This window comes from Balaenoptera physalus (assembly GCF_965194825.1).
Source record: "Balaenoptera physalus genome assembly, chromosome: 17".
Lineage (NCBI taxonomy): Eukaryota > Metazoa > Chordata > Mammalia > Artiodactyla > Balaenopteridae > Balaenoptera > Balaenoptera physalus.
This window is the reverse complement of record NC_138895.1, coordinates 26,132,349-26,204,437: the sequence shown is the minus strand read 5'-3', so window position 1 is coordinate 26,204,437 and position 72,089 is coordinate 26,132,349. Positions and strand designations below refer to the sequence as shown.

The following is a 72,089-nucleotide window of genomic DNA, read 5'->3' as shown; positions in this document are numbered from 1 at the left end:
TTAAGAAGGATAGTAAATTGTTATTGAGAAAAAAATGCAAAATCAGTTATCACATTTTCTGCTTACTGATCCTTTCTTGTTACATATTTCATGTACATATAAACAGCCTTAACATTTTTTTCTAAAAAATTACACTAGGTTCCTGGAAATATTCACAAATATAACTTGGAAAATAGCCACCCATTCAGTAAAAAGAATGAGACCAATCATCATTTAGAAAATAAATTTAAATAGAAAATAACTTTAAATAGAAAAACTGGGAAGATTTTTATCTCACAGATATCCCATAATCTCCTTCAAGTGTAATTAGTCAGTTACTAACACAGGGATGACTTTTGAATTCATTATTTTTTCTATGCTAAAGGAGAAACGTTTTCAAGACTCAGCCAACCATAAGACAACTCTGCTCTGGGTTTCTCCATGTCAGTAGTTCTCAGACTGTGGCCTAAGGACCAGAAGCATCACCTGGAAACTTTTTGAAATGCGAGTTATTGTTCCTCATCTAAACCGACTGAATGAGAGAGTCTAGGCGTGGGCCCAACAATCTATATTTTAACTAGCCCTCCATGTGATTCTGATATACAGTAAAGGCTGAGCACCACTGTTCTATGTATATGTGTCTTTTTAATAGACCTTTTAAAGGGCAGTTTTAGCTTCACAGCAAAATTGAGCAGAAAGTATAGACAGTTCCCCTATGTCCCCTGCCCCACACATATGCATAGCCTCCCCAACCATCAACAGTTGTTACAACTGATGAAATTTTATATGTAATTTAAGAATGATAAAAACTGTCTTCCTCTGGAAATCAAATTTTTGTACCTTTAGTCTTTCTTTAAAGATTAGTTTAAAAATAACTTAAAGGCATCATTTGCTTGTTCATTTCATTTGCTAGCTAGAATTCATGTAGTGATAAAACTGAAGTTTTAATGATCACTTAATAGCGTATAGGACAGTAGTGATATTGTGAAAGGGTTCACGGGGGATCCTGAGAATTCATGACATCCCCCAAGATCCTTTTTACCTCATAGTATCACACAGCAATCAAAAGGCAAGAAAAAAACAATTGTCAAATGTCTGTAATGAACTAAGCTGTTAAACATGCTTATAAAGTTTTAGAGTAATCCTTTTAGTCAAAATCTTGCTAATTTATCACATAATAGCTTGTAGTTGTGGGCCTTTATTACTTGTGGGTAGCTGTGATATATGTATGTTATTGTGGTATTTGATATTTTTTTAACTTATCAGTCGTTCAAACATTAGAATTTCTGGTAGGCAATGAGAAACACAGTTCCAGAGGAACTTCTCAAGAATCTGTCTCCCCATATGGAAGGGAATATCACTCTATTTAATGATTTGCTGCCTGAATGTGTATCTTACATTCCAGAGTCTCAGAGGCAGAGAGCTGAACCTTTAAGACGACACTTTTGAAAGTGAAAGAGATGCTATGATTACTCAGAGACAACAGGTTTAATTGGTAAGCTGAGATAGGCCCCCTACTTTAAATTTTTCTAACAGTGCAGACTTTTGACTTTTTTTATATTTAATTTTTTTGTGATTCAGGATTTTTTTGATTCATAGTTATGTTACAATAATGGCCATTAGTCAGACAACGTTAATCTACTTTATATAACCTCTAGTAGTCTTTTCACCTTATCAAATGGAAAACTAACACAAGTAATGTGTAAAATACTTGTTTCCCTGAAAACCTTTTGCATTTGTTTTTGTTTGTCTTTTCCCCCAATATATTATGTATTCCTTTACTGACAAGAGTGATCCTAGCTCAGCCAGATGGTATCTTCTACATTGTTCTGTGCTTGTTTGATGTAAAGATCAAACTAACTGAACTCAGTTCATGTTTTAGACACCTGGAGTCAACGTAATCTTGCCCAGTCTTAGAGAGCTCTTTCATGAATGGATGCCACTATGATTAGATAGATCACAAGAGTGTAAAAGAAGGAAAAGAGTTTTTCTAAAGTTTGTAAAATAATTATATTTAGAATCATGTTCTAGAAAAATATATTCTCATATACATAGCATGTAAATTCTCTATTTATGGAATAATAATTAAACCTCAAAAGGAGAAGAGAAAGAGAAGGTTATAGGGATAGTGATTGAATAAAATATAACTTTAAAAAAAATATTTATTTATTTATTTTTAATTTTATCAATTGATATTGGCTGTGACGGGTCTTAGCTGCAGCATGCATGATCTTTAGTTGCGGCATGCATGCCGGATCTACTTCCCCGACCAGGGATCGAAATCGGGCCCCTGCATGCCTCATGTAATCGTTAAAATAATGAGTATAGTAACGTGTTCATATAGAGGTATTTTTATTTAATATTCACGACTTAAATCTTTTTATAGCATTGCTTATTTATTTTATTGGTACAATTCTATATTAAAAATATATTAGATAGAGGAAGGAAAAATATGGTAAAGATAATGTTTGGGAATTTTGTTTGTTTGTTTTTGTTTAAAATTTTGCTTTCCCTATAAAGGACCTGTAGTGAAAGTCTGTTTATCACATTCTTGTTTTACTGCTTATCTCTGACACACAGAGGTTTTCTTCAGAAATATTGTAGAAGAGGATCCTGGGCAGAGGATTTTAGGCACAACTTTGCAAAAACTCTTCTCTCTTCCAAAGTTACCTGCCCTTTGTTGAAAGGGGGGGTGAGTGGAGATTACATTTTACAATCCCAGTTAATTGCTTATTTTGTTTCTGGGTTAGGGGCAGAAACACCACTAGTTTCTAAGGATTTCAGGGCAAAGTACAATGTAATTAAATGGCAAGGTATCACTATCAATGCAGGGCCATCAGAAATTCTTGTGGGCCATGTTCAGAATTTAAAGTGCCCAGCATAATTTTTTTTTTTTTGGTTTCCCTTGATAGAACATGAATGCTTATTTTGTTAGAGGACATCTGTATGTACTCTGCCTGTTTGACCACTCCAGCAGAGTTGCTCATATTAATTCCATGCTATTCTGTGTTCCTCTAGTCCAGAGATCAGCAAACTTTTCTCTGTAAAGGGCCAGAGAGTAAATATTTTAAGCTTTGCCTGCCCTATGATTTCTATTGCCACCACTCAACTCAACTGGTCATAGCACTAAAACAGCCATAGACGATACAATGATAAACGTTCAATAGATAAAAATGTATTTATTAAGAGTGACATTTGAATTTCACATACTTTTCATGCATTATGAAATACCACTTTTCTTTTTCAATATTTTTCAACTATTTAAAAATGTAAAAATCATTTTAATCTTTTGGGTCACACAGAAACACAGTGGGCTGGATTTTACTTGTGTTTTCTGATCCCTGTGCTAGTCAAACTCATATCACACTGATTTAATTGAACGTTTTCCCACTCTCCTATAAGTTTTCATAAATTTTACCTTTTATCTGAATTTCTTTTTGGTTCTTTATTATTCAATGAATAAATGAGTGACTGCACCCATTGAGGTAAAAGATAACCATAATGGTGTGAATAATTAACACGTCCAATGAAGAATTCTGCAGTCATAAAGTATGTTTGTGCTATCAGATTAGAATGCTGTTACCCCACAAGAGTTTTCAACTACTGCTTTGTAGAGGACAATTACTAAATTTATGTTTATTCTCTGTGTTTATATGCAAGCTATATTTTATTAATAAAACAGCACTCTCCCAGTGGAAAATGCTGGGAAAACTGTGGCAAAGAACAAAAAAGAGTTGAGTTCAAAACAGAGTGGTCACAGGATTTGAAATGATGCTCTGCATAGATTTGTCTCTTAAGTTTTTAGAACCTATCAATTTAATTCTTCCAACCTAGCAAATTGCTCTTTTGCATTATTTTTTCAGTCTTTCCACAGGGAAAAACATAGCAAGTGTGAAAGAAAAAGAAAGGGAGATTAGACTTTAATAGGCTATGTGTCTTTTTCATTCTTTAATTTTTCTAATATAAAGGAGAACAATGGTGTATCTCTGATGCTTTATCTGTGTTGATTAATGCTATTATATTCTTAGTTTCTGTTTATCTCAAGTCATTTCTGTTTGATAAGATAGTTTTTTTTCTTTCTTTTAATGAATGGAATAAGTGTTAAAGATATTTTCTCTTATTCTTCAATAAATATTAAAAATATGCTGAGACAGAGAAACATTAACTTTTTAGCAATATCTTAAACTTGGGTACACTTACTATGTTATAACATCAATTTATGAAAGTGATCTAGTTTTTTATGAATGCTTTTCATGCACCTAGAGTGCTCTCAGAAATGTGGCTGTGTCAAAACATCTGGGAGTATTTCTTTGCGACATAGATTTGGATAAGTAAAAAACACAATAAACGTTCATGTTTCAAATACCCAGCACAGAAAGTATCACTGTGTCCTCCAATCTTATACCCTATAGACAGACTGAAAATGTTCTCAAAACCTCATTCTAAACGACTTGTGCCCAGGTGGTTGCTTCTAAAAGACACACATTTTAGTCAAATTTTTCAAAAAGCCAGGAAAAAAATTGTACCTTTCTTTCCAAAATGCCTCTATAATTGTGTTAATTTCAGTGACATACTTATATTTATCTCCATGTGATGAATTGTCAAAGAGATTAAAATTGTCATTGTGCCTGATGTATGTCTAAAATAAAGATGAGGTCACTAAAAGGGTTTAAATAAGACCCAAGTACAGATGCCTAGAATGATTTCCAGACCTGATGATTCCGCAAACCTTCATGGAGCACCTTAAGAAAGCAGTGTAAAGGCAGGGTTCATAAGCATCCTCTCCTCTGAGTATGTCATCCCCAAAATAGCAACACCCCACATCATTTAAAGGAATGCCCCATCTTAAGACTCTCAAAGGAGAGTGGTGATGTACATTTGACCTTTGAGCAACACAGGTTTGAAGTGTGTGTGTCCACTTATATGCAAAGTTTTTTCCGTAGTAAATAGTACTGTACTGCACCATCTGAGGTTAGTTGAATCCATGGATGCAGAACTGCAAATATGGAGGAAGCGTGGATACGCAGAGTTGACTGTTAGTTTTATTCAGATTTTCAATTGCTCAGAAGGTCTGTAACCCTAACCACCACTCTGCCAACCCTACCCCCACTGAGTTGTTCAAGGGTCAATTGTATTCCCTTTTACTCTTACTGCCTGAGCTATTCCAGCTCACCTTTTATCTTCTTGTACCTTTCTATCTCTCCCCTGAGTTTTTATAATTATGCTTTCGATCTTGCTTCAATTGCTTCATTAAATGTATTTTAAAAATGTTCCAAAAATAATTGGATGCAATTTTTATCTTCTCCTTAGCAACATATATTTCTTCTATTTGATAGTCATCTGTCATGTTTATCTTTTACTTTCCTCCTCTTTTTTTGGTAACATTCAGGTTCTGTATTGATTTCTTTGGGATTACTCATAGCTGAAGGACTGGTGATTTAGAGATTCATGTCGAGAACAGTGTTCCAAGCTAACAAGGATTCCCCTCATGGCCAAAGATTTTTTGCCTGTGGGTTCATTAATTTTTAATCTCCCTGGATAACAGAGATGGGAAGATTGCTATTGTTCACAATGAACTTTCTCTTCTCCCCAGTGCCAGAGGGATAGATTCATATGATTCCTTATTCCTTGGTTTGCATCCCCCTATACTGTTTCTCACAGCTAAACCTAGTCCAAGTAAGCTCCTACCATCCAATGGATGGGCTTAGTTCCCTTTGCTGTAAACAAGTGGTTTACAATTTGCTTTTCCTGGTGAGCCTCTCTCCTCTGAGCAGTGTGCATCATTAAGCATTTTCTATTACGAGGAGCTTCAAGAATTTCTTTGAGCTTCCTCCTGTGGGAAACTCCAGGTGAATCTCCTTTTGCCAAACCTTCCTAATTTATGGATTAGTGTCTTAGGTGTCTTCTGAACTATATATATATATATATATATATATATATATATATATATATATATATATATATATATATATATACTTTTTTCTTTTCCTTTTAAATAAGTTCCTCTAAGAGCAGACTTGCCAACTTAACAGCATCTGAGTCTTCCTCTCAGCTCTTTTAACATAAATGTTCATATTATTTTTGTTAAAATTTACAGTAGCTTATTTTTGATATTATTTGACTTCATATCTTTCAAAAGAACAATACTTTTGAAAGCCCAGAATCTGTCACTAAGATTATAGGACAAAAAATACATATTAAAATGTGTCACAGATATCTATGCTCTTTTTATTTGTAGGATTTTCTAAACTTTATTGAAGAATAATTGACAGAAATAGTTGTATATATTTAAAGTGCACAACGTGATAATTTGATACACATATACATTGTGGAATAGTTACCAAGATCAAGATACTTAAAACATCCAGCATCTCACATAATTAACTTTATTTTGCAGTAAGAATGCTTAAGATCTACTCTCAGCAACTTCGAAGAATACTATACCATATTATTAACTATAGTCACCATGCTGTAAATAGGTCCTCAGAACTTATTTTTCTTATAACTGAAAGTTTGCACCCTTTGACCTATATCATCCCATTTCTCCCTTCCCCCAGCCCTGGCAACCACCTTTTTATTTTCTCTTTCTATGAAATAAACATTTAAAAACTTTTCTTTCTTTTAGATTCCACATATAAGTAATATGATACAATATTTGTTTTTCTCAGTCTGGATTATTTCACTTATTGTAATGCCCTCCAGGTTCATCCATTTGTTGAAAATGGCAGGATTTCCTTCTTTTTGTGGCTGAATAATATGTAATAATATACTAGTAATATGATTTATTTTTATATTTTTATATTTTTTATATTTTTATATTTACCACTATTTATGTATTTATATTGTCTTTATCCATTCATCCACCAATGGACACTTAGGTTGTTTCCATACCTTGGCTGTTATGAATAATGCTGCAATAAACTCGGGAGTGCAGCCAACTCTTCAAGATACCCAGTTTGTTTTCTTTGTTTATATGCCCAGAAGTGGAAATGCTGGATCATATAGTAGTTCAATTTTTAATTTTTTGAGGAACCTCCATACTGTTTTCTATAATAGCTGCACCAATTTAAATTCCCACCTTATGTTAGATATACATTATCATTTTCTAGGGTTTTCTAATGAGGTAAACTTCACATAACATACAATTAACCATTTTAATGTGAACAATCCATTGTCATTTAGTACATTCAATTTTCAACCAACACCACTAGCTAGATCCAAAACATTTTCATCACCCCCTCAAAAAACAAACAAACAAACAAACAAACAAGGAAACCCTGTACTCATTAAACAGTCACTCTCCATTTCCCCTTTCCCCTCCAGCCCCTGGCACCATGAAGCTACTTTGTGTGTCTATAGGTTTACATATGTTGGATATGTATACACATTTTATGTAAATGAAGCTGTATAATCATACAGTTTGAAAACATATTTTGAAATGATTTAATGAAAACAGGTATCAATCTGGGTATCAGGATCCCTGGATTTAACTCTTGATTCTTGCATTGAATAGCTGCATGAATTTATACAAAAGATGACTTCTTTAAAATTTAATTTCTTTTCAGTTTTAAAACTGTGTGTTCCCATTAATGAATAAGAATTATTTGTAGATAACCTGTGTACCTGAGCTCTCTATTGGTAAAAATATAATATTAAGCAAGTTCATTAAACATATACATATTTTCACCATAAAATGTTGTCATTTATTCCTTTATTAGGTTAAAAGGGTAAATTTTTAAATGGTGATCATAATGACTATATACAATTGTTGCAACTCATACCTTATTTTCTCTATTAAACTAAATTCTCTGGAACTGGGGTCAAGTCTAATTCATTTTCATATAACTCACATCACCTCCTATGGAGTTTGGCACATTATGGTCACTTGGAATACGCCAATTGATTTTCATGTTTGTGCCCTACTGAGTTCAAACTGTTCAATAAACCAGTTACCAAATTTTATTTGGAATCTGCGAAGTAAAAGAGCAATTTTTAAATTATGGTTATAGATAAACAAATTTATAGTGGTGTCACAAGAGTTAAAAAGTGCTTACATGCCATTAAGAATAGTTCAACTCTCGTAATTAACATTCCAAGTTTCCAAAAGCATCCTAATTATTGGCACCAAGGCATTTATTTGATCCCCATGCTTCTTGATTTCAAGGCTAAGTAATACTGGCCTTGACTGGCAGTAACTTAGGAGAAATGAAAGCCTTCTTACTCCTGTGAATCAGCAGGACTTTACCATGAATGGCTTGCTGTGAAACCTGTGCCCTTGGCCTTATCCTTTATGGATGGGCTTGCATTGACTTCCAGAAATCAGAGTCATGAACACATATTAAAGCAAAATCCTCAAAAATGTTTTACAAATCAGATTTCAGTCAAAGATTTTAGTCTATCCTTCCCTGGTTTTAGTTGTTGCCATTAACAAAAAAAAATAAAAATTAAAATTAAAAAAAGTGAGGGATTGGTTGATGAAAAGACCCCAAGTCAACACTGAAAAAGATGGATATAAATAAATTCAATCTATAAAAAATAAACTTTCTCGGGAGTTCCCTGGTGTCCTAGAGGTTAGGATTCTGGGCTTTCACTGCCGTGGCCTGGGGGTTCAATCTCTGGTTGGGGAACTGAGATCCCTCAAATGGCGGCCAAAAATAAAAAAACAACTTTCTTCAGAACTCAGAAAGAAGCTGATGATCTTTAATGCCATAAGACACTGGGGGTGTGAGATTCTGATAGTGTGTAGCATATCACAATCTAGTTTATATTATAATTGTTGCAAACCGTGTCTCATTTCCTCAATTAGGCTAAGTTTGTTAAGCCTAGTGCCACAACTTTATAGAGTCCAAATATTTTGTTTTGGGGACTGGTTCAACCTAGCTAAGTTGAACTATTCTCCAAATCTCCTTCCCTGGATGGTCCCAGGTTAGGCGAGTGTTGGAAGGCAGAGTGAGGCAGTACCATTTTTCTCTGAAGTTCAGTGTAGGGCATCAGAGACTATTGAAATTCACTCTGTTGACACTGATCTGCTGTCTCACCTTGGGGCATTGTGAAGCAGCCGGGTGAAATTCCTCCAGATTCCATTGGATTGCCTGTCTTCAACCTGGGACAGGTTGAGAAGCGTTGACATGTACCACTGAGGCAAGGTCTACAGATGGTGCAGGAACTCTCATCACTAAGGTTGGAAGTGGTGAGTGAAAGATACAGTTTCCATTTTATCTTCAAGAACTCTACTTTATCCTCACCCTCCCTTGCTTCACTCAGGACTTTTCTTCTTGACTACCAGCCTGCTGTTCTACAGCAACTTCAGGACCTCCACCAGATACAGAAGCAATAATCTCCCATAGTATTTTTTAATTGACTTCAAAATTCTATACCCTCTGATAAATTCCATAGTCCATATAATTCATAGTGGTTCTACTGCCTTGTCAAATCCAAATTGATACAAGAACAAATTCTAATACCCAAATTGGTTTTCTGTTTAATATATATGATAGTTTTCACAGCCTTTTGAAAAATGCTTACTACTTCACTTAAAACAAATCTATGAAAAAATATTTTCTTAAAAAGAAAACACTAATAACTAACAATCTAGTTTGTATAGCAAGTGAAATTTCAGATGACACAGAAGTTTTCGTTGAGAAATGGCTTGATGTCTATGTCATTCTTTTTGTCATTGTGATTCCTTGCATGTATCTCCCCTTTCTTGGTATCCTAAATTCTTACTATCATTTGTCAGGTGTGAGTCTCTACTCCTCATCATCCTTCCCATTTGATGGGCTCCTTGAATTAAAAGCTCTTGTCTTTAGAATAGTTTCTGATTTTACCAATTTAATCATTATTTCTCTCTTTTTTTAAAACTCTTTTCTCAATTTATAAAGTGTGTTATTTGGACGTTTGATGCCTCAAATTAAACTTTTAAGTATTTTATCTTTCCTTTCATACTTCCCATGACCGTTGGCTCTTATTCTGGAAGATTTCCTCAATACTTCTTCTAACTCTTTTTAAATTCTAAAGAGCGTTTCAAGATTTTTCTGTCTGTTACTTTTTATGAAATTACCTTTCTGGATAGTCAGGATCTTTTCTAATCTCACTCAGGACATTAATCAATTTTTTAAGGTTATATTTTGCTCCATTAGATAGCCTTATTTCCCTCAGAATCAGAATTTCTCTTTTTGTTTTGTTTGTTTGTTTTTAATTTTATGCATTGGGTTTTCTTCAGAAATTTGTAGTCTTCAGTTTTCATGTGCTATTGACTGAATGTTTGTGTCCCCCCAAAATTCATAATTCATATATTGAAATCCTAACCCTTAATGTGATGGTATTAGGAAGTGGGGCCTTTGTAATGTAATTAGGTGATGAAGGTGGACCCCTTATGAATGGGATTAGTGTTGTTATGAAAAGAGATAGATAAAAATGCATTATCTCTCTTTCTGCCCTCTGCCATGTAAGGATACATCATGAAGATGACCATCTGCAAACTAAGATGTGTATTCTCACTAGACACTGGATCTACTGGCACCTTGATTTTGGACTTCTCAAACCTCAAAATTGTGAGATATAAATGTTTGTTGTTTAAGCCACCCAGTCTGTAATATTCTATTAAAGCTGCCCACATTGTCTAAGACATTATTTATATTTGAGAGTATAAGAAAAGGAAATCCACCTAGATGGATCCACCTAGATGTCTGTAAGTAAAGCTCATTGAAAACAGACACATTTTACCTTAGAGTGATTGATGGGAAGTTGACCATCATTATGCATAAAGTACCCAAAATGCCATTAGAAGAGGAGAAAGCTTTAACCTGATGATACCAACACTAGCATGGGTGGCCCTAGTTTCCCAAGATATATTATTTTAATACTTCCTTGCAGAAAAAATCTTGCTTTATTGCTTTGTCTTCACTAAAATATAGTTTCAACACTATGTGTCAACTTGACTGCAGCAGTTTCAGCCATTATATCTGTATCCCAACCAGGCAGAAGAAGAGAGAAGAAAGAAAACTCCTCCCACAAATATACAGCCCAGAAACTGTATATACCACGTTTATTTTCTACATCTCTTTGACCACATGTAGTCACATGGCCACAGCTAGTTAAAAAAGAGCTAGAAGTTTAGTCCTTATTCTGGACATTTTCTTGGTCGGCTAAATTGCAGGGATGCCATTGCTGAAAAAGAAAGGAAGTGGCTGTTAGACAGCAACTTTTCATTTCTATCACATCTGAGGATTATGGGCCATCAAGAACTACAGAAAAAAAGGAAGCTAAGATTTTTAAAATATCCAGCACAATTAAATACATACCTGTGTCCAATATTGTCCTAGAAAATTACATATATGGCATCCCACTTGATCTTTACAGCGACTCTGCATCAAAGGTATTATCATCCCATATATCAGGAATTTGTTACCTGGATTTGGGTTAGAAAGTCTGATTACTAAGCTTATGTCTGTAGAGATCTAGTGAATTTTCATTCCAGTTCCAGCAGGTAAACATTTTTTAATATTAGAAAAAAAAAAGGTGCAAAATATTTGTTATTACCTCAATTGATTCTATATTGTAGTTCTACTATGATACTATGACAATGCCTTAAACCATATCCCCATCACCTAACACTCTTATACTCATATTTACATATTTTAAAATTCATGAACACATAAGAATGCAAAATAATATTGACTATGCACAAATTAGATGTATATTTTATTCCAATTATATCTATAAACATCCATGTTCTTAATGATAAATTAATATAGCCATGACAAAATTTGCTGTTCATTAAAATTCAAATAAACATGATTTCTGGAAAAGATATATATATAAATATATACATATATATATACACATATATGAAACATTTTGCTGAAAAAATATGAAAAATGAGAATTATTTTGAAATGGTTACATGTATTTCAATATCTTCATTTAATTTCCAAAGACTTTTTAAAATTGAATAATTTACTTGAAATGTTTTCCATTTATCCAAAATGTCAAAGAATACAGATTTTTGGATAGCAACTTACTAAGCACATAGCTTTAGATCTCTTTAAAAATATATTAAAAAATAAATTTTCTTAAAAAAAATAGCCTTGAGTCATATAAGATGAAAAACTATGTGGTAGATTTTTTTTTTTTTCAATTTTGTCATGTATGTTGCTTTGTTATGAAGACCTCTTCTCTTACCACATGAGTTTTGGCATGAATAAAACACAATTAAACTGGAAAAAGTATAAAACTTTAGATGTTATGTAAGAAATTATAGATTATAAGATACTTGAGTGTGTGTAGCTCAAAATAGCATGATAAAGTGCTATTTTCAACTATTCAAGGAGAATATTTATGTAGAAGATCAAAGGAAGAAATAAGAGGCTTATGTGAGTGAAGGTAAGAGTTATACAGAAATTTTACATATTCCATCACTGCTAATGGTGTTGTCATTTTTGTAGCACTTTTGGAAAAATAATAATACAACACATGTAATGAAACATAATCTTGACCTGACTTAGGCATGTCATTGAAACAGGTCATCTCTCAAGGTCTTAAAATTAAAATAATCTAGAACTTTGACTTTTATATCAAACAGTTGAAATTGCTCTTATTTTAGTCAACTTTCTTACCTTTAAAATAGTCCATATACCTCTAAATATACGTGCAGTACTAATTCTCCCTTGGTGAGTAAAAGGAAAGATATAGGTTGACATCAGCAACAACAGCAACTATAGAGGGCAAATTTCAGAGATCTAAATTTTCTTGGAATTTTATGTGAATTAGCTGAAAAACTGAAAAATAAAAGAAAAAGATATATGACTATCTACAGATTGCCATTCTTTTATCTCAATGCTGAGATGTGGCTCTTAAATCTAATCACTCACTAATCAGCACTTTTCTGTGGGTCTTCAACTCTAAAAAAAATTTTGTATTCAATGAACTTACTGAAATTAAACAAAGCCACTGATTTATAGCATTAATTATTCTATTAACAAATGATTTACTTTTAATACCCAAATTTATTATAATCTTGTGTTATTTGCTTACTTTGGAAATGCTGTGTATTATTATTAGTCATAAATATTATGCTAAAAGAATTTGTTTATGTTTTTTACTTTCTATTTTTAATTGAAATATAGTTGATTTACAATGTTGTGTTAATGTCTGCTATACAGCAAAGTGACTCAGTTACACATATATACATTCTTTTTTATATTCTTCTATCCTGATATTATACTATAAGAAGGGGTGATAGTTATACTTCTCATAAGAAACTGCTTTTTGTTCTTCTGTTTTAAGACTATAGCACTTTAAAGTAGATGTAATAAATTTGAAAACAAAACTGATTATTTTTACATTATGACTTGCTTGTTTAAGCCTTAAGGACAAGTTTTTGTGTTAATAAAATGTCTTTCCTCTAAGCACTCAAAATACTTTTTACAAGTACTCTCATTAAATATATTATCCTTGTGTGGAAGATGATAGATATTATAGTGACATATCTTTTAAGGTGAAGAAATCCAGTCAAGGGGACTCCAAATGATGTGTCCTTCTCCAGACTGCAAATCAAAGTCAGAAGATAAATCTCATTGACTTCAAGTTTGTTTGTTTGTTTGTTTGCTGAGACCACATACTCTTGACACTTTTCTGCCAATAGATAATTTTGCTTATTGATCCATAATTTTCTGGTACAATTATTTTTAGTAATTTTTATCTCCCTAAATGATATTTAAAAAATAAAATAAAGCTACATAAAAACTTTATTTTTATGTATTTCAAGTGAAATTTTTACTGTTTGTGAATACAAATTTAAAAAATGGATTATATTTACAACAAAACTTTGATCATAGTCGACTTAAGTATAATTTTATTTCAGAAAATATGTCCAAGTTACCATTCTACATCACAATGAGGTAATAATTGAAATCAGCAGCATTGGCCATGGAAACTATAGTTTATTCAGTAGCTATGAATAAGGAGGAGGATTTTTAATTTGTATATTATATGAAATGAAGATGGAATCAATTTAAAATGGTATTGGTTTCAGGCTTTCTTGGGGCACAGTTAGTTATACAATATTTCACAGCTTTAAAAGGGTTAAACAGAGGTACAAATAATACTGCTGTTGACTAAGGGCAGTGGATACTTACAAAACATTCAACCCTATAGTTTCTTAGATTGAAATAATGACAAGTGTAGTGTAAGTACACTTTTTGAGTCATTTATCAGTCAAAGACTACACAACACTAAAGTCCTTAACATAAAACACTATCAAGGAACTGGTATAGATATACCTATATGACAGGTAAAAATAATTCATCAGCTTTTATATATATTTCTTGATCTGGCTCCTGAAGGTTCAGATTAATGTACTGTATACACTAAAGTCTCTGTTCCTAACATCTGTTCAACTACTATTTTGACAGATATCTCTTTGGACACCAGGAGGAAAAATAACAAAACAAACAAACAAACAGAAAACACCTCACACAGTCTTTTCAGATTGACTGAGTACCCTGGCACTCCTTCAACATTTAGACGGGATTTCACTGAGCTTGTGAAATCAGCCTGAGGTGAAAGATTTGAGTTTTCTCAGATCCTTTTTGAGAATGCCTCTTGAGGTGATCAAGAGCATAGACCTGCAAATTTCCCCATATACAGTGGTGATTTTGAATGTTCCAATTCCCCAAAGGAATTCTCCCCAGCTTTTGCTTCTAGGCCTAAGGCAATCAAAACATATTATAGTCTTTTGTCCCAGCCACCTGTGAATTGTAGTACCATCTGCAATGTTTTCAAGCAATTCCCTCCACTTTTCTGGCCTGAGTTCTAAGTTATATGAACAGAGACAAGTGCCTTGTGTTGGGCAGTTCCTAGGCAGGTTAGAACAAACATATACAATAATTTGTGGAAAATGTATGCTCCTATCCTTCTGGACCCAGGGAAGTGGGTCCCACGTTGGGAAAGTAGGCTTCCCTCTTCAAGACTGGAGTGAGTGGGGCAAAGGTGATCTCGGAAAGGCAGCAGTGAGCGGTGACCTGAAGCGAGATCTTAATTCCCTGCCCAGGAATTGAACCTGGGTAGCCTGGATGAAAACCAGGAATCCTAGCCACCAGACCAGCAAGGGCTAGAGGCTAGAAGCTATTTTTCCCTGGCTCTTGCCCCCAGTGAAAAATCAATTTCTCATGGAGGCAAAAACTGTAAAAACAACTACTAATTTTATTAGTAGAGACATAGCACAACAACAAGTAGGAGAGAACGCAAATAAACAGTTTGTTTAGTTAAGATAGAAGCAAGGCAGAGATGCACACCCAAAGAGAAATGGTGTGGGTGTCCTTCCTAATGAGGGGGAGTGCAGTAAAGAGGCAGTTAAATCATTTATATAGGTCAGTTCTTCCGGGTCTTTGTTTACCTTTGGCCAATTATCTGGGTTTTTTTTCCACACCTGCCCTGCCCTAGGACCCTCCCCAACATGCAAGTGCAACTTCTTTCCAAGATGGATTCCAGCTCAGAGGCCTATGGGGTGGCCTTAGCATCACATGTTGTAGGGTGGTGCCCCTTGTTTTTGACCCCCAAGGTGCTTTTCTGCACATGTGTAGTGTCTCCCTTGCCCCAAACATGGGAAACGTATGACCTCTAACAGGGTTTAGCCCTTCTCTGTTCCTGCCGTAAAAGTGTCCAATGTTCGGTTATCCACCCTATTCCTGTTGTTGTTTCTCGTATTGAATTGCAGATCACAAAGTGTAGACAGGAAGGTGGTCATAAATATGTAGCCCGGAGCCCATTTGTCTCTTGCTTCAGGAAATGCAAACAAGGGGCTGGTAATGAATGTCTGGCCTGGAGCCCACCATTTTTTGTCCCATGAAATGTAAACAGGAGGCCAGTTATAAATGCTTAGCCTGGGGTCCATCTTTTCATGCCTCAAAGGTAGGTAAAAATATCACAAAGCTTTCCTACTATTTTGAAGGTGCCTTTTTCTTAATTCATTATTCACTTGGTTGCTCCACACCTTTGACTGTTTTCCAGAGTTCTGACAAAGTTGACCCCAACAGTTTTTGCTTGTTTTTCAATGTTTCTGTGAGGGGAAATGAGAGCTTAGAGCTACCTACTCTAACTTTTTGCTGACATCATACTTTATTTTATAAAGAAAACTGAGCAGGAAGAGAACATTGGAGAGGACACTATCTGAAAGCAGTCCCAGGCAGAAGGCATGGTGACAATGGAGCACAAGTGACTTTTTCGAATGTGTCCTTAAGATTTAATTGGAATTCTATGTATTCCCTTGTCCCAGCAATAAGCCAAATTTTACTACAAAGAAATTAGCAATAAATTCCATCCCACCTAGAGTCTTAGAAAGTAAAATGACCAAATTATGGATATATTTCATTTTAAGAAAATATAATGTATTTTAGAGGAGAGTAAGTTAATGTTGCTTCTTTCTTGTTCTGATTGTTCACTACTCTGAGTAAGTTAGCCTGGTGTAAATTATGTCCTAATGATAAAATATTTAATTTATTTGGAATGTCAATGGGCTAAAAGCTATCTGTGAATTATTTGATCCAGTAATTTGACTGTTTCTTGACATCTGTTGTGTTCGATATCTTCTGTTTGCCTCTCAGATCCACCCTGCACTTGAGTCTCTGAAGATTAACTTATATAAACCACATTAAAAGACACCCATGTGCTCAGACTTCTGGTTGGATTTAGTCAATGGGAAAATTTTTCCGAAGATCCATGGGAGAATACAGTAGGATATTTATTTTCTTGCTCCCTTATTTTGCCTATGTCCCTCAACCAAATTAAACTTCTCTTTCCAAGGCAGTTCTCTCTCCATAAGAAATTTCCTTTCGAGGCTCCAGAAATGTTTTCTTGCCACGCTCATTAAAAAGGGCTAAGGCTAATAACAACCACTCTTAGTAGCCTGGGAGTCCCGACTGTTTCATGCAGTTCCCTTGTATCTTGCCTACTTTATATCTGGTCCCTTTATTAAACCCTCTTTCAATTATCCCAATTTTAACTTGCTGTCTATTTCCAGCTGGGACTCTCACTGATAAACACACTAAGTACAAGTCTTTGAAACTTAATATTTTAATTATCCATAAAGATAGCTCTAGGAATAAAGACATCAAAAAAATAAATACCCAGCCTTCCTTTTAGGAGAGCTATATAAAGTTGTTTAGTAACAAAATGATAAAACACATTCCAAACCTCACCATGACCATACATCTTCTCTCTCTAAATGCAAATATGTCTAATTAAACATTTATATTTATAGCTACAATGTAATTATATTTTCCATAATTGTATCTGCTGATTTAACAAGATATACTCTACACTGTCAGCACATTAAAAACAAAATCAAATTAATGAAATAGTTGCATTTTTTGGTTGAATAGAGTATAGAAATATCTGTAGAAATACAATTTCTATGTGATGTTATGATACTTTGAACAATAATGAAAATCTATTAGACAAATATAAATTCAGACATGTTGAATATTGTTTCGAAATTAAAATAAAAAGAAAGGAACATAATGTCTTCCTGCATTGGGGTTTTTAATGTCACATATGTTTATTTTATTTTAATTAGTATTTGAGATCCAATTTCAGGGTACATTTGGCAGTTTTAAAATCATATTTGAAGAAATGATAAAATAAATATTTGAAAAATATCTTGAAATAATCATGTTAAAACTGTATAAAATAAGATACAAGATTAAGTTATTGACAATTGTATAAGTAATGCTATTTTATTTTAAAAGAACCAAGGAAAAGTCGTTAGAAATAAGTCGTTAGTTCTAAAGTTAAATAAAAGTAAAAGAGAGAAGGAAGGAATGCTGTGGGAAAGTAGTGTCTAAAAATAAATTATAAGCATCATATATAATTATTGAGCCTCTTAATCATATAGAAGAATTATCTACTATAAAACTTGAGAAGTTACGTGTCCAGTGGAGTTCAGGAAACTAATCACCACTTCGTATGTTCCAATTTTCCTTGTTGCTGTTTATATTTTAATTCATAGATTGTAGATTTCTGGACCAGGAAACATATCATAAATTTCACTGATAAAAATAAGGATTGGTTGAAAAGTACCAAGATATTCCAGGTTCAATTCACATCGAGTTATCACTAATCATTTTTCTCTGGCATCCTTCACAATGGATTCCCACTTCTCTTTTGGCAGTGTCCATGCTAGACCTGTAATTACAGCTATTCAGAAAGCATGTGTGACTCTCTTCTAAGGTGGAAGGTTCCTTATGGGAAACACCTAACTCAATTATCTTTGCTTGACCCAATATTGAACACATGCTTTGCACAGAGAAGGCACTCCAGAAATTATTAAATTGAAACATTATGTTGCTGAAAGAGTAAACATAATCATGGAATAATGATATCAATTATATTATGTTTGTAATATTTTCCTATTCAGTTAATACTACCTCACTTGCCAGAAATAGAACTCACCTACTAGTATGTGAAAGAGAAAAGTGGGTTTTAAATAAGATGACACTGATGATAATCTCAACTCAACCAGTATAAAATTCTGAAAATGCAGATAAATCACAGTGTTTGATTTGCTGAGATGAGGTTTCTTTACTTTAAAATTAAGGAATCCAAAATTAAAATGGGACTGAATATTTGTAAAATGTTTGCTCGATAATATAAAGCTAATATATTTTAATGAATGCAAATAAATTAATAACATTTTAATTCAAATATATGCATTTGGAGGTAATATAGGTTTGTGGTAATTTTATGAACTACATATTTAAATGTTTAGCATATATTATATGATACTGCTGGCTTTTTGCTGAAGTTAAAATCTTGATAAAAAATTGTAAATACATGAATCTGATTAAACTGCCTGAAGAGAGTATGTGTATTCAAATGTCATATGTATACATCAGAATTAAATATAAACTGTATATGGCTAACTTGTTTTACTGTAACTCATTTTTAATTGATAATCTAGAAGCACTTCCAGTACTGATTACTGATATCAAGGTTAGTGCCTTTACCTACAGAATTTACACATATTAAAAATACTGAGAAGTTGATTTTGAATATTCTTGACAAAGATGTTGTTTTTAAAATGACTGTCAAAAACCAAGATTTTTTTAAAAAACTAAAATTATATTTAAAATCTAGTTTCATTTTATTCATCACAACTTCAAATATTAACACAGATTCCTTTCAATAGTACCACTTAGTAATATCGTAGATTAAAAGGAAAGACAAGCAATTATTACATATTCTATATGTTATCTATATCTTCTCTCAGTTTTTGCCTTCTAGGACAGATGAGAACAATGACTGTACTTCAGAATTTATAGTCTAATATCATCAGCTGTCACTCTAATTGTTCTTACCACTAGAAAGTAGGTTTTTCTCTGTCTGAGAAGTCTCTGAGGAAAGTAATAACAGAATGGCTTTTGGGGGATGTTCAAGGGTAGGTTTTATTTGCAGTTCACCAAGTATACTCTAGGTTTAGAGAAACAAATAATAAACACTGTTTTTACCCTCTTCATACCTTTTGCATCATATTAGAAAAAGAGGAATCTCAGAATATTATGGAAAAGCTGTAAAACAATTATTTCCTCAATATTCTTGAGGAAAACAAAGTCTATTAACTTCTAAGTCAATTAATAATATATTTGTCTTAGTTTATTGAGGTTGCTATAACAAAAATACCACAGACTGTGTGGCTTTATAAACAACAGAAAGTTATTTCTCACAGCTCTGGAGGCTGAGAAGCTCAAGATCAGGGTCCTGGCAGATTTAGTATCTGGTGACAGCCCACTTCCACGTTCATAGATAGCTATCTTTTGTCTTTGCTTGGTGGAAGATTCAAGAGAGCTATCTGAAGTCTCTTTTATAAAGACATCAATTCCATTCATAAAGGTTCCACCCTGATGACCTAATAACCTCCCAAATGTTCCACCCCCCAGTACTATCACACTGGGAGTTAGGATTTAACATATTAATTTTGAAGGGACACAAAGATTCGGTCTATAGGAATATTTTAATTTAAAAACACAGCACATTTTGGAGGAAAAGCTTCTTGATTAAGCAATATAAATTATTTTCTTAGAAAACATCGAATGGACTCAAAAAGTGATCATTTACTTCTACAGTGAGCACTGTATTTCCTGCCGAAGAACTCCTTGCCTTCCTCCATGTGCATGCTGTTTTATTTTATTTTTTAATTTATTTTTAATTGAAGTATACTTGATTTATAATGTTGTATTAGTTTCAGGTGTACAGCAATTTTAAATGAGATAAAATCTAGTTCATGTAACAAGACTGCACTGAGTTCAAAGACCTATTAAGGATGGGTGAAATGAAGTCCCAGTATCCAGTAAGATGACGGGATATTGAGTTAGCCGGTGAACTGCAGCAAAAGAGTTAATTGCTTGGGCACTGGCAGGATTGATTGTGGATTACTCCAGAGTCTATAGAATACAAGAAGGACACAAGGAACAGAACCAAGTTCGCTTGTTAGAAAAATAATCCTTTTATGGTCTGGGCAATTTAAACTCTTCTGTAATGAGAATTCTTTTTTTTAATATAAGTATTGTAAAATACTTTCAGATGTTCACTGGCATCTTCAGAACTCTTTTAAAACCATTTTAGGTTCACTAGATATGAAGTAGATGAATCAGTACATAGAGTACATGGGTCAAAACACATTTCTTGAACCATAAAAATGGGATTTTAACCAAAAGTATTAAACATCAAAGACCATTATTCTACATTCACAGTGTGATTCCACAGATATATAGCTATATTATAAGATATCTTCGGAGAACTAGTGAGATGATGTTTTATTCTCACATATCTAAAATAGAGTCACGGCTAATTTATATAAGCTTTCTTATAAATATGGATAAATTTATCAGAGCATGAAATATTTTTAATCATTATGCTGTATTCCATGGTTGTATAAAATAGATTTCTTTTTCTTCACTGCTAATACATATCACCATTCATATGGATTCCTCTGGGATATTTTCAAGTGGTTGTGTTTAAAGCCATCTTCAATTTTTAAAAATATTATGTTTGAAAATAATCCAGCAATAAAAGAGCCTAAAACTCATTTGCATACCAAAAGTTTTACAGTTTCCCTCAACACGTTGAAATTGTTAATTTAATTTCATTAAACCATTGCTCTGCATGATTTTCTCTTACTAAAATGACAGGTAGCTTTAGTTGAACTCATCAAATACCCAAAAAATTCATCCCAAATCATAGCTTATAAAATTATCTATTATGCATAGATTTTTCAGGAAAAATAATTAAATGCATGTAAATATTTTAGGACATAGGAAGATTGCTTCCTGTTAAGGGGCTAATAGGGGTCCTATAGGATTTGAGCCCACAATAGAGCACAGCAGAGGTAAATAAAGATATTCAACACTTTGAGATGTCATCTAGTTAAATTTGCTATGTATCTAAATGAATGTTATAAGTCCTTGTACTCTTCATAAGCTTCACCAGGGCCTGACACACTCCACACACAACCAGAAGAGGACTTCCCTGGACGCTCAGGACTTCTAGGCCTCTTTCACTCAATAGGCTCCAAATTTCAGGCTTCTCTAGTGGAAGCCATTCCTTTTCAGGTATTTTAGCTTAAAACTAGCCTTTATCTTAAAGCCATTCAAAGATTACTTATAAAAATTTATAGCACTTAAAATAAGCTACTAGTATTTGTTTATCATTGGGACTTTACCTCTTTCTAATGGCTGTATCTATTGAACTGGTCTCCAGACTATTTTTCAGTTTTCTACTTTTCCTCTTCAGAGGTCTTCTTTTTTTCTTTTTACTTTTTTTTTTTTTAATTTTCGAATTTTACTTTATTTTTTTACACAGCAGGTTCTTATTAGTTATCCATTTTATACATATTAGTGTATATATGTCAATCCCAATCTCCTAAATCATCACACAACCCCCCCGGGCCACTTTCCCCCCTTGGTGTCCATACGTTTATTCTGTACATCTGTGTCTCTATTTCTGCCCTGCAAACCGGTTCATCTGTACCATTTTTCTAGGTTCCACATATATGTGTTAATATAGGATATTTGTTTTTCTCTTTCTGACTTACTTCACTCTGAATGACAGTCTCTAGACCCATCCACGTCTCTACAAATGACCCAATTTCATCCCATTTTATGGCTGAGTAATATTCCATTGTATATATGTACCACATCTTCTTTATCCATTCATCTGTCAATGGGCATTTAGGTTGCTTCCATGACATGGCTATTGTAAACAGTGCTGCAATGAACACTAGGGTGCATGTGTCTTTTTGAATTATGGTTTTCTCTGGGTATATGCCCAGTAGTGGGATTGCTGGGCCATATGGTAGTTCTATTTTTAGTTTTTTAAGGAACCTCCATGCTGTTCTCCATAGTGGCTGTATCAATTTACATTCCCACCAACAGTGCAAGAGCGTTCCCTTTTCTCCACACCCTCTCCAGCAATTGTTGTTTGTAGATTTTCTGATGATGCCCATTCTAACTGGTGTGAGGTGATACCTCATTGTAGTTTTGATTGGCATTTCTCTAATGATTAGTGATGTTGAGCATCTTTTCATGTGCTTCTTGGCCATCTGTATGTCTTCTCTGGAGAAATGTCATTTAGGTCTTCTGCTCATTTTTGGATTGGGTTGGTTTCTTTAATATTGAGATGCATGAGCTGTTTATATATTTTGGAGATTAATCCTTTGTCCATTGATTTGTTTGCAAATATTTTCTCCCATTCTGAGTGTTTTGTTTTCATCTTGTTTGTAGTTTCCTTTGTGTTGCAAAAGCTTTTGTTTCATTAGGTTCCATTTGTTTATTTTTGTTTTTATTTCCATTACTCTAGGAGGTAGATCAAAAAAGATCTTGCTATGATTTATGTCAAAGAGTGTTCTTCCTATGTTTTCCTCTAAGAGTTTTATAGTCCGGTCTTACATTTAGGTCTCAAATCCATTTTGAGTACATTTTTGTATATGGTGTTAGGGAGTGTTCTAATTTCATTCTTTTTCATGTACCTGTCCGGTTTTCACAGCAGTACTTATTGAAGAGACTGTCTTTTCTCCATTGTATATCCTTGCCTCCTTTGTCATAGATTAGTTGACCATAGGAGCGTGGTTTTACCTCTGGGCTTTCTATCCTGTTCCATTGATCTATATTTCTGTTTTTGTGCCAGTACTGTACTCTGTTGATTACTGTAGCTTTGTAGTATAGTCTGAAGTCAGGGAGTCTGATTCCTCCAGTTCCGTTTTTTTCCATCAAGACTGCTTTGGCCATTCGGGGTCTTTTGTGTCTCTATACAAATGTTAAGATTTTTTGTTCTAGTTCTGGGAAAAATGCCATTGGTAATTTGATAGGGATTCCATTGAATCTGTAGATTGCTTTGGGTAGTACAGTCATTTTCACAATGTTCATTCTTCCAATCCAAGATATGGTATATCTCTCCATCTGTTTGTATCATTCTTAATTTCTTTCATCATTGTCTTATAGTTTTCTGCATACAGGTCTTTTGGCTCCTTAGGTAGGTTTATGCCTAGGTATTTTATTCTTTTTGTTGCAATGGTAAATGGGAGTGTTTCCTTAATTTCTTTTTCAGATTTCTCAACATTAGTGTATAGGAATGCAAGAGATTTCCGTGCATTAATTTTATATCCTGCTACTTTACCAAATTCATTCAGTACCTCTAGTAGTTTTCTGGTAGCATCTTTAGTCTTCTCTATATATAGTATCATGTCATCTGCAAACAGTGACGGTTTTACCTTGTCTTTTCCAATTTGTATTCCTTTTATTTCTTTTTCTTCTCTTAATGCCATGGCTGGGACTTCCAAAACTGTGTTGAATAACAGTGGTGAGAGTGGGCATCCTTGTCTTGTTCCTGATCTTAGAGGAAATGCTTTCAGTTTTTCACCATTTAGAATGATGTTTGCTTTGGGTTTGTCATATATGGCCTTTATTATGTTGAGGTAGGTTCCCTCTATGCCCACTTTCTGGAGAGTTTTTATCATAAATGGGTGTTGAATTTTGTCAAAAGCTTTTTCTGCATCTATTGAGATGATCATATGGTTTTTATTCTTCAATTTGTTAATATGGTGTATCACATTGATTGATTTGCTTATATTGAAGAATCCTTGCATCACTGGGATAAATCCCACTTGATCATGGTGTATGATCCTTTTAATGTGTTGTTGGATTCTGTTTGCTCGTATTTTGTTGAGGATTTTTGCATCTATATTCATCAGTGATATTGTTCTGTTATTTTCTTTTTATCTAGTATCTCTGTCTGGTTTTGGTATCAGGGTGATGGTGTCCTCATAGAATGAGTTTGGGAGTGTTCCTTCCTCTGCAAATTTTTGGAAGAGTTTGAGAAGGTTGAGTGTTAGCTCTTCTCTAAATGTTTGATAGAATTCACCTGTGAGGCCCTCTGGTCCTGGACTTTTATTTGTTGGAAGATTTTTAAAAACAGTTTCAATTTAATTACTTGTGATTTGTTTGTTCACATTTTCTATTACTTCCTGGTTCGTTATTGGAAGGATATACCTTTCTAAGAATTTGTCCATTTCTTCCAGGTTGTCTATTTTATTGGCATAGAGTTGCTTGTAGTAGTCTCTTATGAAGCTTTCTATTTCTGTGGTGTTCATTGTAACTTCTCCTTTTTCATTTCTAATTTTACTGATTTGAGTCTTCTCCCTCTTTTTCTTGATGAGTCTGGGTAAAGGTTTATCAATTTTATTTATCTTCTCAAAGAACCAGCTTTTAGTTTTATTGATCCTTGCTATTGTTTTGTTTGTTTCTATTTCATTTATTTCTGTTCTGATCTTTATGACTTCTTTCTTTCTACTAACTTTGGGTTTTGTTTGTTCTTCTTTCTCTAGTTTTTTAAGTGTAGGGTTAGATTGTTTATTTGAGATTTTTCTTGTTTCTTGAGGTAGGATTGCATTGCTCTAAACTTCCCACTTACAAATTGTTTCCCTGCATCCCATAAGTTTTGGATCATCATATTTTCATTGTCATTTTTCTCTAGGTATTTTTTTATTTCCTCTTTGAGTTCTTTGGTGATCTCTCGGTTATTTAGTAACATATTGTTTAACCTCCATGTGTTTGTGTTTTTTCATTTTCTTTTCCCCTGTAATTGATTTCTAATCTCACAGCATTGCAGTCAGTAAAGATGCTTGGAATAATTTCAATTCTTAAATTTACCAAGGTTTGATTTGTGACCAAGATGTGATCTATCCTGGAGAATGTTCCGTGTGCACTTGAGAAGAATGTGTAATCTGCTGTTTTCGATGGAATGTCTTATAAATATCAATTAAATCTATCTGGTCTACTGTGTAATTTAAAGCTTGTGTTTCTTTTTTAAATTTCTGTCTGAATGATCTGTCCATTGGTGTGAGATGTTAAAGTCCCCCACTATTATTGTTTTACTGCCAATTTCCTCTTTTATAGCTGTTAGCATTTGTCTTATTTATTGAGGTGCTCCTATATTGGGTGTATCTATATTTATAATTGTTATATCTTCTTCTTGGATTGATCCCTTGATCATTATGTAGTGTCCTTCCTTGTATCTTGTAACATTGTTTATCTTAAAGTCTATTTTATCTGATATGAGTATTGCTACTCCAACTTTGTTTTGATTTCCATTTGCCTGGAATATCTTTTTCCATCCCCTCACTTTCAGTCTGTATGTGTCCCTAGGTCTGAAGTGGGTCTCTTGTAGAGACCATATATATGGGTGTTGTTTTTTTATCCATTCAGCTAGCCTCTGTCTTTTTGCTGGAGCATTTAATCCATTCACGTTTAAGGTAATTATTTATATGTATGTTCCTATTACCATTTTCTTAATTGGTATGTGTTTGTTTGCTTGTTTGTTTTTATTAACATTTTTATTGGAGTATAACTTCTTTACAATTGTGTGTTAGTTTCTGCTTTATAACAAATTGAATCAGCTATACATATGCATATATCCCATATCTCTTCCCTCTTGAGTCTCCCTCCTTCCCACCCTCCTGATCCCACCCCTCTAGGTGGTCACAAAACACCGAGCTGATCTCCCTGTGCCATGTGGCTGCTTACCACTAGCTATCAATTTTACATTTAGTAGTGTATATATGTCCATGCCACTCTCTCACTCTGTTCCAGCTTACCCGTCACCCTCCCTGTGTCCTCAAGTCTATTCTGTAGTAGGTCTATGTTTTTTTTCCCGTCCTGCCTCTAGGTGCTTCATAACATTTTTTTTTAGACTCCATATATATGTGTTACCATATTGTTCTCCTTCTGACTCTGTATGACAGACTGTAGGTCCATCCACCTCACTACAAATAACTCAATTTTGCTTCTTTTTATGGCTGAGTAATAGTCCATTGTATATATGTGCCACATCTTCTCTATCCATTCTTCTGTCAATGGACACCTAGGTTGCTTCCATGTCCTGGCTATTGTAAATAGAGCTGCAATGAACATTGTGCTACATGACTCTTTTTGAATTATGGTTTTCTCAGTGTATATACCCAGTAGTGGGATTGCTGGGTCATATGGTAGCTCTATTTTAAATTTTTTTAAGGAAACTACATACTGTTCTCCAAAGTGGCTGTATCAATTTACATTCCCACCAACAGTGCCAGAGGTTTCTGTTTTCTTCACACCCTCTTCTGCATTTATTGTTTGTAGATGTTTTGATGAAGGCCATTCTGACTGGTGTGAGGTGATACCTCATTGTAGTTTTGATTTGCATTTTTCTAATGATTAGTGATGTTGAGCATCTTTTCATGTGTTTGTTGGCAATCTGTATATCTTCTTTGGAGAAATGTTTTTCTCATAAACCGGTGTTGAATTTTGTCAGAATCTTTTTCTGCATCTATTGAGATGATCATATGGGTTTTATTCTTCAATTTGTTAATATTGTGTATCACATTGATTGATTTGAGTATATTGAAGAACCCTTCCATTCCTGGGATAAACCCCACGTGATCATGGTGTATGATCCTTTCAATGTGCTGTTGGATTCTATTCGCTAGTATTTTGTTGAGGATTTTTGCTGTATCTTCATCAGTGATATTGGCCTGTAGTTTTCTTTCTTTGTGATATCTTTTTCTGGTTTTGGTATCAGGGTGATGGTGGCCTCGTAGAATGAGTTTGGCAGTGTTCCTCCCTCTGCTATATTTTGGAAGAGTTTGAGAAGGATAGGTGTTAGCTCTTCTCTAAATGTTTGATAGAATTTGCCTGTGAAGGCTTTCCTTCTGATAACTTTGGTTTTTTTTTTTGTTGTTGTTCTTCTTTCTCTAATTGCTTTAGGTGTAAGTTTAGGTTGTTTATTTGAGACATTCGTGTTTCTTAAGGTAGGACGCTATTGCTATAAACTTCTCTCTTAGAATTGATTTTGCTAAATCCCATAGGTTTTGGGTGGTTGTATTTTCATTGTCATTTGTTTCAAAGTATTTTTTGATTTCCTGTTTGATTTCTTCAGTGATCTCTTGGTTTTTAAATAGTGTAGTGTTTAGCCTCCATGTGTTTGTATTTTTTAGATTTTTTTTTCCTGTAATTGATATGTAGTCTCAGAGTGTTGTGTTCAGAAAAGATACTTGATACAATTTCAATTTTCTTAAATTTACCAAGGTGTGATTTTTGACCCAAGATATGATCTGTCCTGGAGAATGTTCCATGAGCACTTGAGAAGGATATGTATTTTGTCGTTTTTGGATGGAATGTCCTATAAATATCAATTAAGTACATCTTGTTTATTGTATCATTTAAAGCTTGTGTTTCCTTATTTATTTTCATTTTGGATGATCTGTCCATTGGTGAAAGTGGGGTGTTAAAGTCTCCTACTATGATTGTGTTACTGTCGATTTCCCCTTTTATGGCTGTTAGCATTTGCCTTATATATTAAGGTGCTCCTATGTTGGGTGCATAAATATTCTCAATTGTTATATCTTCTTCTTAGATTGATCTCTTGAACATTATGTAGTGTCCTTCTTTGATTCTTGTAATAGTCTCTATTTTAGAATCTATTTTGTCTGATATGAGAATTGCTACTCCAACTTTCTTTTGATTTCCTTTTGCATGGAATATGTTTTTCCATTCCCTCACTTTCAGTCTGTATGTGTCCCTATGTCTGAAGTGGGTCTCTTGTAGACAGCATATATATGGGTCTTGTTTTTGTATCCATACAGCCAGTCTATGTCTTTTGGTTGGAGCATTTAATCCATTTACATATAAGGTAGTTATCGATATATATGTTCCTATTACCATTTTCTTAACTGTTTTGGGTTTGTTATTTTAGGTCTTCTCCTTCTCTGTGTTTCCTGCCTACAGAAGTTTCCTTGGCATTTGTTGTAAAGCTATTTTGGTGGTCTTGAATTCTCTTAGCTTTTGCTTGTCCGTAAAGCTTTTGATTTCTCTGTTGAATCTGAATGAGATCCTTGCCAGTTACAGTAATCTTGGTTGTGGGTTCTTCCCTTTCATCACTTTAAATATATCATGCCACTCTCTTCTGGCTTGTAGAGTTTCTGCTGAGAAATCAGCTGTTATCCTTATGGGAGTTCCCTTTTTTGTTATTTGTCGTTTTTCCCTTGTTGCTTTCAATAATTTTTCTTTGTCTTTAATTTTTGCCAATTTGATTACTATGTTTCTCCTTGGGTTTATCCTGCCTGGCATCTCTGCACTTCCTAGACTTTGGTGGTTATTTCCTTTCCCATTTTAGGGAAGTTTTCAACTATGATCTCTTCCCATATTTTCTTGGGTCCTTTCTCTCTCTCCTCTCCTTCTGTGACCCCTATAATGTGAATGTTGTTGCATTCAGTGTTGTCCCAGAGATCTCTTAGGCTGTCTTCATTTCTTTTCTTTCTTTTTGCTTTATTCTGTTCCATGGCAGTGAATTCCACCATTCTGTCTTCCAGGTCACTTATCTGTTCTTCTGCATAGGTTATCTGCTATTGATTCATTCTAGTGTATTTTTCATTTCAGTTATTGCATTGTTCATCTCTGTTTGTTTGTTCTTTAATTCTTCCAGGTCTTTGTTCACCGTTTCTTGCATCTTCTTGATCTTTGCCTCCATTCTTTTTCCAAGGTACTGTATCATCTTCACTATTGTTATTCTGAATTCTTTTTTCTGGAAGGTTGTCTCTCTCCACTTCATTTAGTTGTTTTTCTGGGGTTTTATCTTGTTCTTTCATCTGGTACATAGCCCTCTGCCTTTTCATCCTTTCTATCTTTCTGTGAATGTGTTTTTTTTCCCACAGGCTGCAGGATTGTAGTTCTTCTTGTTTCTGCTGTCTGCACTCTGGTGTATAAGTCTCTCTAATAGGCTTGTGCAAGTTTCCTAATAGGAGGGACTGGTGGTGGGTAGACCTGGGTGTTGCTCTGGTGGGCAGAGCTCAGTAAAACTTTAATCCCCTTGTCTGCTGATGGGTGGGGCTAGGTTCTCTCCCTGTTGGTTGTTTGGCCTCTGGTGACCTAACACTGGAGCCTATCTGGCTCTTTGGTGGGGCTAATGGTAAACTGTGGGAGGGCGCAGGCTGAGGAGGACTTCCCAGAACTTCTGCTGTCAGTATCCTTGTCTTCACGGTGAGAGACAGCCACTCCCCTCACCTCTGCAGGACACCCTCCAACACTAGCTTTTAGGTCTGGTTCAGTCTCTGGTGGGCTCACTGCTCCTTCCTCTGGGTCCTGATGCACACACTACTTTGCGTGTGCCCTCCAAGAGTGGAGTCTCTGTTTCTCCCAGTCCTGTTGAAGTCCTGCCATCAAATCCCGCTACCCTTCAAATTCTGATTCTCTAGGAATTCCTTCTCCCATTGTCGGACCACCAGGTTGGGAATCCTGATGTGGGGCTCAGAACCTTCACTCCAGTGGGTGGACTTCTGTGGTATAAGTGTTCTCCAGTTTGTGAGTCACCCACCTAGCAGTTATGGGATTTGATTTTATTGTGATTGTGCCCCTCTTACTGTCTCATTGTGTCTTCTCCTTTGTCTTCGGATGTGGGGTATCTTTTTTCATGAGTTCCAGTGTCTTCCTTTCAATGATTGTTCAGCAGTTATTTGTGATTCTGGTGCGCTTGCAAAGGCTATGATCGCATGTCTTTCTACTCTGCCATTTTGAACCATTCTCAGAGGTTTTCTGCTTAATGTTACTGTGGACACACCGGGAAGATTGCTGGGCATTAAATGCTTTTTCCAAGCAAAAAAATCTTTGGATAAATGCTCCATAGAGCTTTGTTGACGACTTCATGGTAAAGAGTGAATCATTTGTATTATCTACTATGTTAAACAAACCCCTTAAGACATTTGCCAGATATTAATACACAGCACTTTGCTCCCCTCCACCTCACTGCCATTTCAACTCCTCTCACCCTGGCACATGGCTTCTCTGTTGCTGAGGTGAAAGCCTCAGCAAGAACTGCTTAGTCACCACACTCATCACAGACTAACCCAGCTCCTTCCTTTTCCGTATGAGCTGTGCTTATTTCTGGTAATAAGTGTTCCTCTAAGGAGCCATGTAGTGCTTGGCACTACCTCTGGAAGAGGAGCACAGCTGATACCTGATAAAACAGCTTTGTTTAAAGGAAAATGAGACTGGTGTGCAAATTATATCCCTTTCTCTCCTTTGGCCAACTATTTGGAGATGAAGTAGTTTCCTTTGCCTCTCTGAAGACTTCCTGTTAGATCAAGCACCAGCTAACCTACTTCTGAGGCTGTGGCCAGTTCAGTAATGCACTTCCTTAAATATTTGCTCTTTTCTTCCCTGCTTCAAAATTATCTTCTCTCTTGTTTCCCTGGTATCTTGCTACCTACTAAAGTGTTAGCACCTAAGTTTCAGCATGGGCTGAAAAATGCACACAAACAAAGAGTTATTCTTTAAAAACATCTGCAATTTAGTTATAGATTGTATAATATGTACTTATTTTTTGAATGAAAAGTACAAAATATACATAAAAATTGAAATTGAAAAAGACAAAATGAAGATAAAAACCATTGTAATTTTCAAACATGCATCAATAGTATAACTTTTATCTCACTAAACATATTAATTTTAAACATATTATTATTAGGAATGTATTCAAGGGAGCAATGAATTGACTATATCTCATAATTAAACAATAAAAAACCTTGGTTTAAATGTTTTGAATCTGGGACTTAAGGACTCATATTTGTATCTAAGTTAAATATGTATCTATAGATGGTTTTAAAGTTGTAGTGAAAGATAAAATTAACTGAATATAAACTAAAATCTGCTTGTATACAGATTTAGTTGTTTTAGGAGAAATGTTTGTTTGAGCAACATAAACATTTTTTCTCTCTCAAGTGACTACCTAATGATGCTGTCAATGTCTAGAATGGCAGCTATGTGATATTGAGAATCCAGTTTCTTTTAATCCTTTTGCCCAAGCCATCCTCAAGGTTTGGTTTCCATATGTCATGGTCGAATATGTGTGCTATAACTTAAGCATCTCTTGTACATTTCAGCTAATGGAAAGGAATTAAAAAGGGAAGGTTTGACACAACTCTTCTCATAAGCATGAATCAGGAATCACCTACACAACTTTCTCTCATAGCCCAAAATCAGAACTTAGTCATAATGCCTTACCTAGCTGCAAGGGAGATTTGAAAATGCAGTATTCCCATGCATATACTGTCAACTAACCTTTGAAAGAGCACCCAATGTACAGAGTGAGGAAAAGGTAGCCTCTTCAATGAATGGTGTTGGGAAAACTTGATATCCACATGCCAAAAAAAAAAAAAAAAAAAAAAAAGAAGAAGAAGAACAAGAAAGAGAGAAAGGAAGAAAATTGGATCTTTATCTTATACCATACATCAACTGGAAGATCAGTCATCAAATGCATTGATCAATTGGAAGATCAATCAATTCAAAATGGATTAAAGACTTAAAAGTAAGAACAGAAACTGTAAAACTCTTAGAAGAAAATATTAAGAAAAAGCTCCTTGATATTAGTATTGGCAAAACACGTTTGGATATGACACTAAAAGTAAAGGCAGCAAAAACAAAAATAAACAAGTTGGACTGCATCAAATTAAAAGTTTTACAAATATTTTCTCCCATTCTGAGGGTTATCTTTTGGTTTGTTTATGGTTTCCTTTGCTGTGCAAAACCTTTTAAGTTTCATTAGGTCCCATTTGTTTATTTTGGATTTTATTTCCATTTCTCTAGGAGGTGGGTCATAAAGGATCTTGCTGTGATTTATGTCATAGAGTGTTCTGCCATATGTGTTCCTCTAAGAGTTTGATAGTGTCTGGCCTTATATATAGGTCTTTAATCCATTTTGAGTTCATTTTTGTGTGTGGTGTTAGGGAGTGTTCTAATTTCATTCTTTTACATATAGCTGTCCAGTTTTCCCAGCACCACTTATTGAAGAGGCTGTCTATTCTCCACTATATATTCTTGCCTCCTTTAACAAATATAAGGTGACCATATGTGTGTGGGTTTATCTCTGGGCTTTCTATCCTGTTCCATTGATCTATGTTTCTGTTTTTGTGCCAGTACCATATTGTCTTGATTACTGTAGTCTTGTAGCATAGTCTGAAGTCAGGGAGTCTGATTCCCCCAGCTCCTTTTTTCTTTCTCAAGATTCCTTTGGCTAATCGGGGTCTTTCGTGTTTCTATAAAAATTGTGAATTTTTTTGTTCTAGTTCTGTGAGAAATGCCTGTGGTAGTTTGATAGGGATTGCATTGTATCTGTAGATTGCTTTGGGTAGTAGAGTCATTTTCACAATGTTGATTCTTCTAATCCAAGAACATGGTATATCTCTCCATCTATTTGTATCATCTTTAATTTGTTTCATCAGTGTCTTATAATTTTCTTCACACAGATCTTTTGTCTCCTTAGGTAGGTTTGTTCCTAGGTATTTTATTCTTTTTGTTGCAATGGTAAATGGGAGTGTTTTCTTAATTTCACTTTCAGATTTTTCATCATTAGTGTATAGGAATGCAAGAGATTTCTGTGCATTAATTTTGTATCCTGCTACTTTACCAAATTCATTCAGTACCTCTAGTAGTTTTCTGGTAGCATCTTTAGGATTCTCTATGTATAGTATCATGTCATCTGCAAACAGTGACAGCTTTACTTCTTCTTTTCCCATTTGGATTCATTTTATTTCTTTTTCTTCTCGGATTGCTGTGGCTAAAACTTCCAAAACTATGTTGAATAATAGTGGTGAGAGTGGGCAACCTTGTCTTGTTCCTGATTTTAGTGGAAATGGTTTCATTTTTTCACCACTGAGAATGATGTTGGTTGTGTGTTCATCATATATGGCTTTTTTTACGTTGAGGAAAGTTCTCTCTATGCCTACTTTCTGGAGGGTTTTCATCATAAATGGGTGTTGAATTTTGTCAAAAGATTTCTCTGCATCTATTGAGATGATCATATGTTTTTTCTCCTTCAATTTGTTAGTATGGTGTATCACATTGATTTATTTCTGTATATTGAAGAATCCTTACATTCCTGGGATAAACCCCACTTGATCATGGTATATGATCCTTTTAATGTGCTGTTGGATTCTGTTTGCTAGTATTTTGTTGAGGATTTTTGCATCTATGTTCATCAGTGATATTGGCCTGGAGTTTTCTTTCTTTGTGAAGCAACTGACAAAGGTTTAATCTCCAAAATATACAAGCAGCTCATGCAGCTCAATATCAAAAAAACAAACAACCCAATCCCAAAATGAGCAGAAGACATAAATCGACGTTTCTCCAAAGAAGATATACATATTGCCAACAAACGTATGAAAAAATGTTTAACCTCATTAATCATTAGAGAAATGCAAATCAAAACTATAATGAGATATCATCTCACACCAGTCAGAATGGACATCATCAAAAAATCTACAAAAAATAAATGCTAGAGAGGGCGTGGAGAAAACGGAACCCTCTTGCACTGTTGGTGGGAATGTAAGTTGATACAGCCACTAAAGAGAACAGTATGAATGTTCCTTAGAAAACTAAAAATAGAACTACCATACGACCCAGCAATCTCACTACTGGGCCTATACCCTGAGAAAAGCATAATTCAAAAAGAGTCATGTACCACAATGTTCATTGCAGCTCTATTTACAATAGTGAGGACATGGAAGCAACCTAAGTGTCCATCAACACATGAATGGATAAAGAAGATGTTGCACATATATACAATGGAATATTACTCGGCCATAAAAGGAAACAAAATTGAGTTATTTGTAGTGAGATGGATGGACATGGAGTCTGTCATACAGAGTGAAGTAAGTCAGAAAGAGAAAAACATGTACCATATGCTAACACATATGTATGGCATCAAAAAAAAAAAAATGGTCATGAGGAACCTAGGGGCAAGACAAGAATAAAGACACAGACTTACCAGAGAATGGACTTGAGGACACGGGTTGGGAGAAGGGTAAATTGGGACAAAGTGAGAGAGTGGTGTGGATATATATACACTACCAAATGTAAAATAGATAGCTAGTGGGAAGCAGCCACATAGCACAGAGAGATCAGCTCGGTGCTTTGTGACCACCTAGAGGGGTGGGATAGTGAAGGTGAGAGGGAGGGAGACCTAAGAGGTAAGAGATATGGAGATATATGTATGTGTATAGCTGATTCACTTTGTTATAAAGCAGAAACTAACACACCATTCTAAAGCAATTATACTCCAATAAAGATGTTAAAAAAAAATTAAAAACTTCTGCACAGCAAAGGAGGTAAAACGCAACCTACTTATGAAATGGAGAAAATATTTGCAAACCATAAATCTGATAAAGGGTTAATATCCAAAATATATAAGGAACTCATACAATTCAGTAACAAATAATAAGTAACTGGAATAAAAATGGGCAACGTATTTGAATAAACATTTTTTCCAAAGAATAACTAAGCAAATGGCCAACAGGTATATGCAAAGCTTCTCAACTTCAATAATCTTCAGGGAAACAAGAATCAAAACTACAATGAAATATCACCTCACACCTATTAGGACAGGCTTATTAAAAAAACAAACCATAACAAGTGTTGATGAGTACATGGAGAAAAGGGAACACTTCTGCACTGTTGGTAGTAATGTAAATTGCTGCAGTCAACATGGAAAATAGTATGGACGTTCCTCAAATGATTAAAAATTGAACTTACATATGATCCAGCAATTCCACTTCTGGCAATTTATCTGAAGAATACAAAAACATTAACTCAAAAAGATATATGCACATCTATGTTGCAGCATTTTCTACAGTAGCCAAGATATGGAAGCAACCTAAGTGCCCATAAATAGATGAATGGATAAAGAAGATATGGTGTTTTTACATACAATGGAATACTACTCAACCACTGTGGGAACAGTAGGGAGATTTTTCAAAAAATTAAAAACAAAATTATCATATCATGGGATCTAGCAATCCCATTTCTGGATATTTATCCATAGTAACTTAAATCAAGATCCTGAAGAGATACCTAGCTACGTTCTTATGTTCATTGCGGCATTATTTACAATAGTGAAGACATGGAAACAACCTAACTGTCCATCAGGAGATGGATAAACCAAATGAGGTATATGCATACAATGGAATACTATTCAGCACTAAAAAAGAAGGAAATCCTGCCATTTGTGACAACATGGATGGTCCTGGAGGACATTATGCTAATTGAAATAAGCCAGAACAGTATGAAAAATACTGTATGATCTTACATGTGGCACCTAAAATAGTCATAGCCACAGAAGCGGAGGGCAGTGTGGTGCTTACCAGGGCCTAGGAACTTGAGAAATGGAAAGATGTTAGTCAAGGGCTACACATTTGAGTTATGTAAGATGAATATGTTCAGGAGATCTAATGTATATAGCATGGTGACTATAGGTAACATTACTTTGACCTGCATTTGAAATTTGATAGAAAGTAGATCCTATGTGTTCTTGCCACACACACACAAATGTATCTATGTGAGGTGACAGATATCCTAACTAGTTTGATTGTGGTTACTGTTTAAGAATGTATACATATAACAAATAATCAATTTGTATATACAATAAGAAAAATGTAAAGAAAATGCAGTCTTTAGCTGAGAGAAGTGCCCAGCTAAAACGTATTAATCCTTTTAATAGTGGAAGAAAGTGAAATTATTATAAAGGGATTAAGTACCTTCACCACAGTGTCCACCAACCACCATTATATGCACATATACTTCCCCAAGGGGAGTCCATCCCATTCTACACAGTAACTGTGCCCAGTTCAGCATGCAGGATCTCTGGGTCTTCTATCTGGTCTAGATGTGACTCCTTGTGGTCTGATTACTTATAAACAAAAAAGAAAATAAAGTAGCCACAATGATTATTTCCAATGATTATTATACAAAATGTGTAATACCAGACAGTCAATGGTCTCAAGCAATTATAACCACCCCCTGCCCCAAGGCAGGGATTGTGAAAACTTCCTGCTTTGACGTTGGAGGAAGTTCCTTAGTGAACACATCTGCCATATCTGATTCTGCTCTTTGCAAGAAATGTCTTTGCTCACTGTTTTCCAAACCATTTGCCTTTGCTCTCTGAATATTAATTTTATAAAACAGATCGTAAACAACAACAGCAACAGTCCTATAACAAGTCTTATTGAAATGCAAAATGCAACGTGAGTTATTCTGAATGAGGAAGGGGAAAGAAAGGTCATTAGGGAAACACTACTTCTTCCAAATTCTTTGAAAAGCACTATAAAATAGAATGGGAGTAAAATAGCCTTAAAAAGCTAGTTTCTTATTAAGCAGTTATTCCAAATTTGTTTATGTATTTCAATTTTAAGTTTTTTCTCACCTTGATTCAGGTATCATCAACCCCAATTAGAGGTTATACAATAATCAATATATAATTTAATAACTTCTTTATACATCAGAAAATATAATTTAGTTAAAAATTGCATTAAAAATCCTATAAAAATAGCAAAAATGTATAAAAACGATACAATGAAAACTATAAAATGTTACTGAAACACATATAAAGCCATAAATAAGTTGGCAGATATTTTTAGCATGGGGAAAGAGCAGTGGAGGAATGGAGAGATCTAGTCTCTCCAAATTAATCAATGTTCAAATAGTCAAAAGCTCAAAAGACTTCTATGAGCTTGTCCAATTATATTTTAAAATTCACATTGAAGCTAAAGTTCTAGAAGCATCTAGATGCAAGAATATTCGAAAAAGAATTTTGAAAAATATGGAAATAAATATCTTTGCAGTTAAGATTGACCACAAAATGTACAAAAGTGACAAAGACTTAGGAGAACAGATCTTAGTTGCAGAACATTAGACTAACAAGAATGGGTGATTAATCAATTATTTTCCTGACACATGGAAAATAATTAGTCATCTGTGATTTAGCAAAAAATGCATAAACACCAGATGTTTCTATCCTGCTGTATACCATACAAATAATGTTCTTTATTGAAATACTTAAAATTGGAATATACAAATAATTTATCATGGTGATTCCATCTTTATATTAAAAGTAAAGAAAATTCCTACCATAATGGTAGCATTTTTGAATTAATATGAACAGATTAATTCACTGTTTTATACTATTAAGTCTTGAAAAGACTATTAACAGTTAATTGTTACTTATTTATTCTTATTATATCTTTAATATATCTTATATTCAAGGTGCTTCAATGAGATAACACAAGGAGCCCTGAGAATAAAAATATGTAGATTATAAATATTTTTGCTAGCAAATTCAAGCACTTCAAATCAAAAAGAACTTTTAGAGTTTACAATGTTGTATATTTAAGATTGATATATCCTAATATAAACAAACCAATAAGATGACATTAGCATAATATGTTGATACAATTTTCAAAAAAATATACAACCTCTTAGGAATATGGTTTATGTATGATAATATATTACCGTCATCATCATTAACACTTTGAGGCATATATCTTTCTTTCTTAACATCCAAGAACAACCCATTGCTGATGGTAATTATTGAATATTACAATTTGCTCTATATTATTGATTTACTTGTATAGTTTATTCTTTCTTATTATCATTTGAATAATAATAGTTGATATGTGTAAAAATGTAAGCAGCTATAAGTAATTGATTTTTAAAGTAAAAAAATAATAATGCACACCTGTGAACAGTAAATTAAAAACAAAACATGACCAGTAATACTCTTCTTAGTTTTGCTTGTTTTTTAAGTTTTACAATAATTGTATATGGAGTATGTGGTGTTTTGAGACTTGTATCTTTACAGACTTCATTATATTTCCATGATTCATGCATATAATTGTGCTGGTTCACTTATTTTTTTCACTAATACCTAATTATTTTCTTTATTGTTATACGTTGGACATAGAATACGCTGGACATATTTGAAGTATACAGTTTGAAAAGCTTTGACATATGGATACACCCTTGAAACAATCACTTCTGATAGAACAGGAATGAGTCTCAGAGGGCTGACCAAGAACCACGCAGAACAATGGACTGGGGAGCCACTCCTAGGAACAGAACTGGAGCTTCAATCAAGAAACATTCCCCAAACCCAGAGTAGTGGAACCTGGCAACCTTAATGTAACTGGACTCAGAACTGCTCAGACTAGTGCTATATAGGTCCATTTCTTTCCCTTTGTGAATGGTAGTGTCTATAGGAGGTAAATCATAAAACCACAGCATAATAGTTGTGTGGAAAGCAGATAACTTATCTTTTAATTTTACAGATCAGGAAGAGTATCTTCCAAGGAGACCCATCTCGACCTGTTCAGATAGTCAGGTCTTTGAGCCTAATACTATGATTGGATAATTTATTTGAGTACCTTAGAAGATAATAAATTTTAAAATATTTTTGTATTGAATTTGGGAGAAAAAATGAATAATTATGGTCAGAGTTGACTATGGTAGAATGAGTACCTTCATGGCTTCAGTTGACATCTGCCCACATCTTTTTTTCCTCTAATATTGTCATTTTTCGCAAACTTTTTTGCCAGGTTTTCTACATGTGTTGTGAGTACATAGTCAGGCAACCTCCTGGAGGGTGCTAGTCTCCTGAAGGATGGGAGTCTGCTTTGCAAATCCAAGCCGTCGTGGCTGAGAGTACCCCAGCCATCCGGCCCTGAATTCCACACTCTGGAAACCTAAATGATACAATACACAATATACAAAAAAAAAACACTCAAGTTTTTAGGAGAAATGCAGGAAAATATTTTCATGAACTGAAGATAGCAAAGAATTCTTAAGTAGGCTATAATTTGTACTAAACATAAAAGAAGTAACTGATAAATTGGACATTTTTAGAATTAAAAACTTTTTTCATCGGAGGACACCACAAAGGCAGTGAAAAAGCAAGCCACAACCCTGGAGAAGATATTTATATTTATAATGTTTATTTTATTATAATTATAATTATAATAAAATATTTTATAATAATTATAATTATAATAAAATATTTTATAGTATGTGGTTTTAAATGCAATATAGAATATTAAAGATACTATATGCAATGTAATATATTGTATATTATGTGTGATTATATATTTATAATATATATTATATAACATATATAAAACCCCTCATATATATATACACACATATATATAATTCCTACTATACATATTTAAGCCCTAATCAATTTGATAGGGACATTAATGTTTACAAACAACCATTCAAGTTAACATGATCGTATATTCTTGGCTGCCCATGTTATCCTTTATCCATATGAGCTGGCCTGTTCCACAGGGTGTATAAGAGCACACTAAGAACTGCTGAGCAAAAGTGTTGCATAGTCTATTTCTGTTAAATTTACTGACCCTAAAGCCATCTGTCCTGAACTAAAATGCTCAGAACATCAGTAGGTAGTTTACTTATGTGATAATAAATGATGTACCATGTAAATTAAACCAGAGAGATAGCATAAGTGGCCCCAAATTAGTCAAATGGGACCCTTCTCTCTCCCAGTTCTGGGGCATAATAAAATTTGCTTAGCTGCTGAAAAGATTGATTGACCAGATGTGCTTTGCATCTTAGAGAGAATGCAAAATCTGCCTCTAGAAACTGAGTCAAATTAATTCAAAACAAATGTGCTCTTATGACACCTTTATTCTGATGCTCTTAAATTATTAGTAAATATTTAAAACATTAAAAATATAAAGAATAATAAGAAGTCACCTGTGTAGGCTCCATTTAGCTTAAGATATAAAACATTATCAATAAAGTTAAAGATGTGTTACAGCCAAATCTAGTGTACTCCTTTTTCTGCATAGAAATCTCTGTAGTACTTTTATTGATTAGCATTCACATGCAACATTTTTAATTCCAACAATTATATATAAAATATAATATTCTATAATATTATATATATCTAAAATCTGTGTATTCTGTGTATATGCACACAAATATATTTGTGTATGTCTGATTGTATGTAGAAAACTATTTAAATTTTCAATATATATTTCATATATTTAATGACATTTATTTTACTTGAAAAAGGTGTAATTTTAGTTTTCAACATTTAAAATTAAATACATCTCAACCAATTATATCTAATTGTACTATTGCATCTAAACAACTGGAGAATTGGCATGCTAAATACAACAGAATGAAAGAAAAGTATCAGGAGAGAAACTGAATTTTTTCCCAAACTACCTGCCCACTAAGACTCCATTGGCATCCACCCACATCAGTCCAAAAAAGCCTTAGTTCCTCTAACGGTTTCTAATATTGGGTATGACAGTCCTAAAATCCATACTTTATTCTACCTTATCTTTTTCAGAATTGATTTTAGGGAAAGGATCCAGCCATCTGAGTTAAGTCACAATGTTGTCACTTTGACTTTTTCAGTGTTAAGGTTTTCAAATGTTGAAACATCATTGCTTATTCTTATTTTTATTGATTTGTATCAATATTTTTAATGGCTATTGGTATGTTCAGGGATCTAGTCATATTTGAATAATTTTAAATAGTAGTATTCTAAGATATTTATTTTATTTGTTTTTAAATGTTATATCATTATTCATAATATTTTCTTATGATATTTATAACTCTATTCATCTACAGATGTATCTTTAAAAACATTTCTAATACTTGTTATTGGTATTCATCATTTTTCTTCTTGATCATTGAGACATAAAGTGGTCTATTTATTAGTATTTCCACTGATATTTTTTAATATAATTTTTACCATTTTTGTATGTCTTTTGGCCTGGGTTTTCCATAAAATCCTGTTTTATTGAAGTTACAAATTTCTACATCGTTTGGGCATTGTTTTGTTCTCTTTCAAAATTCTTGGGTTAAATGATTTTCTCACTTATTTTAAAACTTTATATTCCAATAAATGTAATTATGACATAAATATTCATCTAATTGCCTGTCTAGCTGCATCTCATGTTGTGATATTTTAAAATTTACTTATAAATGTTCATAATTTTATTGCAATTTAAAAACACTATTTATAATTTAAGGTGTGATTTTGTTTGCCAATTTGTGAAATATTTGGGCTATATTTATTCTTTTATTTCTAATTTTTGGTATCATATTCAGAAAACAGGGTCTATGATATTGTTTCCATGGAATAACCAATTTTTGCAATATTCAAATATCCTTGAAAGTATAGCTCTTTACTATTGATTGGATTCATGTTTGTGCATAATTCTATTAGAACAGTCTTATTAAGTGTGCTGTTCCTAAATTTATCTCTTTAATATTCTTGCCTGTGTGAGCTATTGATTTCAGAAACATTTTTTCCCCAAAATATCCCACTAAATTTCTTCCTGTGACTATTTCATTGTTTTCCCTTTTTATACATTGATATTATGTATTACATGCTAAGTTTACTTAAGCTAATATATAAGGACACTGGAGTTAGACTGCCTGGGTTTGCAGCATGGCTCTACCACTTGCCAATTGTGTGATCTCAGGCAGGTTACTTAAGTTTCCTATCCCTGAGTTTCCTGGGGGATAAAAGAAGGGTAATAAGTGTACCTAGAATAAAGTTTTTTAAGTAGATTACATAAACGTAATGGGGTTATATAGTGCCTGCAATACAATAGGTGCTGCATAAAAGCTTAATATTGTTATTGTACATATATAAATATACATACATATAAATATATGTGTATATAATATATAGTGTATGCATATGTGAAAGCCAGTCAATGATTACTATATTTTTGATAGATTATTTTTTCATTATATAACAACTTTTTTCCATTAACTTTATTTTTTTCAGCTTTATTGAGGTATAATTTATAAACAAAATGGTAATATATTTAATGTGTTCAGCATGATGATTTGATATAAATATACATTGTGAAAGGATGCCCACCATTGAGTTGATTGACATATCCATCACCTTGTATATTTATCTTTTTTTTTTTTAGTGATAACACTTAAGTTCTACTCTATTATCAAATTTCAGTTGTACAAATGAGTATCATCAACTATAGTCACCATGTTAAACATTAGATACTGATACTGTGTTCCTCGTATAACTAAAAGTTTGTACCCTTTTACCAACCTATCCTTATTTCTTCCATCCCTCAGTCCCTGGCAACTATCACACCGCTTTCTGTATCTATCTGTTAAACAAACATTTTTTTAGATTCCACACATAAGTGATATCATGCAGTATTTGTTTTTCTCTGGCTGGATTGTTTCCCTTAACATAATGTCCTCCAGGTCCATCCATGATGTCACAAATGTCAGAATTTCCTTCTTTCTTAAGGCTGAGTAATATTCCAATGTGTGTGTGTGTACCACATTTTCTTCATCCATTTTTCCAAGGACAAACACTTAAGTTGTTTTCATACAACTATCGGCTATTGTGAATAACAACACAATGAACATAAGAATACAGATATCTCTGAGACAGTAATTTCTTTTCCAAGGAGGTATACACAGAAGTAAGATTGCTGGATCATATGGCAATTCCATTTTAAATTTTTTGAGGAATCTCCATACTGTTTTCTAGGGGGGTGTGGAAGTCCTCTACCTTTATTTTGTTGCTGTCTATTTCTCCCTCCTGATTTGTTAATATTTGCTCTCTATGGTTAAGTAGTATTCTGATGTTGGGTGCATAGATATTTACAACTGTTAGATCCTCTAAGTGAATTGACCTCTTTATCATTATAAAATGACTTTCTTTGTCTCTTATTACAGTTTTTGGCTTAAAGTCTATTTTATCTGATATAAGTATAATTACCCCTGTTTTTTTGGTTTCCATTTGCATGGATTATGTTTTTCCATCCCTTCCGTTTCAGTCTATGTGTGTCCTTGAAGGTAAAATGAGTGTCTTGTAGGCAGCATTACGTTGAATCATTTTATTAATCCATTCAGCCACTCTATGTCTTTTGTAGTCCATTTACATTTAAGGTAATTATTGATAAGTACGGACTTAATATTGCCATTTGGTTAATTGTTTTCTGGCTGTTTTATAATTCCTTTGCTCCTTCCTCCTTCTCTTGGTCTCTTCCTTGGTGACTTGATGATTTTCTGCAGTGGAATGCTTTGATTCCTTTCTCTTTACCTTTTTTTGTGTCTACTATAGGATTTTGTTTTGTGGTTACCATGAGACTTACATAAAATGTCTTATAACAGTCTATTTTAAGCTGATAACAACTTACCTTGAACACATACAAACACTCTACATTTTTATAACCTCCCCCATATTTTATGTTTTTGATGGCACAATTTACATCTTTTTATATTATTTATCTATTAACAAATATCTGTAGTTATAGTTATTTTTATTACTTTTGTCTCTTAACCTTCATGCTAGAGTTTTAAGTGATTGTCCACCACTATTATAATGCTAGAGTATTCTAACTTTAACTATACAAGCTTCTTCCAGAGAGATGCTGGCTGCTTTGCTTCATTGTTGGAGTGAGCTGGGGGAAGAAGGTGGTCAAGTACCCAAAGCTTCCTCAGGATCCAAGGAGGATCACAGCTTGCCCCTAGCCTAGCTAGAGAGTATTCCTAGCTCCCAAGCTCCAAGGAGAATAAATGCTAAATAAAAGAGGAACTCTCAGGCAGCAGCTTGTAAATTATGCAGTCAAACCTCTGCCTGGGAGGCTGAGAGATGAGTGTTTTTGCCTGCTCCCTCAACACTGAGCCCTAGGGGTATAGTCAAAGTAAGTGCTCCCGTGGGGGGGGGGTATAGTCAAAGTAAGTGCTCCCGTACCTCTTAGGAAATGCTTTGTTGTTTGCTATAGTCCTGCAGGACTCGTGGATGCAAGCACCATTGACTTTCAGAGCTAGGTGTTTTGGGCGTCTGCCCCTCAATGAGAGACTTGAAAGTTGAGGCACTATATATGAAATCCATGTTCTTCATGGAGAAGCTGGAAGCTGAGAATTTCCTCCTGAGTGTGCAGAGAGATCCTCAGAGTTATACGAGATACTGTCTCCTGGGCTGTAGCCCTCAGCAGGGTCTCCGAATAAAACATAACTTGTAACTTTTTAGGTTGTGCGCTCTTCTTCAGTCAACAGTGTAAGACTCCGTAAGAGGAGGGAGGTTTACAGTAAGAGTATAACTTAGCCTTTCCTACATGTTTGATGTGGGTATTTTCTCATTTGCCTTATACATAATAGTCACTTAGCTAGTTTCTGGATTTATCTCAGAGGGAATTGCTCTGTGTGTAGTTGTATATTTGTTGTGTCTGTGGGAAGAGGGAAGTTCAGGAGCCTCTTATGTCACCATTTTGGTCCTTCAAACATTTCTATTAATTTTAGTTGATATTAATATGTATGCCCTTGTTCAATTTTAGTTATTATTTGCTTGATATTTTCTTTTCCATTCTTTGATTCAAGGTGTCTCATTTTGGTTTAAGCATATTATTTGTAAAGACAGTAAAAGTGAATTTGCTTAATTAAAACAAATTCTAATACAGATATCTCTGTATTTAAACAAATAAGTTTAGTTTTATTGAGATTTAGTAAAATTACTAGTATATTTGGATTTTTAATACCATTTATTTTCTCTGCTCTATTCTTTTAATCTCCTGTGTTGTAGTTAGATTTACAACACTTGATTGTTCTCATATTGGAAGGAACAAAACAGCTTTCTGATTTTTTTTCCAGCATTGGATGTTTGCCACACAGGTGCAACACACTGAGGTAGTATTGATATAGGATACTGATAATATTTTATTAGAATCATAAATATTTTTATTAGAATCATAGACTCATAAATATCTAAGGAAGGAAGCAAAAGGATGATGGGAAACAAGGTAGTTAGTGGGTAGCATTTATGATTTAGTTTGGAAAAACACACATATCATAAAAGGGCATTTTGCCAAAAGTCAGATCTTTGAATTAATCATTCTGGAGGAACATAATGTAATGCTTTCGTTGGTAACAATGTGAATGAATAATTAAAAACACAGAAGTTGATTGCTAGCAAGGAGACTGATGAACTGAGAATCCAGTTTTGGACATGTCAGCCTTGCAGATTATTTTAGTTTGTTAGGGCCATCATAACAAAGTACCATAGACCAGGTAGTTTAAACAACAGAAATTTATTTTGTCAGAGTTCTGGAGGATAGAATCCCGAGACAAAGTGTTGGCTGTATTGGTTCCTTCCGAGGCTGTGAGGAAGATTCTGTTCCAAAGCTATCACCCAGCTTCTAGTGGTTTGCTAGCATTTTTTGGAAGTGTTTGGATTGTAGACGCATCAACTTGATCTCTGCCCTCATGTTCACATGTGTTCACTTATGCGACTGTCTACTTCAGTAGGACTTCATCTTAACCAATTAGATTTGCAATGACACTATTTCCAAATAAGGTCACATTCTGAGGTAGTGGGGGTTTGAACTTCAACATATGAATTTGGGGGAGAAACAGCTCAAACTCTAACGTAGATGATTTTCTACAATGATCATGGCAGAGACTGCAGTAAAGAGCAAATTCATAAATAAGAAGAAAGTATTTAATAAATGAGAGAGATTTAATAAATAAACAAATATGGGTAACTCTCAACAGCGGAAGCAGCAATATAAGGAAGATGATGTATAAACGTATGTTATTATACTCAATGCATCAAGTTATCTATGTTTCTTTGTTTTTAGAAATTTCAGAAAGGGGCAAGGGAGAGCAAGGAGAATGTTACCCCACAACACAAGGTAGTGAGGTTTTAAGAATCAAGAAACTATCTAAATAAAATAAGAATAAAATAGAAATACATAAACAATTGTGCACCAAGACTTACTAAAATACAAGTAATTAAAACAGTGTTGCAATAGGGCAAGGGATGATGAATTGTTAAATGAATAAGAATAGAATTCAGAAATAGATATACATATATGGTTACCTGACTGATGGCAATAGTGACCTTGCAGATCAATGGGAAAATGTATAGTGCTAAAAATTGTATGTAGATTGTAGATCCAGATGTAAAAGATAAAGCAAAATGTCGGGTTGATATAGCTAAATATAATCTGAATTTGGAGGAGGCAAATATTTTTTTTTTTTTTTTTTTTTTTAAATTTTATTTATTTATTTAGTTTTGGCTGTGTTGGGTCTTCGTTGCTGTGCAAGGGCTTTCTCCAGTTGCGGAGAGCGGGGGCCACTCTTCATCACGGTGCGCGGGCCTCTCACTATCGTGGCCTCTCTCGTTGCGGAGCACAGGCTCCAGACGCGCAGGCTCAGTAGTTGTGGCTCACGGGCCTAGTTGCTCCGTGGCACGTGGGATCTTCCCAGACCAGTGCTCGAACCCGTGTCCCCTGCATTGGCAGGCAGATTCTCAACCACTGCGCCACCAGGGAAGCCCCGAGGCAAATATTTTTAAACAGAGCACATAAAGCATTAAAGATGAAGAAAAATATTGCTAAATTGGACCACATTAAATTATATCATGAATGGGAACTCTCTGTGCTTTCTACTCACCTTTTCTATAAACCTTAAAATGTTCTTTAAAAAATCTATTCATTCAGCAAAAAGTTTAATTTAAAATAGTAGACATTGTGTTTATCAAAAGGCAACATTTAAATAGTGAAAGACAAGCCAAAAAATATTTTTATTGCATATACTTGACATATATAAACGTACAGAAGAGTGAATCCACCTTTGAACGTATATCCAAGAGAAATGCATGAATGTACCCTTTGAAAGTCATATACCACATTATTCCAAGGTGCATTATTCATAATAAGCCCAAACTGGATAATTCAAATATCAAATAACAGCAGAATGAATAAATAAATTGGGATATATCAATAAATTATTCTACAGCAATGGATCTGAACAATTTACTGCTAAACACAATAATGATAAATCTCTGAAACATGACATTGAACAAAAGCAGTTGGTGTTAGAATATTGTTACCCCAAGAAGATGGATGGGAGTAGTGACCCAGAAAGAGCATGATAGGGGCTTTTGACTTGATAATATTCTATATATTGGCCAGAAAAATGGTTAAATGGTGCTCATTTTAAAATGATGCATTGGCCTAAATAAAAATTTATGATCTGTGCCCTCTTCTGTAAGTATGTTATACTTCAAATTAAGCTTGTTTTTAAAAATGTAAACACTTATGAACTGCACCATCTGAGTTTATCCTATGCATGGAAACTCAGCCCAGAGCAGCAAAGCTATTTCATGTATCATGTAAATTTCAATGAATTGGTTTTGACTTATACACTGTTAGGCTCACAAAATTTATAAGGGTGAAATCTAATCTTAAAAAAATAGTGTTTTGTAGTGGTAAAAGAGGTTGAGATTCAGTGTGCATGTGGTGAAAAATATCTCATGTTTTAATTTGTTTTTTTCCTTAATTTCATACGTGGAAATTGCTTTTGATGAACAAATCACTAGACAATGCATACACTGTCAAAAACTAACCTTCCAGGATGTTAGAAGGGTCTGTATTACCATTTGTGATTCCTTGTCTGTCCTCTCTACTTGACAGGGAGGAAAGGAATATGTCTTACTCGTTGTGTTGCAAAGTTTTGGCAAAGTTCCAAATACAGAGTACAGGCTCAATATACGTTCTTGAATAAAATTTTACTGTCATGACATTCACATTGGCAAATTCTTTACCAAATTCTAAGGTTTTCGAAATCATATGCTGATAATTCAAAAAAAAATCACATTAACTAAGCCAGGTTAAACATGGTTGACATAATTCTAGTCTCAGTACAAAAACAGTCTTCCTAACTAGTACTGGTTTCTATCATGATTTTGAATATATTAATTTTAATGGGAACTAATATAAACATTACTAATGATAATCACATTTTCTTTACATCCTGCATATGCCACTCTTGACAGGTAAAGACAAACAAACGAGAATCTGAGAAAATTCACTAAAGTCTTCTAAGGGTCCTTTAGATAAGCCACTAAAGAATTCTTGGATAAACATCTCATTAATAATCTTATCAATTTGTTTGTTTGTTAGTTCATTAAGCTTATGCATGAGGAATCCTGCTGTTCTTGCAAATAATTTACAAAAGTTCTTCTAATGAAGCACTTCAAATTAGTAAGGCATTCATCAATTAAATAAAGCTCCACCACTTTCCATAGATTGATATGCACTCTGAACACTTCATCAAGCCACAAAATTGTGTAAACACAAATCCAAGTAAATGAAATAAACTTTTTCTTCTCTCTAATATTAACTCTTATCATTGTCCTAAAAAAGTTGAGAAGATGCGTGCCTCTCCGTGGTATCTAAAAACATTCATTCAACTTCAATTAATTAATATATATACTCATTAATCAATTATTGTGATCACATAAAATAATGTCATTGATAAGAATTAAATATTAGTGTGTGCTTCAGATGCCTAAGGCATTGTGCTTTGTTTTGCATTTACATTTTACATCTTGATTTGGTAGATAAGGCAACTGAAGCTCACCCATGTAGTGACTTTCTCAAGATTATGCAACTAGACAGTGGCAGAGCCGGAATTTGATTGCAGATCCATTTATTCCTTATATTCATTCTGACCCAAACACTATGCAGTGGCAATACCACCACTATTAGCATTATTTTTTCCTATCAAATTAACTGAACAATAAAATTCAATTGTAATATACATATGTACAACTTTATCATTGTCTTGATATTTTTCCTGATCATGATCCCTTCTGGAATGGTTAACTGAAGAAATATAAGCTATTTTCACATTAAGCACATAAAAAGAGACTCCCTGATAAAATTAGGTAGTAGTTCTGCAGAGAGCCTGAATCCCCAATCTCTCCTAAGGACACATGATCAGGATGAATACCTTTGTTCGAAAATAGCTCCTACTCCCTTTTTATTTCCTTTTACCTTTCCACTTTAAATGACCATAAAATTTGATATAAAATATTTTGGCCATTCAATATATATATGCCCTCTACACACTTAGCAGTCCATATATCTTGAGAACAGTCTGAAAGAGAAGTTTCTTTTTTTTTTCACGAATGTGCATCTTTGAATTAAAACATTACTGAAAATAATGAAAAGAAACTCCTTAACAATACATCACTGTAATTTTTAGTAACCCTGAGAATGATGCTTGGAATTGTCTTGACCTATTTATCTATCAGCTTTGGAAATGTGTTTTATTGTTTACTTGCCGATTTACTAAAACGTAATTTTTTTTTACTGGATTCAGAAGCTCTATAGACATGCAAATTTTATGCGGAAATATTATTTTTCCCTGAGGAAAGAACAGGGGAGATTGTAAATTGTAATAAAATCTAATAGTAAAAGAGTTTTATTCTGTTCTTCTATTAAATGGCTTTATGCAAGCTTATTTAGGCTTTAAAAATGCTCATGAGTCTTCAAACATACGAAGTATATCTTTGATTCCAACTATTTGATTTTACTTACTAAACTTTATTTATGAATTCTGAATTCCTAGCTCTTCAGACTGATGAAAGGAATGAAGTTGAATGTTTGATAAATACAGATTAGATATGTAAGCGACATGGTCTCACTCCACTCCTAGCCAAAATTAACATTGTATTCCAGCAGAATTAAAATCCATAAATATTCCACCACCACACAGTAAAACTGTTTGATTTTTCTCATCCGATGGAACAAAGCTGAACTTGATCAGACAACTACCCAACAGGCTCTCCCTCCCCCCTCCCCTGACCAATCCTCTTTGATTTTTCTAGAGTCATTTCTACAGCCTGGCCACAAATTGGAAGTTGGATTGATTCATTTCACCCTGGGCCTGTTAAGATAGGTCACATAGGTGGCTTCACTTTGATTCTTCCTTTTATTTTTGGCACTGGGATTAGTTCTTTTCTGTTCCTATCACCACTGGTTATCTCTCCCACTGAGTTTCTCTTTCTTCTGAAGCTCAGATACTTAAAACAAGATAAAACTTTTTTACTTCACTGCTTTTATCATCCCAACAATATATCTATCTGTAATGGGAGCCCATCTGTGATTTATACCACCAGAACTAAAACTTAACTGTCCCTGAAATTTATTATATATTGTTTGATTCATCTACATCATGCTATGCAGACCCTGAGCTAAATTGTAAATTTACCCTCACTTTGTTTTTGGAGTGAATCATTGGTCATACTTCATATGTAAATATGAAGTTAACTGGCTCTTCTCTGAGAATTTATTATTTTTTCACAAAATTCAGAGTTTGAGATGCTCTGAAACTCCTTTCACCCTCCTGAAGGGTTGTGTTTTATTCTTCCCTTGGGAAATATGCTTAGTTTTCCTAGTCAGTTTCTAGTAAGATAATAATGTTCACAATCTCTTTAGTTTTTTAAAATGGAAAAATTTCCTGCCACATATCATACTAGTTATAGGTGGATCAAGAAATATGAAATCTCCTACGAGGCAGAAATTCAGGTGTGGCCTATTTCAGAGTTGAATCCTCTTTTACTATTGCTTAGATTTATACCTGGAACAACCAGTACTTCACCCTGTGGCTAATTTAAGAACTTGCTAATTGGCATATATCTTCCCGGTCTAGCTTCCTTTCTATCCTGTTGTTCAATAGCTCATTAGCAACTATTGTATTCCATTAATATCTATTTTAGTAAAGAACTAGGAAAGGCTGTGTTGCAGATAGCCTGTAAGTTTCTGAGAGCACTATTATACTTGCATTGGAAAACGTGTGGCTGACTGTATTTTCAAGTAGTAAATATATAGGTATTTGAATTTGGGGGAAGTTTACTTTAGCATGCTTTTGCACCTGTATTTTCCTTTACTTATAATTGTCATCACAGGAAAAGCACATTCTTGCAAATCTACTTGTTAAACACAACTCAATTCAAATTAAAGAGTATATGTTTAGGTTCCCTTAGACACCTGGCACTGTGATAGATAGGTTATACAAGCTGAGTATTTCAATATATTAAGCTTTAGATAAAGCCTATGACAAAGTCCAGGCATACACTTATTAGCTAAAAGTAAAGTCCTGTCAGAGAACACAAATGTACATGTTATACATTTTAATATTGGAATAGAAAGTAAAGTACTCATTCTATAAATAGATCTTTAGACTGAATTGCATATAACATTTGTTTTTGTTACCCACACTATATCTGAATTATTTACCTTAACACAAAGGTCATACTCTATTATTAAATTGATTAGGGACTCATTATGTTTCCTTAAAGTATGTTCTCCTTTAGCATGATTCCTTCTTGTCCATTAACATTGCTCAGTCTGAATTTTATTTGAATAATTGTATCATGTCAAATATTTGAGTTCAAGAGTTTGAAGATGGATAACTGTATGTTGTAAATGCTGAATACACAAAAGTTCTTCTCATTATTAGTATTTCCTACATTTCTGTCCACACTTTCAGCCTTTATTCTCAGCACTTCTAAACAACTCTTGAGGATTACAGAGGTTCAGAAAAGTTCACAATTATCACGATCATGCTTTTTTTTTTAATTTAATTTAGTTTTTATTTTATATTGGAGCATAGTTGATTTACAATGTTGTATTAGTTTCAGGTTACAGCAAAGTGATTCAGTTATACATATACGTATATCCATTCTTTCTCAGATTTTTTTCTCATATAGGTTATTACAGAATATTCAGTAGAGTTCCCTGTGCTATTCAGTAGGTTCTTGTTGATCATCTATTTTATGTATAGTAGTGTGTATATGTTAACCACACACAGTTAATGTATCCCTCCCTCCACCATGTTGATTTTAATGCATGTTCTATTATGTCTTTAACAGAGGCTCTATGCTATATTTCAGGTACAAAATTATTATCAAAATCCTCTAGTTTTGTTCATTCTCATATTTTTAGGACCAAGACAGTTTCTTTAAATATAGATAATGAAGACTTTAGCTCCCAACTGTTTGATGCTCTTTTATAACATACCTAATACGTCCTAGGTTTTTAATGCTGGTCACTGACATGAAAATATTTAAGATAACAAATGTGTAAAGTTGTTTTTAAAAAATCTTCACAGTTGGATACATTTTTCAATAGGCACTTTAGAATATGGCATGTGCTTTAAGATTGCCAAGTTAGTGCCTAACACCAGGAACTACTGTGAAAGGATACTGATTTTAAAGGAAAAAAAAAAAAAAAGTTATTTTCTTGTCAATAATAAGTGGTGTATATTGACTTAATTTTATTTAGAAATTATTAATGTAACTTCAAAATTAGTAAAGTAAAAACACATTAGGTTTGTGGAGAGTTAGAATGGAGGGAGTTAAGAGTTAAATGTATGGTGAACCTTTACAAAACAAAATGAAGGTGTCTAGTTTACAAGCCATTGATTTTACAAATAATGAAAGGATATAAATCCATTTAAACCATTTCCTTCTGATGAAAACAAAGAGAATTTTAACTCACTTAACTTCTACAACTCAGAATGACCCCAAAAATAAACATAGAATTGAGAATCAGGTTTCTGGATTAAGTCAGTCCTTGAAATAACACATCAGTCCTCAAAGGTGGAATTTGCCAACTGAGATGTAGTGATTTGTTCTTCTTTAAACACAAACTGCCAACATTTTAAATTCTATAAAGTTGTTTTTTATACCAATAACAGAATTAATTTCCATCTAAATTGTTAATATTGAGCAATGAGTAAAGTAATAATAGTAAGAATAGTTAATATTTATTCTACAAATAATAAGTGCCAGTCACAGTTCAGCATACTTACTACCTATAATTTATGAAATCATCACTGATGCCCTGTGAGGTAGGTTTACAGATGTGGAAACTGAGACACAGAGATATAAAGTAACTTAACTAAACCTGATGTCTCTCTGTCTCTCTATATGTTACTGACAATATATTTTAGAAATATAGAAAGACATGAAACATTAAGATTTATCTACATCAGCATTAAACAATACAAATAATATAATAGGTAATGTTAAAATAACAAAAAGATACAATTGTCATAGCCACAAAATCTATTTTAAAACCTCAGAGTTAGTTTAACCAAGAATATACAACTCCTCCATGGATAATAGTGTTTAATTTTAATAAAGGACATAGAAAAAAATGTGAACAAATGGATAGTTATATCATGATTTGGAATGGGACACTATTACCTGCGTCTCTGTATTAGTAGACAAAGTTTTCATTTTATAATTAAAAGAAAGTAAAACAAAGAGAGAAGAATATATTGCTTTTAGTGCTTATAATCTATGTTTTAAATTTTCTATAATAGACCCTTTTAGGAATTATTGAAATCAATACTATGTGTAAGTAATAGAAATAGAATATGACTATTACATGCATCAGCTGTTTCAAAAGTCTATTAAAGACTATTAGAATAAAAGAATAAATACCTAATCTCAAACATCCTTAATTATCTGTCGTACATTATACCATACCTCCATTTCTATTATTCACCAGTTACTAAACAGTATAGTCACAACGTCATTCTAAATCTCCATATCAAGACTAAAATTCAACATTCTCCTCTTTGACTACGCTTTTGTCTTCCCTTTTTTGGTTCAAAGTCTGTAAAATCTATCTTCACAGTTCACATGACTTCTGGTCTTGTAATTCTTTCGTATTTGTACATTCATTACTCTCCATGTTACACTAAAAGTTCTTTTAACCAGATTGGATACTCATCTAGCATTTCAGCAAACATACTTTTACTTTTTAGAGTGCTTGACCACTTATCTTTCTATTATTTTTATACTGCTCATTTTGCCACATTCTCTCCATTCCTATTCTAGAGTAAAGGACAATGTTATAAAGAAGTGTATGAGACCATGATGATTAGTTTTCTTGAAGAACAATAATGATGATAGGGAGAATCAGTCTCATGGGAAGAGACAAATCTCAAGGTTAACTAGTAAAAGTTAAGAGTTGAGTTAATAAATTCAGGAATAACAGACTAGATAATCCAGAATATGGAAATATATAGAAGAAACAGAGAGAGAAAGCGAAAAAAATAAACTAGCAAAGGAAACAAAAAAAAAAAGAGAGAGAGAAACAGACAAAATTGAAGAACACTTTACTTCTCAACCCCAAGAATAAGAAAAGTTAAGATCAAAGCTACTAGATAAAATACTTGGGCCTGTATCCAAGGTGTTTTTCTCATATTTCACTCCTGGCTATCTAATCCATATACTCCATGCTTAATGCTTTAATATAATGTAAGTTCAATAAAAAAATATTAGGTGTAATTAAGTTCAGAACTGTGTGTGATCTAAATACTTCTACCTTGGGAGAAAGTTTAGGAAGTAGTTTGTGAAGAATTTATGCTACAGAAAAGAAATGAGGTCATGAAGGGTGAAAATATGATTTATGTATAAATAAGCTAACTTCAACCTGTTTTCTAGAAAGAAAATATCCTGGTGCAGCTATTTGATTGCTTATTGGATTGTCTTTTGTTAAAGCCAATGTTACTAAAGTTTACATTATGGAATGATACACCCATTTTATTTAACTTGTTTCTACCAACACTGATGCCCAGGAGGAAATTAAAAATTGAGAAAAGGCAAATAGGTGCTCACTCTTTTAGTTACTCCAAGCAGGCATTCAGGGTATAGGCATCCTGCTAATTTGATTAATCTCACTGCCTCTGTCATCTCCACTTAAGATTGGCCTTGCCCAGACGAAGGCTCAACACATTTTTGCTACCACTTGGCACTCCTTTCTAACTATTGACAACTCCTTATTAAGTAATAGTTTTGTTCTATTCATTTATTCAAAAAATTTTATGAAGCATCTATTATGTTTTAAGTACTGTGCCAATGCTGAAGAAGAAGACAATAAGGGCACAGTCCCTGCCAGAAAATAACTCACATTTCAAAGGGCAGACAGATAAATAAATAAGACCCAATCTCTTTTCCATACAGTAACAAGAATAATTTGTTTAAAAATTATAAATCAGGTAAAGTTACTATCTTGCCAAAACTTGTTGATTGCATTCTACTTTGATGAAAACTCAAAACAATCACTGTCCCCTGGATACAGAGCCCTATGGTACCTGACCCCTGTCTACCTCTTCAATGTAATATCCTTCACTCTTGCCCTAGCTTACCAAGCCCCAGATCTATTGATCTTCTTAGTGCTTCACAAAGGTATTATATTTGCTCCTACTGTGGGAAGAAGGGAGCTTTGCATTTCTCTCTCTGCAGACTTTAGTAAGACTTCCTTCTTAATACAAATGGAGTACCTGCTAATGTGACTTTTCTTAAGAGATTTCTTCTTGGCCAACAAATCTAGACTAGTCATCTCTCCTAATAACATTTTATCATATGATACTTTTATATTTTCTTCAGCACATATAATAATATTTAAAGTTCTTCATTTGTTTATGCATTTTTTTTTTTATCTTGCCCACTAGACAGAGAAAACTTCAAAGATTGGAACTATTTCTCCCATTTTCAGCTACATATTCATACCTTTGCTAATGAGGTCTAAATCTGAACCTTAGGGAATAACCTTTACCAATTTTGTTCCTTCCTTGAGTACTCTGCCTTAGCCATAGATGTAGCAGTTGCTCCCTATATATGTTATTCTTTGATTCTTTAGAGATCTTGTAGTAAGCAGAAAAATACCTCCTCAAAGATGTCCATCTCTAGTCCCTGGAACCAGTAAATATGTTGACTTACATGAAAAAAGGAAATTTACAGATGTGATTAATGTCATCAGTCTTGAGATGGGGAGACTTATCAGTGTGTGTCCAATATAACTACATGAGTCCTTTAAAATGAAGAAGCTTTCCCAGCTGTAGTCACAGAGAGATGCAACATGAGAAGTATTAAACCACAGCTAGCTTCAAAGGTGAAGGAAAGAGGTCATGAAGCAGAGTGTAAGTGACCTCTAGAAGCTGGAGGAGACAAGGAAATGGAGTCTCCACTAGGGAACACAGCTCTCTCAACATCTTGACTTTAGCTAAGTAAACCACATGTCAGATTTCCGACAAACAGAACTATAACAGTAAATTTTTGTTGTTTTAAGACACTAGTGTGTGGTAATTTGTTACAGAAACAATAAAAAAGTAATACAGTATTCTCTTCTGTTCAGTTTTAATTCCTTTTTCAAATTAATAAGCTTTTGTATTAAATTAAAAATTTTATATCCTTTATATTAAATTAAATTCCTATTCGAATTAGTAGTTTGATTTCTGTCTCCTGATGGACAGAATTGACAATGGGGTTGGTTCCTGGAGATAGACCCTCAAAGATGGGATTTTACTATTGCCTTGTTTGTGGTCTTGGTTTTGAGCTCAAGTCCCAGATGCTTTCCAATGGAGACTGGAATTCTTGTAATCCATGGCATGCAATGGAATTATAAACAATGAAACTGCTTTCTGTCACTGATTATGATAATGTGCCAACTGAAACAAGTGTCTTGGGACTCAAGTGGATGTTACACTTGATTGTTATAGTGGTACTGACTAAAATAACTATAATATCTTCAGTGGAACATTTACAGAAAGTTACAAAAAGAAAATGCCAAGCTCATGTCCTTTAATTCTCAGCTAAAGTCACAGTTTGGAAACTGGAGAGCTGGGTTTTCTATTCTCTGATTCTCAGATAGCTCACTGATTTCTCTGATACATATCATATTAATAGCTCATTGATACTGGTGCACTTACTAGAGATTCCAGATTAAAGGTATAACTTTGTGGAGCTGGAGGTGGCACTACTGGCTTTTTTAGTTGGCCAACTGAAACGTTAATTCACTTGTGGCCTATAATAAGTGAGGTTATTAGTTCCAAATTCTCAGGCATGATGTGGTGAGAGAATTAAAAAGTCTTAAGGGTATAGGAATTAAATTTTATTGGAATGTTTGCATGGATTTATCATATGTGATCTGTGCATTCACCCCAAATGTATCCTCCAAAGAAGCACAAGAGATACTCCTTTCACTAATGCTTGGAGAACTATATTAGTAAATCAAGCATTTTTATTTTTGATAAATTATTCACTTTTATAAGTCAGATACGGTTATTGAAATACCATCATTGAGATAATCTCTCTGAATTCAATGGAAATTATGTCCTGGGTAGCATAGGTTAAGTGGCAACATTTAACCATCAAAGACATGGTGGGCACATCACTCATTAGGGGCAGCAGTGATGTTCCAGTGATCAGAATAAAATAGATGAGCAGCCAATAAAGTAAAGGTTTACAAACTATGGCTCTGGGCTAAATCACATTCTCCTCTAACTAAATTGTTTGGCTTTCTGAGAAAAAAGATGCATCTTGGAGAATATCTGTGGAGTATAATAAACTTAATCAGACAGTGACTCTAATCAAAGCTGCTATTCCAAATGTTTTACATTTACTGGAGCAGATCAACATAGACCCTGGCAGTTGCTATGAAACTATTGACCTGGCTAAGGTATTTTCTCTATACTCATCTACAAGTATTTCCAGAAATGTCTTGCTTTTACCTGGTAGGGCCAATGGAATACCTTCACAGTGTAAGCTCTGAGTCACACAAATTCTCCTGGTCTCTACCATTAATATCATCCACAGAGATCTTCATCACCTTGACATTCTGTGAATGTCATACTGGTTCACTACATTGATAACATCATGCTGACTGGAACTGATAGACAGAAAATTAGAAAATAGTTTATATGCCTTAGTAATACTAGAAAGTATGAGAAACCTCACAAGTTTAGAGCCTACCACTTCCGTAATATTTCTGGAGTTCAGTGATCTAGAGCAAGTCAAGATATCCCCTACAAGGTTAAATACAAATCTCTGCACTCTGCACTATTTACCATTGGGAGGTAGGGGAGGCGGGGGAAGAGGCACTATGCTTGGCACTGTTTTTGAATTTTAAATGAAACTTATACATATTGAGTGTGCTAGTTAGACATACCTACAAAACCATCCATAAGGTTGCCAGTTTTGAGTGGGGTCAGAGCAAAATAAGGCTCTGCAGGAAGTCCAGATTACAGAGTAAATGGCTTAGCCACTCAAGCTTTATAATGCAGCAGATTCAATGATACTTGATGTGTCTGTGGCAAAAAAACATGCCGCATGGAGTTTCTAGAAAGCACCAATAGGAGATCACAGTGCAGAAATCAAGAATTTTAGAATAAATCTATGTCTTTTTCTGCAGATAATTATTCTTTTTTTTTTTGAGAAACAGCTTCTGGGGCTCTTTGCTTGCTGCTGGACCCTGGTAGAGACTGAAAGTCTAACCATGGGACATCAGTTGACCATTCAGGCTGAGCTTACCACTATATACTGGGGGTTATATGACCTATCTAGCCATAAGATTTGTCACTTAAAAAAGCAAGGTACCATCGATGTTGTATGAGACCTACTGAAATGTCTGAAAGGGATGAGTAATTTGCATGGTGACACAGATTGATTTGAAATCAACTTCTTTTACGTTGTCTCTTCTACCTCAATCCACATCTATGATCTTCACGAGAATTTTTAACTGAGGAAGAAAAAAATTGAGGCTAATTTACAAAGGACTATGAACGATATGCTGTTGCCGTCAGAGTAAACAGCTCAAGTTCTACTACTCCACTCAGGGATAACCCTGGAAAAGAGTAGAGAAAGAAATCACTCCTGGTGGACTGAACTTTGGGCAGTGTATTTGGTTGTCCATTTTGACCTGAAAGAGATGACCAGAAATATAAATACACAGTAATTCTTTAGCAACTGCTAAGCGTTTGGCTGGAAGCATATGGAATTGGAGGGAACAGGAATGAAAGACTATAGACACGAAAGTCTGTGAAAGAAGTATGTATATGGATCTGTCATCATGCAGGTAGTCATGTGAAGACAGTCATGTTCCATGTGCACACCATCCAAAGTGTAGCCACTGTTGAAGAGGCTCATAACAACCAGGTAGTCAAATGATGTGCTCTGTGGATATTGGTCATTTTTTTCCCCCACAAAACCCAGTACTTTCTAAGTGGGTCTGAAAACAAAATGACCATGAAGGCATGGATGGAGGTGGTGGATGGGCTCAATGTCATGGACATATACACTCTAACCAACTCTGACCAGGCAAATAAATGCTCCTTCTGAGTGCCTACTTTCCCAAGTTCAGAGACCAACTCTAAACTCCTGATATTTCACCATTTCCCAGGGCATTAGCCAGCCACCTGGTGATAGATTGATTACATTGAGTCTAATTCATAATAAAAGGGGCAAAAACCCATCCTGCCTGGAAGGAACACATAATCTGCATATGGAATTACTTGCCATGACTGTAATTCTTCTGCCAGCACAACTATCCACAAACTCAGAGATTAATTCCTTATCCATCATCATGGCATTCTGCACAACATTTCTTTCTGATAAAGGAACTGATTTCATAGAAAATATCATGCAGAAAAGGCTCAAGCCCATGGAAAAAATTAATTTTACTATATAATCCAGCATCCAGATGCTGGTCATCTAATTGGAAGGTGTAAAGGTTTACTAAAAACTCAGACAAGGTACTAGTTGGACGGCTAATAAAGTTGTCTTAGAGGATGCTGTATACCCCTTGAATTAGAAATTCTATTATGGTGTTGTCTCCCCTAGATCCAGAAAACATGGGTCCTGCAATCAAAGAGTGACCATTGAAATGGCTCCTCCCACTGTGTTACTGAATAAGTTACTCCCATAGCTTCTGCTTTCTTTCCTAAAAACTTTAAGTTCTGATGGCTTGGAGGACTTCATCCCCAAGGGAGGGATGCTTCTACCTGTAGCACAACAATGGTTAAGTAAATTGTAAGATTAATCTGCCACTTGACCATTTGAGGATTTTAATGCCACTGAAACAACAGGCAGCAAAAGGAGTTATCCTACAAGCTGTGATGAGTGATCCCAATTACTAAGGAGAAATTGGGTAAATGCTACACAATGGTGGGAAAAGAGAACTATGTTTAGAACCCAGGGAATTCTCTGAGATTCCTTTTAGTACTTAAAAGAAAACTAAGAAGACTACAACAATCCAAAAAATCGGGACTACTGAACAATCAGATCCTTTGGGAACAAGTGTTCTTTAACAGGTAAAACCCCAACCAATTGAGGTTTTCATTGAAAGTAAGGTAGTATAGAATGGTAGTAGAAGAAGGTAGTCATAGGTCAGTTACAGACTTGTGACCAATTATAGGACTGAGATATATAGTAGCTTTATTTTCTCTTTGCTTGTCTATGTATGTGTTTATATATGTTAATCATTTTCTTCTTTTATTTCCTTCTACTTTTATCTCCTTCTACTTATTATTAATCTATATATAAATTATCACAGGCTAACCTTGCAATTTAGTTTTTAGGTAACATAATATTCAATTGGATTGTGATGGAATTTGAAGAGTAATTTAATATAGGTAATAATGGATTAAATGTGTCTTGGGACTCTTTTCACATTTTGGGGAACAGTTGACATTTTTACTTTTACTAATTATAGCTCTCTCTGGTTAAGTGGAAACATAGAGTTGTTTTGTTATTAAAATCAGAGGAGGTGTTGGAGGAGCCAAGATGGTAGAATAGGAGGACATGAAATTTGTTGCTCCTCACAAATACATCAAGAATACATCTACAGATGGAACAATTCTCTCAGAGCACCTGCCAAACATTAGCAGAAGACTTTGGACACCTAAAAGGACAAGAAAAATCCCTTCACAGCTGGATAGGACAAAAGAAAGAAAAAAAGAAAAGAGGAATCAGAAAAGGGACCAGCAACCCTGCCAGGAAGCCAAAGGTGAGAGGAGGTCCCTGCAGTCAGAAAAACTCCCTAATGGTGGAGAAGTCAGCTGGGACAGAAAGAGACCTTCAGGGGATCAAAGGAGAATGCAGTAGACGGTCTGTGGAAGGCAGGACAAAGTAAGAACTGCACGCATAGTCTGTGCCAGAGCTCAACACATCCCAGCCTGAGTCGTGAGTCTCTTGTTGAGGAGAGAGGCTGGATGCTGGAAAGTGGGGTTTGGAGTGCAGATCCAGAGTGGGGGACGGCTGTTGGCTGTGAAAATACTGCCTGACGGGACGGGAGTGAGGAGCTCCACAACCAGGAAAATTTGCGGCAAACCTCGGAACACCATAGAAGCAAAGCTTCATTGTTGAGTGGCACACGAGGGGCAAGGCCACCATTACAACACTTTTCCCCACCTGCAGGCTTCTTCAACCCCTGCAGGCACTGGGAGGGGCACCCATCTGAGCAAGCTTGCCCAGCCTCAAGCCAAGGCCTCCTCCGCCCACGTAGACTCCAAAGTCCTAAGCATCACCCATCCCAAAGCTTTGTGAATCAGCCCTGGGCACTCCTGCCTGAGACAGGAATCCATCAGTGCTGGTGGAGGCTGAGTGGTAAAGTGCAGGGTTAAGAGATCAGATCCAGGGACAAGACCACTGCTGGCTGTGCAGATACAACAGAGGGGACAGGAGTGAGGGGTTCCACAGCCAGGAATGCCCCTAGAAGAAGCATGGTTTGCCTAGGAAACAAGCAGCATTGTCGAGTGATGCACAAGGGGTGGTGTCGCCACTGTGCTCACATGCCAGCCCTTGGCCCCTGTCTCCGTGGGCACTAGGAGGGTCTCCCACCAGAGTGAGCATGCCCCAGTCTTTTGCAACTTCCTGTTGGTCCCCACCACAACAGGCAATTTGCGCACATCCCAGTTGTGGCTGCCATACCCCTCCCTGGCCTGAGGGAGTAAGAGTACCCCAATCAGCCTCTGCTTTCACTCCCTTTTGCCTGAGCTGGGAACAGACCCCTGAGGGTGACGCATATGCAGAGGTGGGGCCAAAAACAAAGTCGAGCCCCAGGGGTGGTGCGACTAAGGAAGAGGAACAGAAATATCTCAATGCAGCTGCCCAAGCCTCGATTAAATCCTCGTGATCAGCTCGGTAAATTGTGCATCTGTGGAAAATCTGAATAGACAACGAGTGTTCCCACAACCCATCTAGCCTTAGCAGCCATGCACTTTGGGGGCAGGTACCCATAGGAGTTGGGCCAGGTCAGAGCCTGAGCTGGCCCCTCAGTGCACATAGCAGATCCAGAGAACTACCTAGAGGTATTGGAGGGCCCCTATACAGAAGCCAGGGTTGGCTGTGGCAAAGACACTGACGGAGGAGACCTCAGGAAAATATTCTTATTACTATTATTCTTTTTTGTTTGTTTTGTTTTGTTCAGTTGGTGTTGTTGTTTTTATTTTTTTATTTCTATTTTTTATTTTTATTTTTTAATTTTAAATATATATTTATTTTTACTTTACTTTTTTGTTGTTTTGTGTTTTTATCTTGTTTTGTTGTTTTTCATTTGATTTATTTTTTTTCATTGTTTTTATCTGTTTAATTTATGTTTTATTTGATTGTTTTTGATTGTTTGTTTTCTGTTTTTGTTTAATTTTTCATTTTTTGTTTTTGTTAGTTTAGTCCTTACTCTCATTTTTGAATTCTTTTGTTTGTTTGTTTTCTTTGTTTGGTTGTTTCTTTTCTGTCTGCTTCTTTGTTTCTGTTAGTTTGGTTTTGTTCTTATCATTTGTCTTGGATTTGGTGTGTCTGTTTTGTTCCCTTCTTCTTTCTTTTTTTTTTTTTGGATATGTGTTGTGTTGTTGTTGCCATTTGTTTTTGTTTTGCTATTTGCTTTGGGTTTTGTATGTTTGTTTTCTTTTCCTTTTTTTTTTCTTTTCTTTCTTTTTTCTCCGGCTTTGCAGCGTGGCTTACGGGCTCTTGGCTCCCCAGACAGGGGTAAGCCCTGGGACTCCAGGGTGGGAGCACCAAGTGCAGAAAGCGGGACTACCTGAGAATTCCTGGACCCAGGGTGTATTAATCGGCATGTGCACACCCAGAGGTATCCATCTGGACACCAAGACTGCCTGCAGGCTACAGTGCTGGAGACCTCACACCAAACAGCCATCAAGACAGGAACACAGACCCACCCATCAGCAGACAGGCTGCCCAAAGTCATACTAAGCTCACAGACATCCCAAAACACACCACCAGATGTGGCCCTACCGATCAGAGGGATAAAACTCAGCCACACCCACCAGAATGCAGGCATCAGTCTCTCTCACAAGGAATCCTACATAAACACTTGGACCAACCACACCCACCAGGGGGCAGACAATAGAAGCAAGAGAAACTAGTACCCTTCAGCCTGCAGAAAGGAGACCATAAACACAGTAGATTAGACAAAATGAGACATCAGAAATACGTTGAAGACAAAGGAGCAAGGTAAAACCTCACAAGACCAAATATATAAAGATTACATAGGGAACTTCCCTGGTGGCAGTGGTTAAGAATCCGCCTGCCAATGCAGGGAACGTGGGTTCAAGCCCTGATCCGGGAAGATACAACATGATGCGGAGCAACTAAACCCGTGTGCCACAACTACTGAGCCAGCGCTCTAGAGCCTGCGAGCCACAACTACTGAGCCCGAGTGCCACAACTACTGAAGCCCGTGCGTCTAGAGCCTGTGCTCCACAAAAAGAGAAACCACCGCAATGAGAAGCCCATGCACCACAATGAAGAATAGCCCCCACTCTAAGCAACTAGAGAAAACCCATACACAGGAATGAAGACCTAACACAGCCAAAAATAAAAAATATATAAAATAAATAAATTTATTTTTTAAAAAAAAGAGTAAATAGGCAATCGACATGGAAAAGAATTCAGAGTAACAATAGTAAAGATGATCCAAGAACTAAGAAAGAGAATGGAGACACAGATTGAGAAGGGAACAAGAAATGTTTAACAATGACCTAGAAGAACTAAAGAACAAACAAACAGTAATGAACAACACAATAAATGAAATTAAACTTTCTCTAGAAGGAATCAATAGCAGAATAACTGAGGCAGAAGAACAAATAAGTGAGCTGGAAGATAAGAACTGTCACAGAGTAGAATAAAGAAAAAAGAATGAAAAGAAATGAGGACTATCTCAGAAACTTCTGGGACATTAAATGAACCAATATTCGAATAATAGGGGTCCCAGAAGAAGAAGAGAAAGGGAAAGGGCCTGAGAAAATATTTGAAAAGATTATAGTCGAGAACTTCCCTAACATGAGAAAGGAAATACTCAATCAAATCCAGGAAGTGCAGAGAGTCCCATACAGGATAAACCCAAGGAGAAACACGCTGAGACACATATTAATCAAACTAACAAATATTAAATACAAGGAAAAAATATTAAAAGCAGCAAGGGAAAAGCAACAAATAACATAAAAGGGAAGCCCTTTAAGGTTATCAGCTGATTTTTCAGCAGAAACTCTGCAGTCCAGAAGGGAGTGGCAGGACATATTTAAAGCGATGAAGGAAAATCTTACAACCAAGATTACTCTACTCTGCAAGGATCTCATTCAGATTCGATAGACAAATCAAAATCTTTACAGAAAAGCAAAAGCTAAAAGAATTCAGCACCACCAAAGCAGCTCTACAACAAATGGTAAAGGAACTTTTCTAGGCAGGAAACACAAGAGAAGAAAAGGACCTACAAGAGCAAACCCAAAACAATTAAGAAAATGGTAATAGGAACACACATATTGAAAATTACCTTAAATGTAAATGGTAAATGCTCCAAACAAAAGACACAGACTGCCTGAATGGATTAAAAAAAACAGGACCCATATATATGCTGTCTACAAGAGACCCACTTCAGATCTAGGGACACATACAGACTGAAAGTGAGGGAATGGAAAAAGAGATTCATGGAAACATAAATCAAAAGAAAGCTAGAGTAACAATACCCATATCAGACAAAATAGACTTTAAAATAAAGACTATTACAAGAGACAAGGAAGGACACTACAAAATGATCAAGGGATCAATCCAAGAATAATATATAAAAATTTTAAATATGTATGCACCCTACATAGGAGCACATCAATACACAAGGCAAATGCTAACAGCCATAAAAGGGGAAATCACCATTAACACAATAATAGTGTGGGACTTTACACCCCACTTACACCAATGGACAGATCATCCAGACAGAAAATTAATAAGGAAACACAAGCCTTAAATGGCACATTAGACCAGATAGACTTAACTGATATATATAGGACATTCCATCCGAAAACAGCAGAATAAACTTTCTTCTCAAGTGCACACGGAACATTCTCTAGGTTAGAACATATCTTGGGTCACAAATCAAGCCTCGGTAAATTTAAGAAAATAGAAATTGTATCAAGCATCTTTACCAAACACAACACTGTGAGATTAGAAATCAATTACAGGAAAAACAAAAACTGTAAAAAACAAATACATGGAGGTAAACAATATTCTACTAAATAACCAAGAGAACACTGAAGAAATCAAAGAGGAAATCAAAAAATACTTAGAAACAAATGACTATGAAAACACAATGACCTAAAACGTATAGGATGAAGCAAAAGTAGTTCTAAGAGGGAAGTTAATAGCAATACAATCTTACCTTAATAAATGAGAAAAACCTCAAATAAACAAACTAACCTTACACCTAAGGCAACTAGAGAAAGAAGAACAAACAAAACCCAAAGTTAGTAGAAGGAAATAAATCATAAAGATCAGAGCAGAAATGAATGAAATAGAAACAAAAAAACAATAGCAAAGGTCAATAAAACTAACAGCTGGTTCTTTGAGAAGATAAACAAAATTGATAAACCTTTAGCCAGACTCACCAAGAAAAAAAGGGAGATGACTCAAATCAATGAAGTTAGAATTGAAAAAGGAGAAGTTACAATGGTCACCGCAGAAAACCAAAGGATAATAGGAGAACACTACAAGAAATTACATGCCAATAACATGGACAACCTGGAAAAAATGGACAACTCCTTCAAAAAGTACAACCCTCCAAGACTGACACAGGAAGAAGTAGAAATACGAACAGACAAATCACAAGTAATGAAATTGAGACTGTGATTAAAAGTCTTCCAACAAACAAAAGGCCAGGGCCAGATGGCTTCGCAGGCGAATTCTTTCAAACATTTAGAGAAGAGCTAACACCTATCCTTCTCAAACTCTTCCATAAAATTTCAGAGGGAAGAACACTTCCAAACTCATTCTACTAGGCCACCCTCACCCTTATACCAAAACCAGACTAATTGCAAACTGAATCCAACAACATATTAAAAGCATCATACACCATGATCAGGTGGGATTTAACCCAGAGATACAAGGATTCTTCAATATACACAAATCAATCAATGTGATACACCATATTAACAAACTGAAGAATAAAAAAAAAGATCATCTCAATAAATGCAGAAAAAACTTTTGACAAAATTCAACACCCATTTATGATAAAAACTCTCCAGAAAGTGGGCAGAGAGGGAACATTCCTCAACACAATAAAAGCCATATATGAGAAACCCATAGCAAATATTATTCTCAATGGTGAAAAATTTGAAACTTTTCCTCTAAGATCAGGAGCAAGACAAGGTTGTCCACCCTTGCCATTATTATTCAACATAACTTTGGTAGTTCTAATCATGGTAATCAGAGAATTAAAGGAAATAAAAGGACTCCAATTTGGAAAAGAAGAAGTAAAACTGTCACTGTTTGCAGATGACATGATACTATACACAGAAAATCCTAGAGATGCTACCAGAAAACTTCAAGAGCTAATCAATGATTTTGGTAAAGTAGCAGGATACATTAATACACAGAAAACACTTGCATTCCTATACACTAACAATGAAAGGTCAGAAAGAGAAATTAAGGAAATACTGTCATTTACCATTGCATCTAAAAGAATAGAATACCTAGGAATAAATCTACCTAAGGAGGCAAAAACTTGTATGCAGAAAACTATAAGATGCTGGTGAAAGAAATCAAAGAAGACACAAACAGATGGAGAGATAGACCATGTTCTTTGATTGGAAGAATCAATATTATGAAAATGACTATACTTCCCAAAGCAATCTACAGATTCAATGCAGTCCCTATCAAATTACCAATGACATTTTTCACAGAATTAGAAAAAAAGTTGACAGTTTATATGGAAACACAAGAGACTCCCAATAGCAAAAGCAATTTTCAGAAAGAAAAACGAAGCTAGAAGAATCAGTCTCCCTGACTTTGGACTATACTACAAAGCTACAGTAATCTAGACAGTATAGTACTGGCACAAAAACAAAAATATAGAACAATGGAACAGGATAGGAAACCCAGAAATAAACCCATGCACCTATGGTCACCTAATCTATGACAAAGGAGGCAAGAATTAATAATGGAGAAAAGACAGCCTCTTCATTAAGTGGTGCTGGGAGAACTGGACAGCCACATGTAAAAGAATGGAATTAGAACACTCCTTAACACCATACACAAAAATAAACTCAAAATGGGATAAATACCTAAATGTAAAGTCAGACACTATAAAACTCTTAGAGAAAAACATAAGCAGAACACACTTTGACATAAATCGCAGCAAGATCTTTTTAGACCCACCTCCTAGAGTAATGAGAATAAAAACAAAAATATACAATTAGGACCTAATTAAACTTAAAAGCTTTTGCACGGCAAAGAAAACCACAAACAAGATGAAAAGACAACCCTCTAAATGGGAGAAAATATTTGCAAATGAAGCAACTGACAAAGGATTAATCTCCAAATTACACAAACAGCTCAAGAAGCTCAATATCAAAAAACCAAACAACCTGATCAAAAAATGGGCAGAAGAGCTAAGTAGACATTTCTCCAAAGACATGCAGATAGCCAAGCAGCATATGAAAAGAAGCTCACCATCACTAATTATTAGAGAAATGCAAATCAAGACTATAATGAAGTGTCACACCAGTCAGTATGGCCATGATCAAAAAGTCTACAAACAATAAATGTTGTAGAGGGTGTGGATGAAAGTGCACCCTCTTTCCCCTGTTGGTGGGAATGTAAACTGATACAGCCACTATGGAGAACTGTATGGAGATTCCTTAAAAAACTAAAAATAGAATTACCATAGACCCAGCTATCCAACTCCTCATAAATATCCAGAGGAAATCATTATTCAAAAAGACACATGCACCCCAATGTTCATTGCAGCAGTGTTTACAATTGCCAGGACATGGAGGCAACCTGAATGTCCTTAAACAGAGGAATAGATAAAGAAGATGTGGTACATATATACAATGGAATATTACTCAGCCATAAAAAGGAGCTGGGGGTTGCCTTTATGATGGTGGAGAAGTGAGACATGGAGATCACCTTCCTCCCCACGAATACATCAAAACTACATCTACATGTGGAACAACTCCTACAGAACATCTACTGAACGCTGGCAGAACACCTCAGACTTCCCAAAAGACAAGAAACTCCCCATGATCCTGGGTAGGGTCAAAGAAAAAAGGAAAAACAGAGACAAAAGAATAGGGATGAGACCTGCACCTCGGGGAGGGAGCTGTGAAGGAGACAATGTTTCCACACAGTAGAAACGCCCTTTACTGGTGGAGATGGGGGAAGGCAGTGTGGAAGCTTCAGAGCCACAGAGGAGAGCACACAGCAATTGGGGTGCAGAGGGCAAAGTGGAGAGATTCCCGCATGGAGAGTCAGTGCCGACCAGAACTCACCAGCCTGAGAGGCTTGTCTGCTCACCTGCCAGGGAGGGTGGGGGCTAGAAGCTAAGGCTCTGGCTTCGGAGGTCAGATCCCAGGTAGAGGACTGGAGTTGGCTGCATGAACACAGCCTGAAATGGGCTAGTGCTCCAGAGCTAGTCAAGAGGGAGTCTGGGAAAAAGTCTGGACCTGCCTAAGAGGCAAGAGAACATTGTTCTGGGGGGTGCAAGGAGAGGGGATTCAGAGCACCGCCTAAACGAGCTGCAGAGAGGGGAGTGAGCTGCGGCTATCAGCGCAGACCCCAGAAATGGGCATGAAATGCTAAGGTTGCTTTTACAGCCACCAAGAAGCCTGTGTGAAAGCACAGATCACTATCCACACCTCCCCTCCTGGGAGCCAGTGCAGACCACCACTGCCAGGGTCCCGTAATCCAGGGACAACTTCCCTGGGAGAACACATGGTGCACCTCAGGCTGTTGCAACATCACACTGGCCTTTGCCACTGCAGACTGGCCCTGCATTCCATACCCCACCCTCACCCCGGTCTGAGTGAGCCAGAGCCCCCTAATCAGCCCCTCCTTTAACCCTGCCTTCTCTGGGTGGGGAACAAATGTCCTCAGGTGACCTACACACAGAGGCGGGACCAAATCCAAAGCTGAACCCCCGAAGCTGTGTGAACAAAGAAGAGAAAGGGAAATCTCTCCCAGCAATCACAAGAGCAGCAGATTAAATCTCCACAATCAACTTGATGTACCTGTATCTGTGGAATAGACAATGAATCATCCCAAAATTGAGGTGGTGGACTTTGGGAGCAATGAAGACTTGGGGGTTGCTTTCTGCATCTAATTTGTTTCTGGTTCTAAGTTTATCTTAGTTTAGAATTTACAGCTTATTATCACTGGTAGATTTGTTTATTGATTTGGTTGCTCTCTTCCTTTTTTTAATTATATATATATATATTTTTTTTTTTTTCTTTTTCCCTTTTTGTGAGTGTGTATGTGTATGCTTTCTGTGATTATGTCTGTATAGCTTTGTTTTTGCCATTTGTCCTAGGGTTCTGACTGTCCATTTTTTTGGTTTTATTTTTTACTATAGTTTTTAGGGCTTTTATCATTGATGGATTTGTTTTTTGGTTTTGCTGCTCTCCTCTTTCTTTTTCTTTTTTTTACTACTTTTAATTTTTTAATATTTTTTCTATTTTAGTAACTTATTTTCTTTCTTTCTTTCTCTCTCTCTGTCTTTCTTTCTTTCCTTCTTTCTTTTTCTCCCTTTTCTTCTTAGCCATGTGGCTGATAGGGTCTAGTTGCTCTGGCTGGGGGTCAGACCTGAGCCACTGAAGTGGGAGAAACGAGTTCAGGACATTGGTCTATCAGACACCTCCCAGCCCCACATCATATCAAATGGTGAAAGCTCTCCCAGAGATCTCCATCTCAATGCTAAGACCCATCTCCACTCAACGACCAGCAAGCCACAGTGCTGGACACCCTATGCAAAACAACTAGCAAGACAGGAACACAACACCACCCATTAACAGAGAGGCTGCCGAAAATCATAATAAGTTCACAGACACCCAAAAACACACCACCGGACGTGGTCCTGCCCACCAGAAAAAGAAGATCCAGACTCACCCACCAGAACACAGTCACTAGTCCCCTCCACCAGGAAGCCTACACAACCCACTGAAACAACCTTAGCCACTGGGGGCAGACACCAAAAACAAGTGAACTACTAACCTGCAGCCTGTAAAAAGGAGACCCAAAACACAGTAAGTTAAGCAAAATGAGAACAGAGAGAAATACACAGCAGATGAAGGAGCAAGATAAAAACCCACCAGAGCAAACAAATGAAGAGGAAATAAGCAGTCTACCTGAAAAAGAATTCAGAGTATTAATAGTACAGATGATCCAAAATCTTGGAAAAAGAATGGAAAAATACAAGACAATTAACAAGGACCTAGAAGAACTAAAGAGCAAACAAACAATGATGAACAACAAAATAAATGAAATTAAAAATTCTCTAGAAGGAATCAATAGCAGAATAACTGAGGCAGAAGAATGGATAAGTGACCTGGAAAATAAAGAAGTAGAAATAACTACCACAGAGCAGAATAAAGAAAACAGAATGAAAAGAATTGAGGACAATCTCAGAGACCTTTTGGACAACATAAAATACACCAACATTCGAATTATAGGGGTCCCAGAAGAAGAAGAGAAAAAAAAAAAGAAAAAAGGACTGAGAAAATATTTGAAGATATTATAGCTGAAAACTCCCCTAATATGGGAAAGGAAAGTCCAGTCAGTCAAGTCCAAGGGGTGCAGAGTGTTCCATACAGGATAAATCCAAGGAGAAACACGCCAAAAAAAATATTAATCAAACTACCAAAAGTTAAATACAAAGAAAAAATATTAAAAGAAGCAAGGGATAAGCAACGATTAACCTACAAAGGAATCCCCATAAGGTTAACAGCTGATATTTCAGCAGAAACTCTGCAAGCCAGAAGGGAGTGCCAGGACATATTTAAAGTGATGAAAGGGAAAAACCTACAACCAAGATTACTCTGCACAGCAAGGATCTCATTCAGATTCGATAGAGAAATTAAAATGTTTACAGACAAGCAAAACATAAGAAAATTCAGCACCACAAAACCAGCTTTACAACAAATGTTAAAGGGACTTCTCTAGTCAGGAAACACAAGAGAAGGAAAAGACTAACAATAACAAAACCAAAACAATTAAGAAAATGGTAATAGGAATGGACATATTGATAACTACATTAAATGTTAATGGATTAAATGCTACAACCAAAAGACATAGACTGGTTGAATGGATACAAAAACAACACCATACATATGCTGCCTACAAGATACCCTCTTCAGACCTAGGGACACATACAGACTGAAAGTGAGGGAATGGAAAAAGTTATTCCATGCAAATGGAAATCAAAAGAAAGCTGGAGTAGCAATTCTCATGTCAGACAAAATAGACATTAAAATAAATACTATTACAAGAGACAAAGAAGGACATTATGGAATGATCAAGGGGTCGATCCAAGAAGAAGATATAACAATTGTAAATATTTATGCGCCCAACATAGGAGCACCTCAATACATAAGGCCGATGCTAAAATCCATAAAAGGGGAAATCGACAGTAACACAATCATAGTGGGGGACTTTAACACCAAACTTTCACCAATGGACAGATCATCCAAAATGAAAATAAATAAGAAAATATAAGCTTTAAATGATACATTAAACAAGATGGACTTAATTGATATTTATAGTACATTCCATCTGAAAAGAGCAGGTTACTACACTTTCTTCTCAAGTGCTCATGGAACA

At 35.0% G+C, this 72,089-nt stretch overlaps 1 long non-coding RNA gene across 1 annotated transcript; it reads left to right on the top strand.

The window, feature by feature from the left end:
- Positions 1-39,660: 39,660 nt before the first annotated feature.
- LOC309647085 lies at positions 39,661-63,855 on the top strand. The gene is made up of 3 exons (XR_014255780.1): positions 39,661-44,075; positions 44,110-46,368; positions 46,690-63,855. It is a non-coding gene; the product is annotated as an uncharacterized lncRNA (long non-coding RNA).
- The last annotated feature ends 8,234 nt before the right edge of the window (positions 63,856-72,089 follow it).